The sequence below is a fragment of the Colletotrichum phormii genome (assembly GCF_030913505.1).
Source record: "Colletotrichum phormii strain CBS 102054 chromosome Unknown BDP81scaffold_7, whole genome shotgun sequence".
Classification (NCBI taxonomy): Eukaryota; Fungi; Ascomycota; class Sordariomycetes; order Glomerellales; family Glomerellaceae; genus Colletotrichum; species Colletotrichum phormii.
The window spans coordinates 1-68,611 of NW_026851449.1; the positions used below are offsets into that span (position 1 = coordinate 1).

Here is a 68,611-nt window from a genome sequence, read left to right on the forward strand (position 1 = left end):
GGCCATCACGACATCGAGTGCCTGGCAAAGAGGCCTGGTTACCTCTATACTTACGCTCGATATAAAAAGGGGCTTTCGACGCCGTGCTCCCAGGACGACTAGTCCGGCGCCTCTACGAACAAGGATGGCCGGAGAACCTCGTACGCTGGGTCTCAAGTTTTGTTACCGGAAGGAGAGCAAGAATAAGGCTTGATGGGGAGGTAGGAGACGTCTTCGGTCTCGAATGCGGACTACCACAAGGCTCACCCGTGTCTCCCATTCTATTCATGCTCTATATTAAACCTCTTTTTAAGCTAGGCATAGCTCGCCTAGGAAGGAAGCGATCTCGTTTCGGCTACGCCGATGACGTCGCTATCTTGCAAGCTTAACATCACTAGAGAATAACTGTGACATCCTAACCAAGGAATGGAAAAAACCTTAGGATGGGCGCGACGGAAGGAATCACTTTTGACCTCGATAAGTCCGAACTGATCCACTTCACTAAGAGACAAAAAGACAGAAACCCATTAATTACAGTAGGTTTGCCGGATGGGAGGTATTATACAGTTCAGGCTATTAAAGAAGGCTCTTCTCTACGCTAGCTCGGCGTTTACTTCGACCGTAAACTTACATTCAAGAGTTACGTAAGAAACCTCTCTGCAAAAGCATACCAAGTAGTCAATGGACTACGGGGACTAGGGAACACTGTCTGGGGCGCGCCTGCGTACTTACTTCGTCGAGCGATCACCTCTTATATATTACCACTCATACTATGCATCTGAATCATGGTGGCCCGGCAAGAGCCGGATAAAGAATGGACGTACTATCTCAAACGGGGTTAGTAGTCTGCTACACCAACTGGACGCGACGCAAACCAAAGCCATCAGAGCGATGGTCCCCGTATACAGAACGACGCCTGTACCGATCCTACAGCGCGAGGCGGCTCTACCCCCAGCAGAGGTGATACTGGACGCGAAGCTCCACACAGCGTCCACCAGAATCCATCGTCTGGACGAGCGACACCCTCTCCGAACGAGACTCAGGGACAAATCAGGACCAGACTCACGGCTACGACGAATGGCAAGCCTCGTAAGCAAAATACCGAATACATCGATCCGTTAGAACTCCCCCCTTGGGAGCAACTAGCGGACTGGCAGACAGCCCTCGCCAGGGTCGGCTACGAACCTAATAAGACCAAAGAAGAACAGGCCCTCTCCTTTGCAGGCAGGATGGCAACTTTCTCCAAGCGGGACATTGTTGTCTACACTGACGGGTCCCAGATGTCGGACGGCAGCAGCACCTCCGCCGGAGCAGGCTGGGTAGGGTACCAAGCTACACGGCAGATCTTCCGCGGATCCGAACCACTCGGCTCCCAAACTGAGGTGTATGACGCGGAGGCACATGCTGCGTATCACGGCCTGATGGAAGCCACCCGGGCTCCTACGGCTCGTATGGCAGATAACGTCCACATCTGCCTCGACAACCTCGCAGTCGCGGCTAGACTATACTCCCAGAGCACAGGAAGCAGCCAGGCTAGATTTAGGGCCTTCAATAGGCTCTCTTCCTCCTGGACTCGGAGACAAAGAGAGAGCTGGACAACCCCCGGCAGGTTTATGTTTGGTGGTGCCCTGGGCACACGGGAGTACCAGGAAATAAAGAAGCGGATGCTCTAGCCAAGGAAGCCTGCAAACTAATCCCAAAATCACAACCACAGCCCTCATTAGCGCACCTAGAAAGACAAGCTAAAGCAGCTGCCTTCCAAGCCTTTGCCAGAAAATGGCTGTCCCAATGCCCTCGGCAATATGCCGACCTCGAGATAATTCTTCACCCCAAGCCGCCCGAACTCCGCCTCCCTCGGCACTTACTAGGAAGGCTATACGCAGCAAGATCCCATCATGGAGACTTTGCAGCATACCACGAGAGATTCGCTCATCAAGATGCGTTGCTCAACTGCAGCTGTGGGAAACCCAAGACACCAGTCCATTTCTACTTCTGCAAGCGTGGACGCAAGGCTACACCGCGCTACCTCCGCCAACATATAGCTAAAGTAAGCATTGATTTCTTATTAGGTTCTACTAAGGGAGCCTCTCTTCTATGCGAATGGATAGAGGAGACTAATTTCTTTTCCGAAATTTGCCCGAGTCATTGAACAGGAACGTTAGGTGAAGACGGTAGCCTGTAATATAGTTTAGATTAGTATAGACCATGTCGGCATTACGCCCGGCACGTCCTTTTGTTACCAGACGTTAAATACATCATCATCATCATCATCACTTATCTCCTGCATATGTGGTGTATTATAACCGTTGCGAGCCTGCGGGGCAGGCCCTGTTCTTGGTCATGCATGTTGGGTCGTAACACCTAAGTCATATTCGATCATATCGATCCTAATTGATCGTTATCTTATCATCACGTGACTTATACCATAGTTCTTCTGTTTCCGAGGGAGTCCCCTGTTATTCCCATGATCTCACAGTACAAATGTCCTGTCTTAGCCGCCCGATGCCCAAGTGGGTCGGTTAGTTGTTACTCCTGCATAACGGGTCGTGACACCTTTATAATAGCGTAAAGAGCTTAAATAATATAATCTTCTATATATTAATCTATTTGCTAATAAATAAGCTTCATATAAAGTTTGATAATAATTAAGTGAAAACAGGTTAAGAATAGTAGAGTGGAAGAAGAGGCCTAGTTATAGCGGTGTGGGGTTTTCAGGGTGATGGTTGCAGGGTGACGGACTTTACATCCATCCTCTACTAAAGAGATAATGCCATTCATAATTCTACAAGCACAGTCGGACACGCGTGGCTGTCAACTTGCTCTCGGCCGCTGCGAGGCGTCTTTGCAGCGACTCGCTGTTCGCTATTGTGGGCAAGTTGCCCATGCTCTCTATCAGCAAACCCAGCCGTTGGAGGTGTAACAACGCCAGGCTGCCCATAATGCTTTCCCACTCCGTGTCCGAGTCGACCTCGTACTCTCCTACTACGACATTGCCGAGCCAGCCCCTCGCTTCGCCTGTCCTAGCACTTCGGCTACAGACGTCCAATGAGGCGGACGTGGTGTTCAATAAGTCAGCTAGTCGCGAGATCAGAAACGTGAGCAGGGTCATGTTCTCCTGCTTGCAGTTGCAGGCACTACACCCCCGCATCGCTCGCGCGTGGCTCAGGGGCTCTTTGAGGGTCGCGAGCGTCGATTCCAGCGCATGTTGCCGTTGTTGGTGTTGGTGTTGGTGCTTGTTTTGAGTTTGATAACTCGTCTCCGAGCTGCTTCCGGGCATGTCTGGGCCATCGCTTCCATTGAGCGACGTCTCGAATTCGTCTAGCAGGAGAACGACGCGAGGGAGGCACTGGCACCCGTTCGCCGGCGACCTAGTTCCCCTTTTGGGGGTTCTCATTCCAGTCTCCTGTTCTGGCGGCAATGCTGCTTTGCACGGGCTGTCCTCACGAATCGTCTCCGCTGACAGCGTGGGTAATAAACGTCCGGTAGGAGTAGTAGCAGAAGGCACCTTTGCCTGTCCTGTCTCCTGTCCCGGCCATGCCGTGTGATGTGAGGGTCCGGCTTCATTCTCCTGCGTTACTGAGTCTCGCCAGCCGTCCATCCACGCAAGGTCGATGGAGCCCATCTTGCTAGACACTTTGCGCGGAGAGAATTGCGGCCGATGACCGTCTTCGGAGAAACACTGTAAGAGCAGGTCGTCAGCCGTCTCGTCCGCGGGTCCCGCCGTCGCCGAGTCCGTCAACATCGGCCAGTCCATCGCCGCCGGCCCCGTGGGGTAGCAGGCGGAGGCACTCCACCCAACTGCATCTTGTCTCTCAGCAGCATCGTCCGGTATGTGTGTGGTGGTCGCACGTTCGCCAATGTCAACGGGGGACGGCGGCTTGAGCAGTTCGGCCTCGGCAGCCTTTTCCACATCATCTTTAGGGCCAGTAGACGCCGGCCGCTTCTTGGCGGATGTGCGGTCTTTGCGGGACGCCCTGACTCTCTCGCTGGGCTTGGTGTACTGGCATGGCGAGTCGAGAGCCTTGCACCGGCTGCACCCCGTCTTCTCGCCGGTGCACTTCATCTAAACAACGCAAGCAGGTCAGCACAAGCGGGTTGAAAATCCCGTAGGTTATGGAAGGAAATACATACTTTTTTTGCCCGACAGGTATTGCAGGCTTGCTGGGGAGTTGGTCGAAGGTTGGCCCGTTCGAAGGTCTGGCGGATCGTGCCCCCACGATTCTGCCGGTCATATTTCCACGTGCCAAACATACTATGGTGTTATGGGTAAGTATTACCCCAAGCCACGTATCGTGGGGACTGGCGGTCCCAGAGGAAGCTCTGGAATAAAAGCTGAATGGCCAGTCTTTCGCCTGCGATCGATGTACCGCACCTGGTCTGATTGAGCCACAGAATGATCTGTAGTCGTGAAATTCCATCAGAGAAGTCCAGAGAAACTGACACGAGTTCAGAAAAGGGGATAGAATATTGCAGATTCTCCCCGTGCTTTGTTATATTCATCTCTCCGGATTCGCCCTCATTCACCGAAGGCTATACAACGATAAGGCTGCAGGATCTAGGCGCAGTAGCTGACAGGGTGGAGCGTAAGACCTGGGTTACAGTGCAGGATGTAGTACATAAGACCTGGGTTCGTGTGGGTATTGTTTTACGCCCGGACTGGCCTGTGCTGGCCCTCCCGTAACAATGAAGCACGTCGGTTACAAAATTCGACTTACACGCAGGGATCCCTGTCGAGGACTTCGTTGTCACACGGACGTCCCTAATAGAGGAATACGTACTGGAAGCCAATCAGAGGTATCCCATTGACTGCTGCAAGACACCAAAAAAACGGGTGATCCACAAAAGCGCCCATTTTTACCCCGCACTTCAATCGGTACAAAACGAAACATCATTTACCCCTAGTTATGTTTTTTTACCTACTATCACTACCAAAACCATCATTTCAACCAATATTACGATATCTTCTAGTAATTCTGATGCTTCCGATGCCTCCGTAGCTACCGATACCTCCGTACGGAGCTATATATTCGTTGAGCTCCTTCCCGAAGACCTTAAAGTCGGCTGTACTACCGACTATACGCCGGAGAAGTACGATAATAGCACAGTCCGGCCCCATAAGCCTCCGGCTAAGCCTGGCTTGCCCGGCTTTTTTATACCCTTTGATATACCGGCCCGGGACCGGCAAATACGGGACTTACCGAAAACGCCGATTAACCTTTTCCTCCAATACGTTCCCCGGAGCCTTGTTAAGCAGTGGGTCCGGTGGACAAATGCAGCGCCGATATCTAAGGAGGGCCCTCAGCCTAGACACTCAAGAGTATATAAGTAGAAAAAGACCTCCATAGAAGAGGTATACCTCTTCTTAGGAATCCGTATTTATATGGGGATCCATAAGGAGTATGAACTATCAAAATACTGGGCAACTCAGCAAGAGAAAGAAGACCCTATTCATCCATTTACCCGGTTTATATCCCGGGACCGTTACCAAATACTACCCCGGCAGCTCCGGATATTCGATACCTCTAATTTCCCTAGTCAGTCTAGCCATGGCCAATACCGGCACCGGCCCCGAGATAATCCAATGCCGGATACGTGCCGGAAGGTTAACGGGTAGTCGGCCCATATTCAGGATACCGGGGACTCCTTCTATACGGCCGGCTCTGACCTTACCGTTAACGAGGCTATGGTCCGATTCACAGGCCGGTCCCTTGAGACAACAACAATCCCGACTAAGCCGATCCCGACTGGCTTTAAGATATGGATTCTTGCCCAATCAAGCTACTGTCTCCGGTGGCTCTGGCATATCCACGGAAAGGGCCCGTACGGGCTAGTCCCACAGGCCCGGCCAGCGCCGGATAACGAGGTGGCAAAGCAGGCCCTTTTAACGCCGACGCAACGGGTTGTAACGACCCTAGTTGCCCTACTTCCTGCTGCAATCTACCACGTCTTTTTAGATAACCTCTTTTCTTCTGTCCGGCTCTTTAGGGCTCTCCGGAAGCAGCAAGTCGGAGCTTCTGGCACCTGCCGGAAAGATAGCGGCATAGATAAGATCCTTATTACCGAGAAAGCAACTGAAGGACAAGATATCCCTTGGGGCAAGATACATTATATCCCTACTTTAGATGGGGAGGTATAGTGTTATAGACTACCTTCTAAGGATATCTTTATACTAATCAGTTCTTCTAGGTTAACCAGTTCACCTGGAAAGACAATGCTATTATACTCTTCTTAACAACAGTCTTCCGGGAAGGCCAGGATATTATTCGGAGCCGGCGCCGGCCAATCGGAGATACTGCTGCAAAGCGGGCTACCCGGAAAGTCTTCGGCGCCGACGTCCAGAAGAACCTACCAATACAGGCACCAATAAACGAATATAACCATAAGATGAACGGCGTTAATATTAGTGACCAGATGAGATCCTATTATCAATGGGGCCACCCTATCCGGCGAGGGAGCTGGCAGGCAATTACTTGGGACTTCCTGCTAGAAGTGATAGTTGTGAACAGCTATCTGCTGCAGCTCTGGGGCAAGCCTAGTTGGCGATCTATTAAAAAGCAGTATCAATGGCGGCAACTGCTTGCAGCCCAGCTTATCCAGCAGTTTGGACCATTAGCAGGAGGTCGGCAGAGATCTCGGCCTGGGCAAGCTAAAGATAAAAGGAATACCTCTATTCCTTGGCAACACCATACAAAGGGATCGAGAAAGGTTAATTCGCGGTGCTCTTATTGCAGCAGTAAAGGCGCATTATCTCGCCGAACTGCCTTATCCGAGGTATCTAGAAATAGCCTTGCGCAGCCACGGCCTAGATACACAAGAAAGGGCTGCTTAGACTGCAATGTACCGCTTTGTATCAACAGAGATTGCTGGTACCTCTGGCATAACCAAGATAACTAGAGAACAGAAATACCGGAAATCCTAGCTTATCATTGGATAGAGTATATGAAACCACAAGCCCTTATTGGCCGTACCCCGCATGGCGTCTTGCAGCAGTCAATGGGATACAGTATGCCTTCTACCTCCTGCAGGCTCCTGGTGATTTTGGAGAAAGTTGGGTAGTTATATGGGACTTTTGTACTCCATGTTGTAACCCACCTTTGGCCGTACCCCGCTCCCCCCGCCCCGCGACATCTATAGAGGCCTTGCCAACTTCGCCATGTGGGCAGTAAGACCTAGGTTACAGTGCAGGATGAAGCCTCAATCTGGGCTCCTGATTTATAAGGTGTGACCTCCGGCCTTCTCGGCACAGGACAAAAGGACAAAAGGACAAATGGACAAAAGGACCTAACAAAAGAGCCGATTCCTCCAATAGCCGCAGAGGACGGACACCAGGCAGCAGTTTCGGTACTTCCCTAGTAGGAAGTCCCCTACAAGGTCCCGAGGTCGCGTATCCAGTATGAATTAATACGTGGGCAGAGTCGGCAGGAAACAGCGCCCTCAAGAAATCTTTTTTTTTTTTCAATCCAAACGATTTCCTTCACCCGTCTTTCCAATGCAAGCCAGCAGTCCTTTTAACCCCACCAGTCTTGGCGGCAGCCTTGTCCAGAAAGTCGCGGTCGTTCTGCGAGACGCGACGCTCCCCACATTGACATGCTATGCGGTGCTAGCAATTGTTCTTGGTGTGAGTTCATCGGCGGTCTCACATACTGACGTGGGATCGCTGCCTTGCCTTTCCAGCTCTGTCTCCTTGTCTGACCAGTAGGCTCCGATGCTTAGATCATCGTCGCTTCCCTCTTCTCGGCTGTCCACAACATATACTTCCACCCCCTTGCGTCGGTCCCAGGACCCCTGCTAGCCAGGGCGTGGCTAGTAAGGAAATACCCAGACCCGACTGTGCAAATTCAGGCCTGATCATGTGCGGAACAGCTATGGCGCGTGTACCATTCTTTGGGCGGACGCTTCCATCGCGTCATTGAGCGGAACCACGCTCGATACGGTCCCGTGTTTCGCGTCTCCCCGAACGAGTTGTCCTTCTCGTCCGTAACCTCGTGGAAGGCAATCTACGGCTACAAGCCGGCCAAGCAGGCCTCGTTCAACAAGAGCAAGTTCTACGACATCTATGGCGCCGGCTTTGGATCCAAGTGTATCGGCAGCGAGCGCAATCCTGCGAAGCACGACCAGATGAAGAAGAGCTTGTCTGCAGCGTTTTCTACGAAGGCCTTGCTCGAGCAGGAAGCCATTGTATCCGAGGCCATCAATCTTTTCGTCGATCGTGTTGGACAGGAAGGGGGGCCCGGATCCGGCGGCTTGAACATGACCAAATGGTATGAGATGATAGCGTTTGATATCCTCGGCGAACTAGGTACATTTTCTCTCTATACAACATTCCACCAGGTCGATATCCATACTGACACCTTGGAGCATTCGGCGAGTCATTCCGATCTATCGAGAACGGTTAGTCCTTCCGCACACTCACTATGTATATCAGGTGTTAATGGTCTTGAAATGGCCTAGGTAGGCCACATTTCTGGTCGGAAATGGTGGAAAACCATCTCTACTTCATCACCGTCGCTGATAACATGCGTCATTACCCCCTCTTGGTTCTCCTTTCAAGCCTCTTCGCTCCTTTCATCAAGTCTATCAGCAAGAAGCATACGCAGCTCACGCGAGACAAGGTCAATAAGTAAGACGAAGTAAAATTGATCGACTACTATTTAACCAGCTAACAAACCGAAGGCGATTAGCCAGTACCTCGGAAAAGAAAGACATTTTTACAAACCTCATTTCCATGGTGCAAGATGGCACCCTGCCGTTAGAGGAAATAACGGCACACGCCTCCACCCTCGTGTAAAGACATAATAACATACCCATTGCAGAACGGGCCCTCATACTGATTTGTCGCCAGTGTTGCCGGGGGCGAGACTGTTGCGACGTGCCTCGCCGCTACCACATATGAGCTCCTCCGAAACCCAACTGTGTACGAAAAGCTGGCCGAGGAAATCAGAAGCTTTTTCTCCAGCTACGAGGAGATCGACGCCACATCTGTGCAGCGACTCTCTTACCTTCAGGCAACCATTAACGAAGGCCTTCGCATCTACCCTCCGGGATCTCAAGGGTTTCCAAGAGATTGCCCTGGTGCCTACATCGACGGCGTCTGGGTGCCCCAAGGAGTACGTAAATCCTAGCCCCCAACCAAACCAAACACAATACCTGCTGCTTGATTCACGTAGCTGATGCTCTCCAGACCGAGGTCTATACCAGCGCTTGGACCGTGACGCACGATGAGCAGAACTTCCACGAACCCTACCATTTCAAACCAGAGCGTTGGCTCAACAGCATGTGCCCGGATCTGAAAGAGGCTAGTCAGCCCTTTTCCTTGGGAACGAGAGCCTGTCTTGGCCGCAAGTAAGCCGTTCCGTGATAAGTGAAGCACGAGCGCGGACATTGAAGCTGATGATGGCCCTCACACAGCGTTGCTTACATGGAACTACGTCTTATTCTGGCTCGGCTACTATACAAGTACGACTTGAAGCTGTTGGACAAGGACCTGGATTGGGAGGGCAAGAGCCAGATGCATGTCATGTGGTCCAAACCGGAGCTAAGGGTTGAGTTCGCCCCCCGTTGCAGTTCTTCTTAAAGCCAAGATTCAAGAATTGCCCATATTATTCTGGTCGAGCTTTGCTTCAATAAACGGGCCAGCGTACGACTTTGAGTCCTTTGTCTTGGTGGATGGTAGATAAGGGTACATAATGCAAAGTGTCCAGTCTTGGGGCATGTCATATGCTAACAAACCTATTCTCCCTATAGCTCTGATGCGGTGAAAAGTGAGTGCTTTTTATCCGTCCTTTGACGTGCATCAGTCGCGGCTGTCTTTCACTTGTCTCGTAGATAGATTCTAGGGATCATTCAATTTCCCGCCTCATTTCACATGCTCCTTAATACACTCTTAGGCGGATCGTATTTGATTTGATTTCACCGCATTGTTTCCAAAGTTCAGAAGCATTAGAGATGTCAATACCGTAGAGACTATCCGTTTGTAACCCTCTTTCTCCTTGAGTTGTTAAATCTATTAAGATGGTATTCTAATACCTTCACTCGGACCCGGTTAGTTTGCGGGAAATCTACTCTGTAGCTTTCAAGTTTCAGGGTGCACTGATATTTGGAAATGCAGTCAGCAAATGTCAACTATTTACATATTTCATTCCGATACGAAAGTGCTGTGAAGCTGGAAGAGGCGATCACTCTCAAGCCTGGCCATCTCATTGGGCTTCATTGACACGACAAACTCCACAGATCCGTCCGGCAGCCGAGGCTGCATGCAGCAAATACCGGCAAAATGCCCTGCCGGCATCCTGAAGGCCTCCGCACTACCAACCCCGTCCGCTGCGCCCCCAGAAAAGGCCGAGCCGAAATCCAGCTCGTGAAATGGGAGATCCACTAGCGAAGTCGTCACCAGGTCCTCGTCGAGCCAGCTGCGAAACGCGTTTCCAAGCTGTCGCACGTCCGGTATGCACGCCGCCAGCGCGACGGCATCTCTCAGCAGGCCAGGTTCCCGGTCTTCCGCCACGCGCCGCCGGATGCTCTGCGCGACGAGCGGCAAGTTGTTGGCGCCATCATCATCGACGGGGGCCGTCAGGACGTCCAGAGGAAGCTCCGTCATGCAGCAGAAGACGACGTTACCGGGCCACTCCGCCGGGACCTCGAGGCCCTTGCGCCCGTTTATCGCGACGGATACGTACGACGACGTCTTGCGCCCGTGGATCGCACCCTCCGGGAAACGCGCACGCATCACGGCCGTCCACAGAAAGGCGACGAGGGCGTCGTTGGTCGAAACCCACCCGGCTCCGGCATCGACGGACGTGGCGAGGCGCTTCACACTTGCGAGGGCGGATGCGGACATTTTGAACATCTTGATGGAGGTTTCGGACGCCAAGATGAAGGGCGGTTCGGCCGGCGCCTCCTCTTTGGGACGCCAGTCAAGGCCTAGGACGCGCCAGAGCTCCGGTCGAGGTTTGCGGTCAGCGTACTCGGACGCGGGGACGAGCGGGCGTAGTGATGCCGGTATATCATCGGCCAAGATTCTGCTGGGGAGATGTTCACTGGCTTTCTTAGGGACGCCGGGCGTCGTGGGGGGAGAGCCGGCGCCGGTGGCCTGAGACCGGCGGCGGCAGTGTCTCGCCAAAGCGGCCACGATGAGGTAGGTTCCGTACGCGTCCGAGAAGCTGTGTGGCACGCAGATTGTGAGGAGGCATCCTCCGGTGATGAAGTTGGCCCGGAAGTCCACGACGTTGGCGGTTGTGGCGACGCCTATCTGGGGGGCAAAGATCTTGCTGTCGAGCTTGCTCATGGGCACACCTGCGTCGATGAGCTCGCGGTAGTTGTATTCATGCGACTCGGTCAAATCGTTGACTATGACCTTGGGAGCATGGAGAGGTTCTGGGATCTGGAGCAGTAGCTGGCCTGGGCGGAGGCCGTCTGCGGATTGGTTCTCGGATTCGTTGCGAGTCACCCTGCCCGCGAGGGACGGCGACTCGCGAACGAGATCTTCCACTGCCTTGTTGAGAACCTCTAGGAGCCGTGTGCGGTTGGCGGCATCGCAGGGGAAGCAGAGGATCAAGCCAGTGACCAAGGGAGGCATGATGTCGTCCAGTGGACTTCGCCGACTACCCCACAGGTGGGAAGTAGCCGGATCCATCACCAATTGTTGCTGACAGGAGTTCAATGTTGCTTCTGAATACTCTGGTTTCCGGGTCGATCGACGATGTAAGATCACGATTGTAAATATAAACGCACAATGAATTAGGGACTTGTGTTTGTGTCTGAACTTGGGAAGTCTTTTTTTCCGCTGCGGACTGCTTACGTTCCCCAACCGGTAAACACCGGTGGGAGTATTACCAACAACGGGTTTAGCGCTCGGGTTGCCCTACTTAGGTAATCCTCCGCATCACTTCTGCCCAGAGAAAAAAACCGGATCACGGCTGTGCCGCAATAAGGGAGTTGGTGTAAATATATGCCTAAAAGAATCGATGTCCTTCAGAGAGGAAGATCCTGGGTTTTGCAGACAGACCAATTGACAACACTTTTGAACAACGTCAATATCAGCAAAGACCCCAAAGCCGCCGCAATGACGATCAACAGCGAAGAAGTCAGAGAGACGACCCACGTCCCTGTCTCTGCTCTAACTGAACCGTCCTACGGAATTCAAAACGGCGTCAGTGAGCCCGTGTTGAAGACTCAGGTACCGAAGTGGAGGGTGCCGCCGTCGGGATGGCGCGCACTGATTCACCCCCTTGCCGACGAGGTGGCGCGTGAGGTCGACGGCTACTTTCTCGAGCACTGGCCCTTCCCCAACGAAAAGTCGAGGAAGACATTCCTCAATGCCGGGTTCTCGCGTGTTACCTCGTTGTACTTCCCCCTGTCCAAGGACGACCGCCTTCACTTTGCGTGCCGCCTTTTGACGGTTCTGTTCCTCATTGACGGTGGGTTCCTTCTTGGCCGCGTGAAGCCTCAGGTTCACGGCATGTACTGGCATCTGACATGGGATAGATTTGCTGGAGCACATGTCGTTTGCGGATGGAGAAGCCTACAACGAGAGACTAATCCCCATTGCCCGGGGAGACGCCCTGCCCGACAGTCAGTAGCCACCTATCCCATGGACTCAGGCAGAAGGCCAAAACTCCGTTCTGCTCCTACTGACTGCTGCAAAGGGTCGATTCCTGTCGAGTACATCTTCTATGATCTGTGGGAAAGCATGCGCGCCTGTGACAGAAAGCTTGCCGATGAGGTTTTGGAGTCCACATTCACCTTCATGAGGTCCCAGACCGATCGAGTTCGCACCTCGATCAAGAGTCTTGGGGAATATCTCGAGTACCGTGAGCGCGACGTCGGCAAAGCGTGAGTCTTTTCTCCACAAACTGAATGAAACCTACCCGTCGCTTCAGAAAGGCTAACCAGCGATAGCCTCCTTTCGGCCCTGATGCGCTTCACCTTGGGCCTCCAGTTGTCCAAGGAGGAGCTCTCCAGCATGCGCCTGTTGGAACAGAACTGCTCCAAGCAGATCTCCGTTGTTAACGATATCTACAGCTGGGAGAAGGAGCTCCAGGCGTCCAAGGTGCTGCATGAGGAGGGTGCCGTCATTTGCTCAGCTGTCAAGGTCGTGGCCGACGAGACAAACCTGAGCTTTCATGCCACCAAGCGTGTACTGTGGTCCATGATCCGCGAGTGGGAGAAGGTGCATGACGCCATGCGCGACAAGCTCGTGGCAACTTCTTCCCCGGCTGTATCGCAAGACATGCGCAGGTACGTGAAGGGACTGGAGCACCAAATGAGCGGAAATGAGCACTGGAGCCGGACGACGAAGAGATACACGGAGCCGAACTAAAATGCAGATGAACCGTGCATTGCGGCAGGGCATGGCTCAAGATTCCGGAGACTTTTTTGTCGGTGTTTATGTATCGGGAAGCGTCAGGTGGCTTAACATGGTTCGTCGGAAATCTGCGTCGGCAAACAATCAATAGTCAATCGTAAGGTATCAAATGATTGATTTTCACTATGCATTCTTGACGAGCTGTCTGCTCGTGGGCCCATATGAGTTGAAACCTGCAACGCATCCATTGTTTTCAACTGACAACGGTTGATTCAGGGGTTTCCTCTGGTCAAAGTAACGTACCAACTTCAGGTTCTCTCACAGCACAGACAGCAGAGGGGAAGGCAACACGGTAGTAAATCATCGCTAAGGGACATGTAATTCTGATGGCGGGGGAATCTGAGCAGCTCGCTGCACCCGACAGCCTGCAGTCAGTGTTATTTATTGTAGGGAATTGATATACCGGCGTCGCAAATTGATACACCGGCGTCGACCTTACACCGGCGTCGCTGTTCGACCTTTTGATTGGCTCAAAAAAATATTGTTAGTGCAATCAAATTCTGCCAGATACCCACAAAGTATCTTAACCGTTTTTGTTCCTTTGCTCCCTTTCCTCTAAGGTTACATCATCAAGCCTCTAAGTCTGACTTATGCTATTTGCTTACAATGGCTTCTCTAACTGGAGTTAGAGATGTTCCACAAGGCCAATCTCAAAGCAATCCCCCTACTAATAAACCTCCCCCTATACGAGAGCGACCATTGTTTGAGTACGGCCTCCCACCATCATCTCCCTCTTCAGAAAGCAGCGGCCCTAGCGTTAGCCAATTCTATGGAGTTGGTGATCCTTAAGGGCAGCGCGACCTTATTACCGAGCTCCTAGCCGACATACTACAAGACACGCGACCTCTTGTATACGATTACCCTAGTATGGAGCCTACGCTATATCTTACTCGTCATTTCCCTAAAGGAACAATAAAAACCCAGCGGATTACTCTCCCACGACTTTCTCCAGAGCATAGCCCCTCTCCTCCCAACGAACAGTCCCAGCAACCTTCCTATCCTACAACAGAGTAGTTCAATAGTGCTCTTCAGCTTGTTCTACAGGTTGTTGGGACTAATCAACAGCTAACAACGGCACTCCTCCGACAACAAGAGTATGTCCGTCAATGGCAAGAAACATGGGGTCCCCAAGTCAACCCACCACCCTATTCACCCCCACGGCAATCCTCCCCTCAAAGCGAAGCGTCTTTCCGAACTGCAGCCTCCTACCACACTCTAAGCAACCGATCCTCCTCTCCTCCTATAACCGAAATCCCAAACCCACCGATTCCTGGCGATCCAGAGCAAACCTATGATGCCCTCTTCGACCGAGTTAATACCTTTGCAAGAGCTAATGGATTTGGCATTATAAAGCGGAATAGGCATAAAGCTCGAGGCCGAATCATTCGATACACCTTCCAGTGTGATCGGTTTGGCGAGCCTGGGCCTACACAAGGTGCTGGTATTCGACAGCGCAAGTCTCGTAAATGCGGTTGTAAATGGTAAGTTATTGCCGAGGCTTAAGAGGAGGGTAAGTGGCTTTTACGTTATCACCTAGACCCCTAGTATAGTTAGTATAATCATGGCCCTAGCCTTGAAGCTACTGCACACCCTTCACATCGCAGGCTTACCCATCCACTTCAGGATGCCATTGAAACTACAAGCCGACGATTTGGGATTCGGGCTCGCGATGTGCGTGCTGTTGTCCAGGAGCAGTTCCCAGAGTCCTTATTTACCCAGCGAGATATCTATAACGCTAGGGCTCGTATAAACCGAGAGAAACTAGCGGGATATTCGCTAACTGCAGTATTAATCAAGCTGTTTGATGAGCGAGATATCCTATACGTGGTGAAATGGGCAGACGCCGAGCCAAACCGCCTTATTGGCCTTGTCTGGACCTTTCCCCACTGTCTCCAAATGTGGAAGTGATTCCCTGTGATTAGCTTTGACAACACCTACAATACCAATCGCTTTAAGCTCCCTCTCTTCCAAGCTACTGGGCAAACCTGCCTTGGATCTGTTTACAACGCTGCGTTTGGCCTTATCGACAACGAGAGACTAGAGGGTTTCCAGTTTCTCTCAGCAGGGATCCGCCAACTCATGGACCAACACTCAGTCCGTTACCCCACTATTATTACAGACTACGACAAGCAGATGAAGGCTGCACTGAATGAGCAGTTCCCAGACGTTCAGCAACAACTCTGCATCCACCACATCAATTCTAACGTTATGCTCAGGGCTAAGCAGAAGTGGGTTAAGGACCGCAGCTGTAGCAGTAACAGCAGTGGGTCTAATGACGAGGGATATCAGCTACCAATACAAGCAATGGCCACGCTAAGTGATGAGGATGAGGCCTATATCAACACATCTATTGATAAGCCCCCCCCTCATACGTATCGTGGGGTCCTTATGATGTGGAAGCTTGTTGTTTTTGCTGAGACTGAGCACGCTTTTGAGAAAGCCTGGACCAAGCTCTGTAAAGAGTTTAACGACCAACGCCCAATCCTCCAGTACCTCCACATAACATACCTACCTTTAAGAGCACAGTGGGCCCGCTGCTCTATCCGAAAATATTAGAACTTTGGTGTTCGCGTCACCTCTGGCACTGAGTCAAGTAATAACAACATTAAGAGTTATCTCTTAAATGATCTTAGTCACCTATATCGACTTGTTGATGTTATGTAGGACATGATTGGTGACCAGGAGATACGCTTCAGGCAAGCTTGTGCTGAGGATGAAGTGCTTACAGGCCGGGAGTATATAGGTACTCGCTTTGAGTACCTAGGCGAACTTCGAACGATGCTTTCCTCGAAGTGTCTTGCATTGATTGGGAAGCAATACCGGCTGGTAAAGAAGGCAATGCCGTCTGGCACGAGGCCATTCCTAGCCCCCCTTGGAGACTGTGGTCTAGACTGCACTGTTTTAATTGAGCTGGGTATCCCATGCTGCCATAAGATCTACTCCTAAAAGTTAGATTTAGCTACTTTCAGTAAATGGGAGGTATACCCTCGGTGGCGTCTTCGAGAGACGTCTTCCTCAGATCCATACCGCCGGATCCTTGACCCTAAGATTGCTGCATCCCTCCGCGGTAGGCTAAAGAACATAGTGCAGCCTGTCCTATCATAACTAGCCTTACCTGCAGAGGGCCAGTCAGCCAGACAAGCCCGCACTACCTATAGCAGCCAAGGCGTAAGTAGTAAGAAGCGAGGCCGCCCACCTGGGAGCAAGAATAAGTCGACGCTAGCTGGGCTTACACAAGAGACAAGTTAGCCAAGTCAAAGCCAGATATCAAGCTCATCCTAGCGACAAACAAGGAGCCAGTCTAGTGTTCTTGGAAGGGGAGGACAACAGGGAATTATGCAAGTGGACGGCCGATGTAGCCTAGTGTTCGGAGGAAACGGAGTTAGTGGGAAATGGTCTGTAGTGACGATGAATCTTTGCAACCACGTCGTAAAAGGTAGTTACGTAATAGGCCTTTTGAGGGGTTATATAGTCCCTATTTGAGATTTACAAACCTAGGGTATAAGTAGGCTGTAATACGTACTTTTAGAAATCTCAAATTAGAGCTTAGGTTAGAGAAGAGGGCAGGAATAGCCATGTTAGTGCAGTCACCCTCACCGCCTTTATGGGGAGGTATTGTTTTTTTGAGCCAATCAAAAGGTCGAACAGCGACGCCGGTGTAAGGTCGACGCCGGTGTATCAATTTGCGACGCCGGTATATCAATTCCCTTATTGTATGACCCCTGCGGGAGGATCGGACATGACTGTTTTATTTTTGCTACTTAGTTCAAAAAGCCTCACTGCGGGGTTTGTCAATTGTACTAGTTAGTTGCTCAGAGTTGGTATGGAACCCGTCATCACCAACGTAATCAGTTGGTGCCTGTGCCTGATCTAGGGTAGGTAATATTGGATCATGCATCTACTACCCGCTCCGGCCCTGCCTGATTGGGAGGCGGCCCGTGAGCGCTAAGGCGTGTGGGGCTCGGGAAGACTAACGACCCGAAAGGAGAGGAGCAAAGCCGAGAGGCCCCGGGGCCTGAGGCTGGGTGCCGCATGCATGCATTGGCTGCTGCTTGGGCGAGGCACAGCACGGAGTAACTGCCTACACCAGCTGCCCTGATGTATCATGGGTCTTGTCGGAATGGAGCGACTGATGTGGCCGACTACCTAGACTTGCTGCTGCAATTTCCCTTTAAGAATAAATCTAGGTAGGTAGCTAAAGTCCCTTGAACTCACTACCTGCCAACAAATGCACCACCAACTCTGCCTACCTAGTGCCAACCGTATCTAAGAAGACGACACAACATGGCCCCCGTCCCCATCCAGTCCGTGCTCATCACCGGGTGCAGTGCCGGCGGCATCGGCTCCGAGCTGGCCCTCGAGTTCCAGCGCCGCGGCCTACGCGTTTTCGCAACGGCTCGTACGCCCTCCAAGATGGACCACCTCGCCAGCCTCCCCAACGTGACTCTCCTCCAAATTGATGTCACCGACCAGTCGACCATTGACGCCGCCGCCGCAAAGGTCCGCTCCCTCACCGGCGGCAAGCTCAACTACCTCATCAACAACTCGGGCGCGCAGCACGTCGCCCCTGTCCTCGAGACTGGCCTCGCCGAGGCCCAGGCCCTCTTTGACGTCAATTTCTTCGGCGTTCTGCGCGTGACGCAGGCCTTTGCGCCCCTGCTCATCGCCGCCACCGGCTGCGTCGTCAACCTATGCTCCATCTCTGGCCACCTACACACGCCGTGGATGGGCGTTTACCAAGCCAGCAAGGCGGCCGCCGAGATGCTGAGCGAGACTATGAGACTTGAGCTGCGCCCGCTGGGCGTGCGCGTCATCTCGCTCGTCACAGGCGCCGTCGACACCAACATCATGACGGCCGCCTCCAAAGTTGAGTTGTCGAAAGCCTCACCGTACAAGGTGAAGGCCGTAGAGGAGGCCATGGCGAAACTGACGAGTGGCAATGACGGCATTAAGCGCACCCCCGCGGATGAGTTTGCCAAGAAGGTTGTCGACGATGTACTTGACGGCGCGAGCGGGAGGCTCTGGAGAGGGCAGATGGCGGGTATGATCAGCGTTATGACCAAGGTGATGCCGTCCAGCATGTTGGTAAGAAGTCCTCCTTTCTTTCATGTGAATAGGGCTTGGGTCTTGCTAACGATACTTGGAAGGATAATACACTTATAGGAAACTCGGGCTTGCAAGCTTTGCCGAAGAAGGTTTAAGGAATGACATAATATTTCTTTCATCTCAAAAACACACCACATGTATTCACGTCGTTAAGAACTACCTAGATTGAATGAATCCCACTTCACTGTTGGATCGATAAATACATGAGCAAGCATTGAATCCCTCCCTTACCAAATCCGGTTGTCAATCAATCCCAGCCAGCCAAATCCTACGGCGCCCATCCGCTCAACCCGACTCGTTGGCGGTCGCTCCTTTCCCATTCTCCATCTTGTCAGGCATACTCTGGGAATCAGGTCGCATGTCCGTCAACACCTGCTGGAACGCCGTGAGCCGCGTGTTCTCTTCGCCAAACCATGCCCAGCGCAGACGCGCCATCGGCTCCTCAATCTCAGTCCACGCGTCGCCGAGGGTGATGATGACACGCCCGTTCCAACGGCCCGGGCTCTGGATCTGCGCAGGGCTGTCGCGGCCGTAGCCTTCGACCTGGCGAGCCTGGGACGCCGTGGCCGAGTACGCAACGGCGAGACCAACGTGGCGCGCGGTGCTGACGGGGGCACCAGCGGCCATGATTGGCGCTGCAAGGTTCCCGGGCAAGAGGCGGGTGATGGTCGCCGCCGGGGCGACACCGTTGATGGTCGCGCCGTAGAGATGGATTGAAGGCCGAAGGGCGCGGATGAGGCCGACCAGCTGTAGAGCGGGTTAACAAAAGGGGCGTACAAGTGAGATGGGTAAACACTAGAAAAACATGGGGAAATCCGAAAAATGAGGGTGGGCTTACTGCGAGCTTCGTACTGCTGTAAACGGGCAGGCTCTGCTCGGGCGAGTACGCCGTCGCGCTCGTGGTGATAACTAGGCTTCCACCGGGTCCCTGAGCTTTGAAAGCTCGGAGCGCGAGCTTGGTGAAATTGAGCACGGCGCGGAGGTTGACATCGAGCACGCCGTACCGAGGCTCGGTAAGCTCGCCGTCGGCGTTAAGGACGTCCTGGAAGTAATCACATTCCTCTGAGACGCCGGCATTGGCAACGGCGATATCGACGCGGCTGATAGAGTCAAACGCGGCGCGCAGGTCGATCCAAGAGGTTACATCGCAGTGAACGTAACGGATAGTTCCCGACGCGATGAGATCGACCAGGGAGGGCTCTGCGTCCAAGTCCGATTGGTGGATGGGGTTGAGGTCGAGAACGTGGACGGAACAGCCCTTTCGAGCGAGGATATGGGCCGCCGCGAGGCCGATGCCGGAAGCGCCCCCGGTGATGACTGCGGTTTTGCCGTGGAGGGAGGGGAGGGAGTCCTCAGAAAGGTGAAGGCTCGTCATGGTGGGCTGCCGCTGCTAGGGGAATGGTCAAGTGTAAGTATGCTGTAGGGTATCAGGAGGAGAGACAATACAACATGAGAGGTGCAAAGACTTTGCATTTCACTTGACGATGTGGAATTTGACCGAAACATGTAATCGTGGCTGATGCTATCTACATCGCCAGTTCATGCCGGGGAGACCGACCCTCGGCATTTCCTAATGTGGAATATCCCAGGCATTGCGCAGGAGCTTTGCAGCACTCGGCGAGACATGAATCATCAACCAGAGGTCGCGGGACGTAGTTCACGAACCATGAATATTAGGTCAGCAGGCTGAAAACTGAAGGAACTGATAGATGGTCACGGAGTTGACAGTTCAAGGGTGATGCTTTCTCAAAGAAGGAAGAGGACGAGAGGGCGGGTGGAGACCGTGTTGCCATGCAGTCCGACCAACTTGTTCACAATCATTCGTGAACGTCATCAATGATTAATCAAATGGTCCAGGTTTTTGATGCTTGACTTCCCCTCGAATATCTAGTCTAACAATACAGTACAATGCTGTGGGTCTGGCTTCAACAAGCCTAAGTCCAATCTGTTGACTGCAGGACGGACCTGACGGACCTTTCCTCATCAAACAGCGGCAAACTGCACCATCAACCGGGGTTTGTTCCACAGCAACTGCATCTGCATATCGCGGTGCCAGTCCACATCGTTGTTTACGAGTCTCAAATCGTATTTGAACAGCATCTTGGAGAGTGTCAGGCGCATCTCCAGCCAGGCGAGTCTGTGTATTGCAAATAATCAGCTGGCGTGCATATAAAGAACAGCGAGGGCCTCATCTCACCCTTTCCCAAGGCACGATCTCGTTCCAAGAGAAAAAGGCTGGGTAGCCTCCAGCTGGTCGGCCGGTGACATCGCGAGCCACCGTTCGGGGTCGAACTTCCATGGGTCGTTGAAGCTCTTGGGGTTCATGCTAGCAGCCAACGGGGCGGTCGCGACGATTGTCTACGGGATACATCAGCAAATCCTTCACTATTGCCTCGATCAGCGGGACATCCAATGCCGCTACTCACACTAGCCGGGATGAAGTGCCCGTCTACTAGATCTCCGCCCGGAGGAACCACACGGGGCAAGGCCAGCGAAAGCGGTGGCAGAATTCGCAGCGCCTCAAGGCATACTGCCGTCAAGTATTTCAGTCCCGAGGTAGACCGTCCGTCTATTTTCGAGTAGTCGTTGAACGCTCCGCGGATCTCGAGCTGCAGGCGCTGGAGTATCTCTGGATGACGGCATAGGTAATAGATTGCGGTCGCTAGCGTCGTGGCGGTCGTCTCGCTACCCGCGATGCTATTTTCCAAACCTTTCAGCATAAACGGCCTTGCAGAATACTACATGTCTCGCCGAGGTAGCGCGAAGAAGCATTCCTGCGAGCTGTGGGACTTACACAAAGTCTGACGCGTGGGCAGACAGCTGAATGTCCGAGATGCCCGCAGCCTCCCTTTGACCCAGGAGGTGGCTCATGAAGTCCTTTCTGTCGGTCACGGCCGCCATTCTCCTTCACAATTGGTTGTGGAATTAGCCATGAAAAAAACAAAAAGGGAGGGGGGTGTCCTGTGGGCGCACTTTTTGACCAGACTGATGACGAACTCCTGATGCTTCTCAGCACCCACCAGAAGCTTCTTAAGCCAGTTCGGATACATTGCCAGGTACACGCGGCCCAAGATTGGGAAGCGTTGCAAGGTGTCTGACAGGCTCGCCTGGGCCATGCTCTCGACCACGGCCACGACCCAAGCATGCTGCTCGCCGGACTCGACGCCGCCGAAAGTTTGACCGAAAGCTGTCGAGAAGTAGACGCGTCAGTGTGTTGCCACTGGGATGTCTTGGTAGAAGGTCATCACCTAGCTCGCCGATGATGTCAAAAGTCAGAAGATGCGTCCAAAGCGACATGTCCACGCTGTGGGGCACCACGCCGAGTCTGCCGATCTGGTCGATAAATTGGTCGACGACACCTGTTACCAAACCTTCCTGCTCCCTTAGGGATCTGTCAGAGAAGGCGTTTGAGATGAACTTGCGCATCTCGCCATGCTTTTCAGGGTTCCTCTCGCTGACGATGGAGTGAGCCTGGTCGGCGAAGTTGCCTCCGTCGTAGAAGGCGCTCTTGATGAAGGTTCCATGGCCCTTGCGCTGCGCATAGATATCTTTCCACGACTGTGAAGTATCAAACGACAGCTCGTTCGGCGCAACTCTAACCACCGGCCCTATCATGTGGTGTCAGAGAAACTGGAACCGGTACCTGTTGCTGGGAAAACAATGCGTTCCTTACCGTACTTCTCGTGGAGCTTGAGCACGTCGTAAGGCTGGCGACCGCCCAGGTAACTCTTGGAATAGTTGAACTTTGTTTGGGTCAGTCCAAACAGGCCGAGGAGGATGGCTGATTGGTAGGGTTAACTCACATTGCTGAAGCGGGCGCTCAGTGGACCGGGGAAATGGGCTAAGGGGTCAAGGCAGAGGCGTCTCCAAATCACGAGGGCTCCCAGAAATGCACACTATCAGGAAATGGCAATAATCAGCAAGGTGCTCTGATAAAAGGGAACGAATGGATAGCCGAGGCTAACAGTGAGCCATAGAAATTAAGTGACTTACACCCAAGCTGAGGCTGGTAAGGGTCTCAACCCAGCCAAATGATGGCCAGAAGGCGGGCAAGTGCACAGAAACCGTCATTGCGAAGATTGAAGTTTACGTAGAAGGTGTCTTTGGTCTACTTCGTTCCATGGAGACGCATCAGAGAAAGACTACTTTCCTTCTTATGCTGACTATCGGGATGCTGAGATGCTCTCCAATCCCGGGGCTGAATTATGCTTGCAATGCACTCTATGCCGGGGCCCAAGCAGCCGTGAGCTCTGGGGCTTTTAAGAAACTAATCGGGCAAGCACCGAAATGATACCCGCGAGATATTGGGCTGGCCTCTGGCTTACGGCAGGCATTCTCACACGATTGTTTCTCGGCCCCAACCGTTCCCATCTTAGTACGAACATGGCTGGCTGCTACCTTGAGATCATTGGATGCTCCACAACCCAGGGCTGACTCCTTCGGGGCGCAGCATTGTGATCTCGGCTCCCGCCTCATTCGAACATTCTCCACAAGAGGTTTTCAAGGCGAGCCTTGTCTCTTAGACTTACTGTCACCAGATTCTTAAAGGCAGGTCGAGACGTCAGACGATGTAGAGGAGGCTGCCAGAACAAGCTTGCTTTCGCCTACCTGTCCAAGCACATCCTCAGTGTTCTTCGCGATTTGGATACCAACATGAAGCATCTATCAATTGTTCTGTTCCTCTTGGCATCTTTGCCCCGGGGTCTCACCTTACCACAAGGTCGGGACGCGGTCCTGGATGCATGCGCGCAGCTTGCGGAGACCTTCCCCAAGCTCACCTTCCAAGACTCGCCAGAGTATTCAAACAAGTCCATTTGTAAGTGCACACGACGCACCCCCAAACGGCACACGTCAAGTATGAGTGGCTGACACGGATGCGACAGTGAACTGGTCTCAGACGTGCGTCTTGAAGCCCAACTGCGTCTTTGAACCAGAGAGCGCCGAGGACGTCGCGCGCGCGGTCAAGGTGCTGCGAACTACAAAGACTCAGTTCGCCGTTCGCAGCGGCGGGCACATGCCCGTCCCCGGAGCCAACAACATCGACAACCCAGGAGTCCTCATCTCTACTGAGCGTCTGAATGCCAAGTCACTGTCCGAGGACGGATCCGTAGCCTCCATTGGGCCGGGCCTGCGCTGGCAGGAAGTCTACGGGTGGAGCTCTGCGCAAGGCTTCGCCGTCCCCGGCGGCCGTTTCGGCCCCGTCGGCGTCGGTGGTCTGCTGACTGGTGGTGGCATCAGCTACTTCGGCTCGCGTACCGGCTGGTCTGTCAACAGCGTCGTGGCATTCCAGGTCGTCCTCGCAGACGGCTCCATCGTCGAGGCCAGCGCGCAGAAGAACTCCGACCTGTGGTGGGCCCTCAAGGGCGGCCAGAGCAACTTCGGCATCGTCACCCGCTTCGATATGAAGACCTTCCCCGTCGGCGCCGTCTGGGGCGGCACCATCCAGGCGCCCCAAGCCGTCATCGACCAATACATCAACGCCGTCGCGTCCTTTGCCGCGCCCGAGGGCGGTTCTGCCGACCCGTTGGTGCACGCAAACCCCCTGATGCTCTTCCTCCCAAACGCCAGCGCAATGGTTCTCGGCGCGAATCTCTTCTACCAAGGGGCCGACGAGCCGGCAAGCTTGGCCAACTTCACCGCACTACCCACCATGTCTACTACGACTCGCTCGTGGCTAAGCCTCGGGGATTATCTGGCCGACGTTAGCGGCCCCGATTACGCGGACCGCGGCTCCCGTCGCCTGTTCTGGAGCCTGGCCGTAAAGGCAGTTCCCGAGGCGGTTTTCCTGGTCAATTCGACATTCATCGAGCGCGCTACGGCCGACTTGTCGCACCTCCCGAACGTGCTCACCAGCGTAACCTACCAGACCATCAGCAAAGCGTGGCTGGAGGCGGCGCAGGAGGCGGGCGGTGACGCCATCGACCTGGACCCGACGCAGGGTGGCATCATTAACGTGCTTATATCGACCACATGGACAGACCCGGCTATGGACGAGACGCACAAGGAGTTCTCGGACTCCGTCACGAAGGAGATCCTGGCCAAGGCCGCGGCCAAAGGCCTCGATCATCCCTTCATCTACATCAACGACGCAGGCCCAGGCCAACCGGTGTTCCAGTCCCTGGGTGGCGGCAAGTCGCTGGGAAAGCTTCGTGAGGTTGCCCAGAAGTACGGTATGTGTCGTTCCCCTTTTTTTCTTCTTCTTTATTCTTTCGCACTCGTCTCGTAACATGCAGTGTTGGCTGACATTCTCGGTGTAGATCCATGTGGCTTCTTCCAGACGTACCAGCCTGGTGGCTTCAAGCTGGGAGACATGAAATACGAGCAGACTTGTTAAAGATGAGCGGAGTAACAATGGAAGGTGCATGGTTAAACGTTTGCAGAGAACCGCATGTTGTTTCTTTAATCGAATGAGCAGAGGATCGGGGTGCGTCCTCCATGCACCGACCAATTACGGTCTCTTCTTATTGCCATCGTGTGTGCCATGTTGGTTGGGATTTTTCTATAAGTTTACTTAGATCGAGACTAATTTACATTCCACTTTACAGTATCAACTGATCACAGAAGGCAAAGAGAAATCGAAGCCAGCATGCATGGCGACGTAGTCGCCAAAAATGAATTGATTCTCTTGATCTTAACAAATTAAGTTTAATGGTGTGATTACGAACGCTAGCCCAAAAAAGAATCAGAATGGCCGCTTTCCGTCATTTGTATGGGTTTCTAACCCAATCCGCGGGCCTTGGCAATGTTCCTTTCTGAGACAGTAGCGGAAACGGGCCAGAAGGGGAATAACGTTGGTTATAAGCTGGTTTTCTACTGTCTTTTCTGACACTGGCGAAAGGGTGGTCTAAGGACTAGATTAAGATGTTAAGAGAGACGAAGGGGAACAACCGTTAAATCAATAGATCAAAAGCGGCGGTATGACGAAGGCTTTTTAGCAGCCAAGACGTAGGTTATGAAGTGGCTGAAGTTCTCTAATCTGGTCTTGAGACCATGACACCGACAAGATCAGGCCCTTGATGTTACGGCCAGCTAGTCGTAGGGGTAGTTTGCAGAAGTTGAGGCTGCGGAACTGGTAACAGTAATCGTAGTCGGGGATAGCTTCAGGGAAGCTATGTCTGTCAATCGTAAGGGTAGGTAAGGCTTCGGTGATCAATCGTAGTCTTGTCAAGGTAGTAGCTGAAAGCGGATGTTAATCCTGATACGAAGTTAATTGCTGAAGAGCTATGGAAGTCTGTCCTAGAGTCCAGCTCAAGTCCATCCTTATATACAAGTCCTGATCCTGAACATGTCCCTTGTCCCTTGGGTCGTCTTGGGTCATTCTGATCCAGAATGATCGTTTAGCCCCCAAGTCGTGTTGGATCATATTGATCCCAAATGATCCTTATCTTATCATCGTGACTTGTACCATAGTTCTTCCGTTCCGTGAGAGGGTGCCTTGTGTCCCCTTGTCCTGTGCATGTATGGCGTATCGTAACCGTCGTAAGCCTGCGGGGCAGGCCCTGTTCTTGGTCGTGCATGTTGGGTCGTAACACTAGTTATCTTACTTATTACTTATTTAGGACCTTCAAAGTCATAAAGTGTGAGAGGTTGTCACGGTAGCAGGCAGTCAGGAGGTGGACGCTGTGCAGGCAGTCGTATATTCAGGTTCTAAGCTACAGTTCAGGCTCTATCCATAGTAGGCACAGGCTCTGTTGACAAGACGTAGCTCGAAGAGCTACAATTTAGAAATCCGAACAGGAAGCAAGGTTTTCATAGCCAGCGGCTTATGTAATCCAGGTCTAGCCTCTCTTGGCTAGACCCTGCGGAGCGGAACAGGGTATGCCCACGCAGGGCCGTGACAGAGGTTCTTATAATCTATATACACCTTAATAGTGTGTTTTATTCCTAATAGCTAGGGTCTCTATTTTCTAAAAGCTTTAATAATTACTATAAGTTCCTTATTATAGATCTAGTAGTTAAACTTTAGTCTACTAAACTTTTTTAATATAAAGGTAACTAGTTAACTATAGTTTCCTATTATTATCTTGTTGTCTAAGCTGAGTGCCTATAGTAAAGTCTAAGGCGTTAGCCTCAAGCTTAAAAGGCTTATCTAGGTCAGGAATATATAGGACGATATCTTCTTCTATGTATTATTTAATTCTCTTAAAGTCTTTCTAGTATTTGTTTGTCTATTTAAATAGTTAATCTTTTCTTATAAGGTCCTAAAGTTTGCAGCCAGATCATATAAAGTTCTTAATAAATTGCTAGTAACGTGGTTGATAAGCGAGTGGATCAGACAAGCGAGTGGATCAGCCGACCGCGACCACAGCACATTTGCGACCGATACGCAGCACTAAGAAAAGTAATTCAATTAAAACTATTTAAGATCCTCTTCTTCAGACATTTCTTCAGCAAATTGACATGTTCGTGCATTATGACCAGTGTTCCCACAGACGCCACATCGCCGTTGGCCCGTCTCGGTCCTCGGTCGGCGACCACTACTCCGGCGTGTTTCCTCCTCGATCTGAGCTGTTGCTTCTCTCTGCGACTGAAGGTCCTCAGCCTCAGCTATAGTAAGACTTCCTCCTTGTCTGAGACGTGTTTTCTTAGCCCTCCGGCGCCGGCTTAGTAGGTTGTTTTCCTCACGAAGGATTTTGTTCTCAGACCTTAATAACGCAATCTGGTGCATAAATCCACGCGCCCCCTTTGATAGATGCTCAACAGCTTCAATAATTGAAGTTGGTGAGCTATTCTGATGGCGGGAGATCCTCCTTTTGATGAGTTCAGACTGAGAAGATGCTTCTGTTGGGTTGTTTGGCGTCTGAGAAGTCCACGCAGGGGGTGTTGTTGGGAGGGATCCTGGAGGTGTTGGAGTGTGTAACCTGATATCAAGCTTTGAAAGCACACTTTCGGCACTCAAAGGGACAAGCCCAGCCCCTCTGAAACCTCCCTGAATGTTCTTTTCCGTAATAGCTTGGGCAAAAGCCTCGCGAAACGCAGGGAAGAAGTCTTCCTTTGTAATATGCGTATTACCCCGGCGCATCTTATCCTCAATTTGTCGACCATAAGCCGTCTTTAGTGGCCCAAAGCACCCAACGTCTAAGGGCTGAAGCAGATGAGACGAATGGGCCGGCATACAGAGTGTGACGATATTGTTTTCCTTGCAATATATCTCGAAGTCGGCAGCGTGGTGACTTTCATGCCCATCGACGACGAGGAGGCGATAACTGCCAGTTGCACGCAGTTTTGTATGCCGATCAAAGTGCTGGAGCCAATCTAGGCCTCTTTCGTTTGTTGTCCATCCGTTGTCAGACGTTGCAATGACCCAGTCGCGTGAGAGATTGGTTTCCGTGTACCAGGTGGAGAGGTGATATTGGCCTGCAACGATGATATACGGCGGGACGCTGTAGCCCGACGAACTAATGGCCTGAATGACTGTAACCTATTCACGGTCACCAGGCTGCATCATTTTCGTGTTTGAACGCCTTTCGGCGCTCGTGACGACCATCCCAGATGCAATCTGGCCCATCATAAACCCAGTCTCATCAAAGTTATAGATATCAGAGTCTACAATACCATATTTCGCGATTGTGTTCGCCATAAGGCGAAACTATGCGTTTATGGCGTTTGGATCTTCGCATTGGGCCCTCTTGTAGTCGTACTTGCGAAAAAAGCGCGTCTGGAGCTGTGGTTGTCGCTTGACGAAGTTCGAAGCCTAGCGCTTCCTAACTGGGGGCGCGTTGCGGTCGGCGAGCAGTCGATTAGCTATTTCTTCCACACCTCTAATGCGGGGAGGGAATGATCGGGAATCTAGGTCGAGAATATACTTAATTAGCTTCTCTTCTTTAAGCGTAGTCAAATTCCGCGATCTAGGTATAGTGTCGCGTCGTGATAACTTTCCCCTTAGACGATGGCGTAAGGTTGAGAAGGGTACTGAGTAGATCCGGGATGCCGCTCGGATACTAAGATTTGGTGTCGTTTTGATAGCCTGAACCGCTAAGGTTAGCTGGCCTTCATTACTTTGTGATGACATGCTTGGTTGTGGCGTAACGCCTATGAAGGGTGGAAGATATGTTGGTCGCGGTCGGCTGATCCACTCGCTTGTCTGATCCACTCGCTTATCAACCACGTTAACGTTATAGTGAGTGGAAGACCCTTTATACTGGCATATCCTTGGCAAACTTAGTCATGCTTGTGTAAGACCATATTGTTTCATAGGCATAGTGTGACAATCGTTGTAACGAGTGTACTGGGATGGGCCTGACAGTAAGCTAATTCGATAATGAACAAAATCGACCTGATTGGCATTATGATGCAAATTGGAAAAGATACAGAGGGAGGCAAAAGGAACGCGAATGAAACTTATATTTCCGTTTCCTTTGGGGTCATTGTAGCTAAGGTAAGGTCGCAGTTGCTGCAGCTTGCTGGCGGGATATGACGTCTCCTTCCACGCCTTTTGTCGGTAGCACAGCCCCTTGTGCAGTCGAATATTAGCCTCCAGGGTTCTGAAAAGCTTCGGTCTAGGAGTCCACAGACTTCAACGGAGAAATGACCTCGATATGGACGGAAATTCGCAGCTAGACCCTTGTTGATGATGATGATGATGATGTATTTAACGTCTGGTAACAAAAGGACGTGCCGGGCGCTATGCCGACATGGTCTATGCTAATCTAAACTATGTTACAGGCTACCGTCTTTACCTAACGTTCTTATTTAATAACTCGGGCAAATTTCGGAAAAGAAATTGGTCTCCTCTATCTATTCGTATAGAAGAGAGGCTCCCTTAGCAGAACCTAATAAGAAATCAATACTTGCTTTGGCCATACGTTAGTAGAGGTAGTGCGGTATAGCCTTGCGTCTACGCTTATAGAAGTAGAAATAGACTAGTGTCTTAGGTTTCCCATAGCTGCAGTTAAGTAACGCATCTTAATAAGCGAATCTCTCGTAGTATACTACAAAGTCTCTATGATAGGATCTTACTACGTATAGCCTTCGTAGTAAGTGCCGAGGGAGGCGGAGTTCGGGCGGCTTGGGATGAAGAATTATCTCGAGGTCGGCATATTACCAAGGGCATTAGGACAGCTATTTTCTAGCAAAGGCTTAGAAGGTAGCTACTTTAGCTTACCTTTCTAGGTGCGCTAATGAGGGCTATAGTCATGATTTTAGGATTAGTTTATAGGCTTCCTTAGCTAGAACATCCGCTTTTTTATTTCCTAGTACTCCCGTATACCCAGGGCACTACCAAACATAAACCCTACCGGGGGTTGTCTAGCTCTCTCTTTATCTCCGAGTCTAGGAGGAAGAGAGCCTATTGAAGGCCCTAAGTCTAGCCTGGCTGCTTCCTGTGCTCTGGGAGTATAGTCTAGCCGCGATTGCGAGGTTATCGAGGTAGATATGGACGTTATCTACCATACAAGCCGTAGGAGCCCGGGTGGCTTCCATCAGGCCATAATACGCAACATATACCTCCGCGTTATACACCTCAGTTTAGGAGCTAAGTAGTTCGGATCCGTAGAAGATCTACCGTATAGCTTGGTACCCTACCCAGCCTGCTCCGGCGGAGGTGCTGCTGCCGTCCGATATCTAGGACCCGTCAGTATAAACAATAATGTCCCGCTTAGAGAAAGTTACCATCCTGCCTGCAAAGGAGAGGGCCTGTTCTTCTTTGGTCTTGTTAGGTTCGTAGCCGACCCTGGCGAGGGCTGTCTGCTAGTCCGCTAGTTGTTCCCAAGGGGGAGTTCTAACGGATCGATGTATTCGGTATTTTTGCTTACGGATATGGACGTTATCTGCCATACGAGCCGTAGGAGCCCGGGTGGCTTCCATCAGGCCGTGATACGCAGCATATGCCTCCGCGTCATACACCTTAGTTTGGGAGCCGAGTGGTTCGGATCCGCGGAAGATCTGCCGTGTAGCTAGACACTTCGACAAATGTCGTGATGGCTTCAACCATCTGTGGCCTCACTACCCGTCACGTGACCTTGGTTACATAATCACCGAGGCTCACACTCGCTCGCATTACCTATTCTCTATTTAAACGCTGGACAACCCCCGGCAGGGTTTATGTTTGGTGGTGCCCTGGGCACACGGGAGTACCAGGAAATGAAGAAGCGGATGCTCTAGCCAAGGAAGCCTGCAAACTAATCCCAAAATCACAACCACAGCCCTCATTAGCGCACCTAGAAAGGCAAGCTAAAGCAGCTGCCTTCCAAGCCTTTGCCAAAAAATGGCTGTCCCAATGCCCTCGGCAATATGCCGACCTCGAGATAATTCTTCATCCCAAGCCGCCCGAACTCCGCCTCCCTCGGCACTTACTACGAAGGCTATACGCAGCAAGATCCCATCATGGAGACTTTACAGCATACCACGAGAGATTCGCTCATCAAGATGCGTTGCTCAACTGCAGCTGTAGGAAACCCAAGACACCAGTCCATTTCTACTTCTGCAAGCGTGGACGCAAGGCTACACCGCGCTACCTCCGCCAACGTATAGCTAAAGCAAGTATTGATTTCTTATTAGGTTCTGCTAAGGGAGCCTCTCTTCTATACGAATAGATAGAGGAGACCAATTTCTTTTCCGAAATTTGCCCGAGTCATTAAACAGGAACGTTAGGTAAAGACGGTAGCCTATAATATAGTTTGGATTAGTATAGACCATGTCGGCATTGCGCCCGGCACGTCCTTTTGTTACCAGACGTTAAATACATCATCATCATCATCATCACCATAGTTCGTGCACTTATGGTGTGCCCTAGTCGCCGTGGTCCTGCGGGGCAGGCCCTGGACTTGGTCGTGCATGTCGGGTCGTAACACACCTCTCTACCTGGTACATAGAAACAGGTCTCCCACGCGACTGGGTCATTGTAACGTTTGGAAACGGATGGATAATAAATGAAAGAGGCCTAGACTGGCTCCAGTACTTTGATCGGTATATAAAACCGCGTATAATTAGTAGATATTGCCTATTTATTGTTAATGGGTATAAAAGTCACTACTCTGCGGACTTTAAGATATATTGTAAGGAAAACAATATTATTATACTCTATATGCCGGCCTATTTGTCTCATCTACTTTAGCCCTTAGACGTTGGGTGTTTTAGGCTACTAAAGACGGCTTATGGTCGATAAATTAAGGATAAGATGCGCCGGGGTAATATATTGTTACGGCCAGCTAGTCGTAGGGGTAGTTTGCAGAAGTTGAGGCTGCGGAACTGGTAACAGTAATCGTAGTCGGGGATAGCTTCAGGGAAGCTATGTCTGTCAATCGTAAGGGTAGGTAAGGCTTCGGTGACCAATCGTAGTCTTGTCAAGGTAGTAGCTGAAAGCGGATGTTAATCCTGATACGAAGTTAATTGCTGAAGAAGCTATGGAAAGTCTGTCCTAGAGCCCAGCTCGAGTCCATCCTTATATACAAGTCCGATCCTAACTGAACAGTGCTGAACAGTCCACTTTGTCTGGATATGTTGGATATGCCGAATATCCAACATATCCTTGACTCGGTTGGATATGTCGAATATCCAACATATCCTTGACTCGGTTGGATATGTCGCATATCCAACATATCCTTATCCCTTATCATATCTCTTATCATCACGTGACTTGTACCATAGTTCTTCCGTTCCTGGGGTTTCCCCAATGTTCCGTCCCGTCCTGCATATATGATGCGCCGTAGCCGCTAGGCGTCAGCGGGGCACGCCCTGGTCTTCATGTTGGGTCGTAACATATATATATTACGAAGGAGGACTTCTTCCCTATATTTTGCAACGCTTTTACGTAAGCCCTAACGGTAAAAAACATCTAGGGAGGTTTTAGAGGGGCTGGGCTTGTTCTGTTAAGTGCTAAAAGTGTGCTTTCGAAGCTAGATGTGAAGTTATATACTCTAACGCCCCCAGGGTCTCTCCTAGTAACACCCCTAGCGTGGACTTCTTAGATACTAAATAACCTAATAGAGGCAAATATTTAGTTAACTTTGATTAAAGATCCAATCTTAAATTATCCAAATAACTAGCTCGCTAATATTAGCCAGTAACGTAGTTGACTATATCCTTAAAGGGACACTAGCTATGATGTATCGTAATGCTCTTCTAGAGGCTGAGAACGAGGCCGTTTGATCCCCTGCCTTCTAGAATACCAGTTTCATCTGTATTATATCGATTAGAGGCCTTGATGGCCATGAGTTCAGGTATTGCGAGGTGCTTGAACTATTGCCTGATGATATTAGTTGAGGCTCTATTCATACGCTGGGAATCGATTGCTCTGCTTCTTTAGACCCTTACAGATGGGTTTCTCTTGATAAAAAACTGCACCCAGTTCTTTCCAAGAGGCTGGGAGTCTCCATGGACCTGTAGGATGCGTTCAGCAAAATCCTTCAGTTATTGATGCGTTGGAGGCAGGCCTAGGGCAGCCTGGATTCGAACCCATTCAGCTAGATGACTTTCCTGGGCCGGAGAGAGTCTCTGCTGATCAGACAAGGCAATATCCCTTGATTGGGCACCTTGGATGCGGCGGCGAAGTGTCGTCCTTGGGATACCCCATGCAGAGGCAGCTTTATGGATGCTTAGTCCATTCGTAATAGCCTCAAATGCTTGGTGGATGTCATCTTCACAGTATTGACCCATTGAGGGTCAAATAGTATTGTAGCGAAGTTTCAGAGCAATTGAAGCTAATATACAGTAAAGAGGGTCAGCCAGGCATCTTGTCAGGCGACAGCTTGGCAGCCAGCAATAATCATATTGGTCTATTTCTACTAAGCGAGTGAGGTGTTGTTGTTGTTGTTGTTGTTGTTGTTGTTGTTGTTGTTATTGACACATGTCTAACTTAAAACAAGAAACAGAACAAGATTTCAAGGCCATAATGCCTATATCCCTTATTGCAATAGGGAATCGAGCATGGGTTGAATGCATGACTCGGATATGCAATGTCCAGGTCTGACACATCTTTGCAGAAAACCGGGTTGCGGAACAAGGGCACTGTTTTCGATACTTACACGGCTGTAACAAGCGTGAGTGGAAGGAAGTATATTAGGGAGTTTAGCACTGTATTGCTCTAGCGAATAAGAGAGGAGACATAGAAGCGTGCGAGCGTTCGTTTATAATCATTCTTCCCACTTTAGACGCACTCAGATGCCGACAAAAAAACCCGTCTCAGGAAATGCACTTTTTTTCTTTTTCGTCTTTTCCTCTTGTCGTTTCCTGTTCTCCACCGTTCCATTATGAACCTTGTCAGTCCGTTCACCCTTGTTAGTCAAGCATGCAGGGGGTGCTTGAACTAGTAGCGGCCACCCTGAGTGCCTGCATAAACCCCGCTTCCTTCTTGCCCCCTAGGAGTAAGCGTATCTTAAGAACTGCCTCCCCCCCTTTCAAGACTTCAAGAACAGCAAATTTGTCAATTCGTCCTCATTTCAATCTCCGCGACAATGTTTCGTCTCAAGAAGACGCCTGCCAGAGAGCCTCGCCAAGCTTTTGGCTACGACCGTGATGCCGTCGTCTCACTCGTGAAGGGCCACTACCGCCTGCTCGTGGACATGGGCCATCTGCACCCGGAAGCTCTTCAGGCGCCACCCGAGACGGGATGGACCGATGAGGAGCTTAACGTCGACGCGCTGCGGACCCTGGGACGCTCCGACAAGGTCATTGACCTTTTACGACATCTTCCGTATCCGAGAGCGGGACCTTCCGGTAGTGACGAAGCGGGCGACGACGCGGTGGTCTACTATGAGACGAAGGTTCTGTCCTACCTCAGGAACAAGTGGCAGCCCGAAAAGGACCCAGACCCAAATTGGCATAAACGGCCGTTTGCCATGCTTGGGTTAGCGCCTTTTGACAAGCCCTTGCCGCCGCATATGGTATCCTTGACATATGACGAAGCAGCCATCGGAGTGATTTGGCTCATCGATACAGAAAAAGGTTTGGTTTTTGAATATTTGGATCTTTATTTCCATATCTTGTTTCTGCTGTATAGTATGCTAACAGAAGCGCAGGATGTGTGTATCCTCAGGGCGACGATTACTACCGTTATGATGATGATGAGGCCGAAGAAGACGCGCCATGGCTCGCCGCAAAGGCGGTTTCATTTAAGACCTTCTTCGACAAGATGAACAAGGACATCTCAAATCTGAAGCTGGTCCCAGCACCTGCGGCGGGAAACTTTGGGTCTGCTATTCGAAAAGTGAATGACCCGGATGCCAAGGTGAGCCCCGATCGCGAATACACAGCTCTACCCTGCTGCGTATGACATCCAAAGTCATCGGGTACTGATATTCTGCAGGCAATGAAGAAGTTGTACCATGAGTACGGTTGGCCAGACGCCTTCAGGAAAGATGAGTTTCTCAGGGCTGCCGTGCCTGCTCGCGCGGCCATCTTGGACGACGAGTACGACTGGTCAGACGCGTAAACGAGGTTCTCTGCTCAAACAGAAAGAGCACCAGTGTAGTTTCTCTACGATGGAGGTAACGGCATGGTAGAATTCAAATTACAAAGAAGCGAATAGATATTCATCTTCCGGCGAATCCTCGCACTTTAATCCGTGCAGTGTGCACTTATCAACTGACTGCAATACAATAGTAATACGTCGGCCAGATCTGCGTACTGCAGTTCTCCCCGGCCGGCCCAAGGACAGGGTTCAGCGCAAATAGAACCGACATCTCGATGATATTATCCGTCGCTAGCTGCCAGCAAGACGCACCGTCCCCAGCCTGGGCGAATTTGCTGCAATTGTCGGGAATGCCAGCCTGCGTATTCGTAGGCTTGGCCGGAGCCGTGGTGGTCGCCGGTGGCGCCACCGTCGTCGTCGGCGTCGTTCCCGAGCCGGTAGACACGCCGACGCAGTAGTAGTACGTCGGCCAGATCATGGTACCGCAATTCTCGCCCGCAGCGCCCAGCACGGGGTTCCAGCTGTAGAACAGCGCGAGGTCGATGCCCGCGTCGGTGGCGAGCTGCCAGCACCCAGCGCCGTCGCCGGCCTGCGTCCACTTCTTGCAGTTGGGGTCTGTCCCCTCGTGCTGCGGCGTCGGCTTCGGGACGGACGAGGTTGTCGCGGACGCGGTCGTCGCCGGGAGACTTTGCGTGGTGGTTGGGCCGGTGGTGCCGTCGCCGGGGACGCCGACGCAGTAGTAATACCCGAGCCAAATTTGGGTTCCGCAGTGCTCGCCGTCGGCGCCCAAGGCCGGGTTGAGTTCCCATAATCTGGTCTGCGTGATCTGGGCGTCGTTGGCGATCTTCCAACATGAAGCGGCGGTGTTCTCCGCCTTGACGAAGCGGTTGCAGTTCTCCGGGATGCCCTCTTGTTTGCGATCGGCCGGGACGGTGGAGGGGTCTGTGATGATGGGGAGAAGCTCGGTGCTCTCCGGACCGCCGCGGACAGGCCCGTTGGAGTCTTCGGGGATCTGGTCATCGGGCGGCTTCACCCAAGTGCCGCCAGGTCGTCTGGAAGGTCAAGAGTTTCAGCGGCCGAGCCTAAGGGGTTGCAAGCTAATGGGTTCAAGAACGACGGGATACTCACGAGATGCACAGGTACTGGCTTTCAGTCAGATGATCACAAGCACCCATCAGGTTAGGATTCCAGGTCATAAGCTGTGCAACGCTGGTCGGCTCCGTGTCATTCGATATGGCCTTCGAGATGGTGTCGCTGTTGTAGCGATGGAGACGTTAACACTTCGTGAGACGGAGATGGTGTTACGATGCAAGATGGGCGGTACTGACCAAGTATCTCCGGCGTTGACGCGGAGTAGATCGCAGGCTTCCGGCACGCAGACGAAGTCATACGAGTAACAATCTTCCGTACTAGTTGCGTACATGAGCTGGCCCGTTGCGACGCCATACTCCTCAGCGAGCTCATTGCAGGCCTCGATACCGTCCAGGCTGGCATACCGAGCATCGACGGCACGTGCAGTACAGTTTGTCGGCACCACCGGCTCAGCTAGCTCCGGCTCCGGTTCGGCTTCGTCGGGATCCTCTTCTCCGTCGGGGATCTCTTCATCAATGCCGGGGTCCGAGGTGTCTTCCTCAGGGTCCCACGGGGACCCTTCATCGCCAAGGATGGGAGCGCCCGTGGACGGAATATCCGTGGGCTCCGGGGCCGTCTCGTTGAGCTCCGTGGCGTAGGGGTACAACGGGACAGCGCGCGTGGCCAAGGGGCCGATGCTCGTCTGGCAAACCGACTGGATGTCTTGGAACTCGCCAACGAGATAGTCAGAATGGTCGGTGTCTGGGAGGAACTCTGACGTCACGCGGCGATAGAGCATATTAAGGAAACACTCAGAACAGAGCAAATCATCATCGTATAATGTCGAGATGCGGCTGTTCTCAGCGGACACATTGGCCGGGTTGATGCACCACGGGTCCGCGGGATTTGCTGCGCAGTCGACTTGGACGACGTCCGAGCCGGTCCAGTTGTAGGACGCGGGCAGGCACCATTTGCTGCTCGTGTCTCGCAGGCAGGCCATCTCCAGGCCCTCTGCGAAGCGGAGACTGAGCGTCTCAGCCGGCACGGCACGGTCGCCGACAACGAGCCAATCTTCATTGCAAGCGGAGGCCACGGTCTCTGTCCATGTTCGGACGTTGGTCTCGCAGCCTGAGACGCACAGGGTACTAACATCCTGTTCAGTCCAGTAGACATCGTCGACTTTGACAGTCCATCCGAACAGGTCTTTGTCGCATGGCAAGGTGGTATTGCTGGCGGTATTAGTGTCGTCTAGATCGACGTAGGCATATTCATGGGCGGAGGACTCACAGGGCCTTGACGCAGTTTTCGCTGATACCGAGCATCTCAGCCATCGGCTGGGTAGGAACGAGCGGATATAGTTGGAAACCCAGCTCGCCAAAGGCGAATGGCAAAAGTGCCAGCCCAGCAAGGCCTTGCTGAATTGATAACATCGTCACAGATAAAAGAGTGGAAGCTTGTGACAGATGAAAGGTGGGCAGGGCGGCGACTGCTGGGTTGGAGTATATAGACTGTCCAAGTTTTAATAGGACTCGTCTAGTCGGAATTCCCAATAGTTTTGATATTCCCGCACGCGGTGGAAACGCAGAAATGCTTCGGGTATGTCCCCGGGTCTCCGTTAACCCTTGCCTCGGCTGAGCAGATTAAGACATTTCTCGTCGAGAGCCTAGATCTTGCTCAAAATAGGCACCGATATCATCCAATACCGCATGTGACTTATGCATATATCTTTAGACGGACGCAATGGTAAGGGGTTTCTGTCCGGGACTTGTTTTCTCGATGATTGCGATGCTGTATGTTGGTCATGAACCACGAACTCGCATATCAAGCTCATTGCCAAGGACATCTGGGCCGACCAAAACCTATACCAAGCCCATGGATTCGAATCTTGCTCGCACCCTGCATTTAGAAGCATGTACAACTCGCCAGTAAGGAAGCGAGCAGGAAGCGAGCGCAAAGCGGGACGGGGTTGTATTAAGCTGATTCGACAATTTAAACAATAAGCACTAGGCGCTGCAGATCAGATTTGACTCGTCTGAAGCCTCTGCAAGGGTGGTAAGACATCCTCTTCCGCAAGGGCATTCCCGCCTCTAGCGCTGCGGGAACTGATTCACCTGCCCATTAAGGCGCATGAACCCCTGCATTCGGGCGCCGCCGGCAGACGACGATTTGAGTAATCGTGACCGACCGAGGGAGATATGCTCTTTATCTCCAAAAAAAACGATAAAGAATGGAAGAAAAAGAATGAAAAGCTCTTAAATGACCATAGGCATCCGCACGAGCGACGAAACTCTTGATGCCTATCCACAGAGTCTTTGCTGAGTTTCATTCATTTCCCACTTTCTCTGCAACCTCTTCTGCTGGTTGATCTCCACAGCCATGCGGTTTCTCCAGGTTTCATGGACCGCTTCGGTCCTGTCCACTCTTTTACATCATGTCGTCGCAGAGTCTTATTTCGCCCTCAACTCAGCTTACGGTCTTTTGCGGAACACTGTTGCTGCTGAGGACCTAGAGCTTCCCGTGGGAACCTGCAACGCTAACACGCCATGTGTGAACGGTGCCTGCTGTAGTGGTGTAAGTTATCGGTCTTATTACTTCTTTATTTTATGCCTAACGTGGTTGATAAGCGAGTGGATCAGACAAGCGAGTGGATCAGCCGACCGCGACCAACATATCTTCCACCCTTCATAGGCGTTACGCCACAACCAAGCATGTCATCACAAAGTAATGAAGGCCAGCTAACCTTAGCGGTTCAGGCTATCAAAACGACACCAAATCTTAGTATCCGAGCGGCATCCCGGATCTACTCAGTACCCTTCTCAACCTTACGCCATCGTCTAAGGGGAAAGTTATCACGACGCGACACTATACCTAGATCGCGGAATTTGACTACGCTTAAAGAAGAGAAGCTAATTAAGTATATTCTCGACCTAGATTCCCGATCATTCCCTCCCCGCATTAGAGGTGTGGAAGAAATAGCTAATCGACTGCTCGCCGACCGCAACGCGCCCCCAGTTAGGAAGCGCTAGGCTTCGAACTTCGTCAAGCGACAACCACAGCTCCAGACGCGCTTTTTTCGCAAGTACGACTACAAGAGGGCCCAATGCGAAGATCCAAACGCCATAAACGCATAGTTTCGCCTTATGGCGAACACAATCGCGAAATATGGTATTGTAGACTCTGATATCTATAACTTTGATGAGACTGGGTTTATGATGGGCCAGATTGCATCTGGGATGGTCGTCACGAGCGCCGAAAGGCGTTCAAACACGAAAATGATGCAGCCTGGTGACCGTGAATAGGTTACAGTCATTCAGGCCATTAGTTCGTCGGGCTACAGCGTCCCGCCGTATATCATCGTTGCAGGCCAATATCACCTCTCCACCTGGTACACGGAAACCAATCTCTCACGCGACTGGGTCATTGCAACGTCTGACAACGGATGGACAACAAACGAAAGAGGCCTAGATTGGCTCCAGCACTTTGATCGGCATACAAAACTGCGTGCAACTGGCAGTTATCGCCTCCTCGTCGTCGATGGGCATGAAAGTCACCACGCTGCCGACTTCGAGATATATTGCAAGGAAAACAATATCGTCACACTCTGTATGCCGGCCCATTCGTCTCATCTGCTTCAGCCCTTAGACGTTGGGTGCTTTGGGCCACTAAAGACGGCTTATGGTCGACAAATTGAGGATAAGATGCGCCGGGGTAATACGCATATTACAAAGGAAGACTTCTTCCCTGCGTTTCGCGAGGCTTTTGCCCAAGCTATTACGGAAAAGAACATTCAGGGAGGTTTCAGAGGGGCTGGGCTTGTCCCTTTGAGTGCCGAAAGTGTGCTTTCAAAGCTTGATATCAGGTTACACACTCCAACACCTCCAGGATCCCTCCCAACAACACCCCCTGCGTGGACTTCTCAGACGCCAAACAACCCAACAGAAGCATCTTCTCAGTCTGAACTCATCAAAAGGAGGATCTCCCGCCATCAGAATAGCTCACCAACTTCAATTATTGAAGCTGTTGAGCATCTATCAAAGGGGGCGCGTGGATTTATGCACCAGATTGCGTTATTAAGGTCTGAGAACAAAATCCTTCGTGAGGAAAACAACCTACTAAGCCGGCGCCGGAGGGCTAAGAAAACACGTCTCAGACAAGGAGGAAGTCTTACTATAGCTGAGGCTGAGGACCTTCAGTCGCAGAGAGAAGCAACAGCTCAGATCGAGGAGGAAACACGCCGGAGTAGTGGTCGCCGACCGAGGACCGAGACGGGCCAACGGCGATGTGGCGTCTGTGGGAACACTGGTCATAATGCACGAACATGTCAATTTGCTGAAGAAATGTCTGAAGAAGAGGATCTTAAATAGTTTTAATTGAATTACTTTTCTTAGTGCTGCGTATCGGTCGCAAATGTGCTGTGGTCGCGGTCGGCTGATCCACTCGCTTGTCTGATCCACTCGCTTATCAACCACGTTATAGATAGTCGGGATATTCCCATAGCCACTCGTTCTTCATACTCATCAATACATCCCATTGACCCCCTACCTGATAATCGCTGCCCAACACTTACTAATGGTACCGGATCTGTTCCCTCAACTACACTACGCGGCGGTTGCTTGTCAAGTGGCTAAGGATACAAAAGCAACTTATATGTTGCCAGCCTAATCTCTTCTGGTGAGAAGTTCTTGTAAGTCTCCGAAGAACAAATATGGCCAACCTTTACCAACCCGGTAGGTTTCCCGCCAGGTCTTTCATAGCCACTCCATGGAGCAAGGGGAGCAAGGAGCATTTCCGGGCTCTTGTTGACTATGACGGCTGCTCCTGTGGCCATTGCACGGTCTTTCCGGAAGTGAGCCGGAGAAGAAACCTCTTTACTGCCTTGATGCAATCAAAAAGCTGGTCTTCTCACCCTGAACTTTTGCTTCGCTGGATCCGAACGGCGAAGTGGCCGCAGCGGTGCTTTGCGACTCAAAAGTAAAGGAGCCACTTGGGCTACCCCCGAACCCACCGAAACGGGGTTTGGATTCTGTGACTCCCAGCCCTCCAAACCCCTTCGCAAAGCCGAACGTTCCTGGCTGTTCTGGAGACCGTCCTGATGTTCCGTTCGTACTCACAGGACGAGTTGGGATTGAAGCAAACAGGTTGCCGGACTTGTCGCCAAATGCTGCGGGTTTTCTGTACGTGTTGCCCCAGAGTCCGCTGTTCTTAGTTGGAGAGCTATTCTCAGGCTTCACAGTAGTTGGAGCATAGCTTTCGGAGGGAGGTAATTTGACCACCGGGCTCTTCGTCTTCTTAGGTGGGGGTGTCCTGGCCGATTGCTCGGTTTCTGTGGGGGTTCTGACGATGGGCACTGCCTTTGGTATGGATCCTTGGCTCGATTGTTGGCCGTGAGGTTTAGCTGCCATCGGAAGTCAGCACGAAGGTTCTTATCTTGAAGTGATCGAACTTTTTTTACCGTTTGTGGACAATCTTCCAGCAATCTCTTGCTGAGCGCTCTTGGTGGGAGTGGTGGGTTGATCTGAGGAAATGATCAGTCGGCCATCTTCTTTTGGTCGACAAGGCATAGAACTGTACTTACTCATCACGCCTCTGGGCCTGTATCGGCGGCATTGACCCAGGCCCTGTTTGAGCAGCTTAATGTCGCTCTGTAGTTGTGTACGCCGCGCCCGGATCTCCTCCGACTCGGCCGCGAGCTCCTCCAGCCTTGTGTCATCCATTTCGTTAACATCCTTCGGTGTTAGGATTCCTGGGAGCTCTTGTATGAGACAGCTCTCCAACGCCAGGTTGATCAGGTTGTCAGTGAATGTGCGCAACGCCATCTGCGTCAAGTCAGTATGTTTACGACTGATTGTTTGAATTAAACATCAAAACTTACGTCGTAGAATGTCTGCATTGTTTCTATGGCCCATTGGGTCCCGAACTCATTGCATCTGTGTGAAATTCCGGTTCCCGTATGTTGCGAGCCTTCTGAGCTTCCGTCGTTTGAGTTTTCATTGTCGAAGTCCCCTGAGGCATTCTCCACACCAAGATCAGAAGTTCTGCGGTCCATAGCTTCCTGGAAGTCGGCATCAAGAGGTAGCGCGTATCCTTGCTGGACAGGTCGAAGAAGCTCCCGCAGCTTATTCTCGAGAATCTCCTCCTTTGCATCAAAGAAAGGATCGACGCAAGTCGACAGAATGCTGGAAGTGGTACTACAGGTGCCTAAGGGTCCAGCGATGTGCTCAAATGCCTGATCTACGAAGCCCTTTACAACAACGATAACCTTTTTCAAATGTAGCCTGGCGACAGCCTCCCAGGGCCTCGATTGTCTCCGAAAAAGCTGCACAATCAAGTCCGTATTGGCATATCCGGGAAACTCGGTCCCTTGGTTTGCAGCCGCTTGCCGCTCCAGTTGAGTGGCCATCTCCGACCAGGTAATTGGTTCGGGTATCTGAAGGTCGTATGGATGTTTTTCGAGGAACTCTTCAAGATGCGGAGGCATGAACTTCCGTCTCTTAGGACTAGGAACGGCAGAGGAAATTTTCTGTGATGACCCTTTCACAATGAGGATATGACGAATGGCTCGATTGAAATTTCGTAGGTGAGACCGTAACTTCCGATCAGTGCCATCAAAGCCGCCGAAGAACGGATCATTGTAATGGCCCTGAATGCCGTCGCGAACAAGTCTCTCGAAGCCTCCTGCAATGTCCACAAGATATGCTCTCATGCTGGCATGACTGGATCTGGCCTGCCCTAAGCGTGTGATCTCGGCCTCATTTTCAGCGAGCTTCTCCTGAATTTCTCCAAGAACACCTGGTAGGCTTTTCTTGATGTGATCATGGAGAATGTGGCTGAGACGTTTTCGTAGAGCAGAGATGCCCCGATGGATTACCGGTATGGAAGCCCAGGACCCGGATTCGAAGAAGTTTCTTTCGACTACGTCCCGAGAGTCAGGATCTGCCTCGGATTTGCCGTAGTCTGGAAGGTTCCGTAACACATGCCATCCCAGCTGCAAGTTGTGCACCACCTCGCGGCCTCTGATCACTTGAAGATACTCGAGCTCGTCAGGAGATCCTGGATGGAGAAGATCTGGCTTTGTAATGACCCCAAGTGTACGCTCCCTTGTGGGGTCGTGTTTCGCCGCCTCTTCTAGGACTCTCTGGTTGGCGAGCTGATTACTGGCTGATATGACGGCGAGGATGATGCTGTTTTTCTTTTCCATGTAACTTTCTACCAGTTCCATGACAGTTGTTCTGCCCTCCGCCGACTGTTTTGCCGTCGCGGTGTGGAAGATTCCGGGTAGATCGACCAGGGTGAGAGGGTACAGATTTGGGCCTTCGACCTCCAGACGTAGAACGTCCTTGGAAAATCCCCTGTTGGAATCGGTGAGGCCCATGTGCTCTTTGGCGGCGGTAACGACTTTGCCAATGTCTTCTCCCTCAGAAAAGTCGACCCGAATTTCCTGTGCAGGTCTAACATCGTTATGGAACCGAATGGTGGCCTTGACGCGTCTTTGTGTGCCATTTCGGAGAACCAGCTCTGTGGCAAAACGTGTGCACAAGCCGGAGCTAACGGGAAACTTGACATGAGAAATCGCTTCAAGCACAGATGACTTTCCGGATGACTGGTCCCCCACGACAATGATTTGGGGGAGGTTCACGATTTTGCCAATGCCAAGTGAGGAAAGCTTGTCGGTGGTGTCGAATAAGATGCGAGTCTCGACGGAGTTCAACTCATCGAGAGCTCCAGAATCAAGGGTGGCTTGAGACATATTTGCCATAGTCTACGCAAGTTGCAGAGAGCTGAGAGCTACGGATAACTTCGTCAATCAAGACAAATTTCCGTGGCGAGCAAGGAAATTATAAGAGTCCTCAATAGTCACCCCCACGGTCTCGTCGTTGGGCTTGTTGGTTCGTTCTGTTAGTTCATTTTCGGAGGGAGCGGCGCAGCCCATGCATACCACCCAACCGCACGCAACCTGACACAGCTGAAATGCAGGAGACTCGGCTCAATCCTTGGCCAACAAGATACAAAATGAGTCTAAACTTGAATGGCCTTCTATTTACGGCACACAAATCCAACTGGGCAGGGTTCCGCACTCATCCCGGATCAGTCCTAGATAAGCCATTCCTGATCCATGTGTTTCAATTCCGTGTGGCCTCCAACCCTAGCGTCCCTTGTAGGCGCGCGCCAACAATTCGAATTGGCGAGGTACGTTCAAGTTTGCTGTTTGAAATGAAAACAGTTTACTAGATAAAGATTTCTGCAATTTGGAGTGCTAACTACATGTACACAATACTGCTCGAGCATCATAAGATGGATGAGAACGCCTTGGTGTGATCCGGTTATGTAATCCTTCATCTATTTTGAGAGCGGCTTCGAGGTAGCAGGCGTTGACACTAAATTCAGTCTGGTCTCCCACATCCTCAGACTACCCATTTATCTTCTGTCATATTCCGAGACACTGCTCACCACACAACTCTGGCAATCGGACCTTGCGGAAACAGCCTCATAAGTAGCTTTCGAATCTCATCTGTGAACATGATACCCAACGTCAAAGGTATGGGAATGAGCCAGAACTCAATTGGAACAGAAGCTGTGCCAAAGGTTTCTGAATCCCAGGAACTTCGGTGACCAAGATTGCAATAGCGGGACTGATGATGGCGCTCGCAATAAGCTATGGATTCCGTCTCTTCTTAGTGATTGGATCTGCCTGGACAGTACTGAGTCTCCGGTTCCATATCCGAACCGCGAGGATATTGCTCCACTGCAGGAACACCAACGTGACGAAGTAGACGCGTTGGCCGGTTGCATTGAAGTTGGCGAGCTCATCGAGCGTGTATCCATGGTAACCCTCAGCATAGCCCTCAAACAAGAAGAAAAGCTCATGGATCGAGACAGCGCTGCATACCAATCAATCAAGCCAAGCTTGGGTGACGGGCTTGTCTGATTGACTGATTTTTCACAAGAAGCTTGCTTGATTTGACTGGCTTGGATTGAATTGATTAATATTACCTATTTAGGAAGTCAGTGAAGCTCTCACAATGTCTCTATGTGTCAGAAACTTACATTATCTAATGTTCTGATGTTATCCTGCCCTCCGTTAACCCTTCCGCTTGAAGTAATGCCTACCAATAGCAACGCTGCCCCCTCGAACCCAGTTCTGGAGGTATTGTGTTTCCTCAAGTAGTGATGGTTTCATAGATAGCCTCTGTGACGTCAGCGTAAGTTTAGTAAGGCTGAATGCCCTCTCGCAGTCGGTCGCCATCGCTGGGATAGCAAAGAGTCGAGGGCAAGTTTACTGAGCGTTGGGAAGGTCTGTTGATGTGAAATCCACCACTGAATAGGATCGTCGACGGGCTGGGCAACTGAGAGGGTGAAGTATCGATCCAGCTCGTCAACCTTGTCGATAGTAGCGTCATGGAGGCTGCTGTTTAACCATTGACGATAGTCAGAGTCTTCAACCCTCGGAGGAACTGCGATCGATACAAAAGACCCTCGCGGAGGCTCTGGAGGAGGCTCTAGATAGGTTGATTCTTTAGGACGGGTAGTCATCTCGGCATACCATTGCTCCCAATAGTCTCGAAGTCCTTCCTGGGCGTTATAAAGCCATCCTCGCGTCTCTGGGGTGTTCTAACGCTTCTTAAGCCATCGTAGGCCCCGGCCAGGGTATAAGATCACTACTGTGGCGTAGAGAGGAGACTCTCCAAGCTTAAGGTAATATTTGTTAAATACTTGCCAACCATTAATAATCGATAGGCGTAAGTATCCGTGAGAGTCGAAGTTAATATCCTAGGGGCGGCGCGGTTAACTCTGCTACGAAGTAGCAATATAGTTAGACTAGGTATAAGTTAGGATACTATTAATTGATAGGGTCTGCGAGACTGGCGTTCTGGCAGATCGATACGATGCCCTTACTAGTCGAGATAGCTATGATAAAAGACTTTAGGATACTTAGGTAGCCGTAAGATTAATCTCTTCGGTAGTAGGGGTATCGTAAAGCTTGCGCCAGTCCTCGAGTCGATCCAAGAGATACTCGATGCATGCCAGAACCTCCCAGAGTCGACCATGCCCGTCACCCTTGCCCCAGCCCTCACATCTCTTGGTCTGCTTATAGAGGGGCTCGAGAACCTTATTTAACTCGACGAGGACTTACCAATCCTTATTAGTAAGGATATCCTCACTTGGGACATGATCTTCGTCATTTCCGAGGCCCAGAGTGTGGCGTACGTAACCGTTGATCTAGGTGCGTTTGAGTAGGGCCTGGTTAATCATGTTATATATCGAGTTCCATCGAGTAGTGTTACTCAACATCAGATTCAGCTCTTATGACGATTCCTCCCACAGAGTAAAGGCATCATCATCATCAATAGCCTCGTTAATAATAACTAAGAAGCTCTCAGAACGTTATGGCGATAATCTGATATACTTGACGATGTTCCGGAGCTTGCCGACTGGACCCCTAGTCCTCCAGTAGGCTAGGTCCTCTTCCACTCTTCCAGCGTTAATAAGACGGTCAGACTCTTCCTCAAATGCCTCCTCATCAACGCCATGAATGATGGCACGGCCAACGAGGTTAAGGATATGGCCATAGCATCGAATTCGACGTTGTTAAGCGTCAGTTTCTATATCTAAATGTAATAGAGATGGGTAGAGAGCCTTGATACAAGTGTCGTTAGCACTAGCGTTGTCAGAGACTGACACACCAATCCTGTTGAGTAGGTCCCAGTCCTTCATAACAGTGTGTATCGTGGTAGCAACATTCTCACCAGAGTGAGCACCAGGTTGGCGGCGGAGACCTAAGAGGTAATACGTCTGTTTACCCAACTAGTTGATGAAGTGGCTATAGATGGCGACGATAGCGTATTGATTAGGTAAGGTCCACAAGTTAAACGATATGTAGATCTTCGAGATTGCCCTCTATATCTCGGTCTCGATCTGTTCCTTCTTGGATATATAGAGTTATCAAAGTTGTTCCCTCTAGCTAGATCTCGACCACAGGATCTGGGCGTTAACGTTGTGATTAAGTAGGCTGAGCATATACTGCAAGTACTGGTTACTGAACGTTGTGAGAGGGTTGCTAGTATCAACGAGGAATCCCTTAGCTAGCTCTTCGATCTAGGTAGTTGTCCGCTTAGGTATGGCGATAGGAAGAGATTGGTGGCGCTTAGATGGAGGCCCAGGGTCGTCAGCCTCATCAGAAGACATATAGCCAGCCTTCTTGCCACCTCGGAAGATGGAGTGCTCGTTCTCGAGATGCCTGGCAGCAGTAGATATGGCGTTAGTATTGAAGGGCTGGTCTAGAAACCCTGCCTCGTCGTAGCGTTGGCAAACCCGGTAGGTATTACCCTTTACGCCGTTGGTAAGGATCTCGTAGACGAAGATGCCCTCGTTTGTGATCTAAGAGGTACGGCCTTGGTTACCCTTCCTCAAGATAGCGTTAACGTTGACGAACCGCCGGCCTTTTTATATGGCGTAAGGTAAGGCGTTAAGAGTATTGCGCGTGGCTAGGTCGGCTGTCGATGCGTTGCTGGTAGTAGTAGATGATATGCGAATCTGAGCGGCGATCCCGCGAGGAGTCGAGGCCTCGCGGCCGACGAAGTGATCAATACATAGATTGCGGGCCGGTAGAGGCATTAGGGTAAGGCTTGAGGGATTAAAAAAGGCGTTAATGATGGCGTATAGGTAGGATTTTGAGGGATTAACGGCGTCGTTAACGAGGGCAGTAGTAACTTCGAAAAAACGCCGTTTTTCAAGGGCTGGTAGAAGGGGTCGAAAACCCCCGTTTTTCAACCCCTTACAAGGGGCCCAAAAACGCGTTAATTAAGCCTTACAGCAAAAAGCGCGTTTTACTAGCACTTCCTGGCAGGACCTAGCAGTCAGGTTAGTACTACTAGAAAGTACCGGCCCCAATTAGCCACCTATTAACGTAAGGGCATCACCAACTTGACGTCCATAACATACGCAGATGGACTTTTTTTTATTTTTTGAAAGTTATTTCAAAAACTATGATTAGTCTGGGGGCCCGGATTTTCCTTTTTCCGGGCAACGTTAGCTTGATCAAGTCAGCTAAGCTTTCGGCGCTATAGGCTTATCTAATTAAATGGGGAAATAGCCTTGGATTAATTGGTTGATTAATTGGTTGATTGATTCGGCTTGGATGGGATGCTGCGCTGGATCGAGAAGCCGAATACTCTCTATCATTCCCTCAAAGTCTTCTATATCAAAGGTAAACGGAATATAAACGAAACGTAAAATAACAAAGAGAAGAAGAAATTCTTAGAAGTCCGGTGTTACGCCCGCCGCAACTTGTCACTGTGGGCGCGTAGCTATATATGCAGAACAAGGGACAATGATGACCGGAGTCATCATTATCGAAGCTTTTGCTTTGTGCCACAGTTGGTTGCCTTGTCCAGCTCGTAACATCCGGGTGGTTTACTCCAAGTATCCCATCGAGTGCCACTTGACGCCATTTTCGCCAAGGGCGGGGTAGAGCCAATAAGAAGCTGTCAATCTATTAAGTTAACCAATAAGGTTAACGTACATGATAAGCGAGTGGGCCAGACAAGCGAGTGGGCCACCCAACCACGACCACATGACATGAAGGAGCAAATATCAACACCCACCTCATGGATTCAATCTAAACTATTCAGAGTCCTCTTCCTCAGACATTTCCTCATTAAATCGACATATTCGCGCATTATAATTAGTATTCCCGTAGACGCTATATCGTCGTTAGCCCGTCTTAGTCCTCGGTCTGCGACCACTACTCCGGCGTATTTCCTCCTCTACCTAGGCTATAGCCTCTCTTTATGATTAAAGGTCCTCTCCCTTAGCTATAGTGAGGCTTCCTCCTTATCGGAGACGGTTTTTCTTAGCTCTCCAGCGTCGACTAAGTAGGTTGTTCTCCTCTCGAAGGATCTAGTTCTCGGATCTTAATAAGGCGATCTGGTGTATAAATCTACGAGCCCCCTTAGATAGATACTCTATAGCTTTGATAATTAAAGTTAGTAAGCTGTTTTGATGACGGGAGATTCGATTCTTAATAAGTTCTGATTAAGAAGATGCTTCCGTTAGGTTGTTTAGTGTCTAAGAAGTCTATACCGGTGGTGTTATCGGGAGGGATCCTGGAGGCATCGGAGTACGTAACTTCATATCAAGCTTTGAGAGCACACTCTCTGCACTCAAAGGCATAATTCCTGCCCCTCTGAATCCTCCCTGGATGTTTTTCTCCGTAATCGTTTGCGTGAAAGCCCTATGAAACGCCGGGAAGAAGTCCTCCTTGGTAATATACGTATTACCCCGACGCATCTTGTCCTCGATTTCTCAACCGTACGCCGTTTTTAGAGGCCTAAAACATCCAATCTCCAAGGGCTGGAGTAGATGAGACGAATGAGCCGGCATATATAGGGTGACGATGTTGTTCTTCTTACAAAACATCTCGAAATCCGCGGAGTGGTGACTTTCGTGTCCGTCGACGACGAGGAGGCGGTATTAACCCTTTATACGCGGTCTTATATGCCGTTCGAAGTACCGAGCCCAGTCTAGACCTCTTTCATTTATTGTCCATCCATTTTCAGACGTTACGATGACCCAGTCGTATAGGAGACCGGATTCCGTATACCAGGTGGAGAGGTGATATTAGCCCGCAACGATGATATACGGCGGAACGCTATAGCCCGACGGGCTGATGGCCTGAATGACCGTAACCCATTCACGATTGCCAGGCTGCATCATTTTCGTGTTTGAACGCCTTTCGGCACTGGTCACGACCATGCCGGTTGAGATCTGGCCCATCATAAAGTCAGTCTCGTCAAAGTTGTAGATGTCTGAGTCTACGATGCCGTACTTCGCGATTGTGTTCGCCACAAGCAAGAACCACGCGTTAATCGTGCCCGGATCTTCGCATTAGGCCCTCTTGTAGTCGTACTTGCGAAAACGACGCGTTCGTAACTCTGGTTATCGCTTTACGAAGTTCGAAGCCCATCGCTTCCCAACAAGGGGCGCGTCACGATCAGCGAGCAATCGATTCGCCATTTCTTCAACACCGCGAAGACGGGGAGGAAAACATCTGGCGTCCAGGTCGATGATGTACTCAATCAGCTTCTTCTCTTCTAGTAGCGTCAAATTCCGTGAGTTAGGTGTGCTATCACGTCGTAATAACGTTCCCTCTAATCTGCGGCCTAAGGTAACGCGACTGATGTTATAGATCTTTGCCGCGGCCCGAATACTGAGATTTCGGTCTTTCTGGGTAGCCTGAACCGCTAAGTTTAATTGGGTATCTTTGTTATGCACTGTCATTGTTTTCGATGGAGAAATGCGTGTTGTGATGATGTAGGTGGCACGATGGCGGTTGGGTGGCCCACTCGCTTGTCTGGCCCACTCGCTTGTCTGGCCCACTCGCTTATCATGTACGTTATAGTACCTCTATTGCCTATATATTCTGGGTATGCCAGAGGTACCAGCAATTCCCTTGGTTATATAAGAGTACGTTATAGTCTAAGCAGCCCTTACTCGTGTACTTACGCTGCGTGAAGCTATTCCCAGATATCTCGCCTAGTGCCTTGCGGGCCTTTAATGCCCTTGTGTTATTATAATAAGAATAAGGGGAATTAACCTTCCGTGACCCCTTTGTATAGTGTTCCTATGGGATAGAGGTATTCCTTTTATCTATAGCCCGTCTAGGCCGTGACCTCTGCCGCCCTTGTGCTAATGGTCTAAACTGCTAGATAAGCTGGGCTGTAAGTAGCTGACGCCAGCGGTATGTTACGGCCAGCTAGTCGTAGTGAGGTATGTTTGCAGAAGTTGAGGCTGCGGAACTGGTAACAGTAATCGTAGTCGGGGATAGCTTCAGGGAAGCTATGTCTGTAAGTCGTAAGGTAAGGGAAGGCTGCGGTGATCAATCGTAGTCTTATCAAAGAGGTTCTCAGGGAAGATAGCTGAAAGCGATCATAAGATCTGATACGAAGTTAATTGCTGAAGAGCTATGGAAAGTCTGTCCTAGAGTCCGGCTCGAGTCCATCCTATATACAAGTCCTGGTCCTGAACATATCCCTTGTCAATGATCAGTTCCTCTGATCGGGTGAGCGCTCATTGTTTGGCATGAGCGCTCATGGCCCCACCATGGTCGCTCATGTCTTATCTTATCATCACGTGACCTGTACCATAGTTCTTCCGTTCCGTGAGAGGGTGCCTAGTGTCCCTTATCTCCTGCAAGCCTTTGCCAGAAAATGGCTGTCCCAATGCCCTCGGCAATATGCCGACCTCGAGATAATTCTTCACCCCAAGCCGCCCGAACTCCGCCTCCCTCGGCACTTACTAGGAAGGCTATACGCAGCAAGATCCCATCATGGAGACTTTGCAGCATACCACGAGAGATTCGCTCATCAAGATGCGTTGCTCAACTGCAGCTGTGGGAAACCCAAGACACCAGTCCATTTCTACTTCTGCAAGCGTGGACGCAAGGCTACACCGCGCTACCTCCGCCAACGTATGGCTAAAGCAAGTATTGATTTCTTGTTAGGTTCTGCTAAGGGAGCCTCTCTTCTATGCGAATGGATAGAGGAGACCAATTTCTTTTCCGAAATTTGCCCGAGTCATTGAACAGGAACGTTAGGTGAAGACGGTAGCCTGTAATATAGTTTAGATTAGTATAGACCATGTCGGCATTGCGCCCGGCACGTCCTTTTGTTACCAGACGTTAAATACATCATCATCATCATCATCATCTTATCTCCTGCATATGTGGTGTGTTGTAACCGCCGCGAGCCTGCGGGGCAGGCCCTGTTCTTGGTCATGCATGTTGGGTCGTAACAATACCCCTCTATTAGGAAGCTATCCGATCGCGACTTATAATAACCAATTATTATATTAGATTATTATATCTAGTTATACTATAGGCCGGAGCCGGTCGAGATGTGTGGGCAGTACACACTGCACATCTGGACCAACGAGGCAAGCAATGAGGCAATACGACTGGTATTGACGGTTGGTTGGTGATGTTGTGGTGAAGGTGGCTGCGGTGGGCTGGATCAACCAGGAGGTGGATCAGGCAGCTGGTGCCTGGGGCACCAGCCACTGCCTCAGGTATCCACAGTCCCACAAGATGTCCGGTTTTACCAGAGCTACTATTCTACCATAATATACCGCCGAGCCTAGGCACATTATATTATAGCTATATGCGAACCCCTATAATTCCTTCTTTTTCTCCTTAACTTAGAATAGTTAATCGACGGCACCTCTACGTTAAACAAGCCTAGGGGCCAGCCCTTTATAATAGCTACCTGTTACGGCCAGCTAGTTGTTACGGCCAGCTAGTCGTAGTGAGGTATGTTTGCAGAAGTTGAGGCTGCGGAACTGGTAACAGTAATCGTAGTCGTGGATAGCTTCAGGGAAGCTATGTCTGTAAGTCGTAAGGGTAGGTAAGGCTTCGGTGATCAATCGTAGTCTTGTCAAGGTAGTAGCTGAAAGCGGATGTTAATCCTGATACGAAGTTAATTGCTGAAGAGCTATGGAAAGTCTGTCCTAGAGTCCGGCTCGAGTCCATCCTATATACTAGTCCTGGTCCTGAACATATCCCTTGTCAATGATCAGTTCCTCTGATCGGGTGAGCGCTCATCGTTCGGCATGAGCGCTCATTGTTCGGCATGAGCGCTCATTACTTGGCATGAGCGCTCATGGCCCCACCATGGTCGCTCATGGCCCCACCATGGCCGCTCATGTCTTGTCTTATCATCACGTGACTTGTACCATAGTTCTTCCGTTCCGTGAGAGGGTGCCTAGTGTCCCTTATCTCCTGCATATGTGGTGTATTATAACCGCCGCGAGCCTGCGGGGCAGGCCCTGTTCTTGGTCATGCATGTTGGGTCGTAACACTAGTCGTAGGGGTAGTTTGCAGAAGTTGAGGCTGCGGAACTGGTAACAGTAATCGTAGTCGTGGAATAGTTTCAAGGAAGCTATGTCTGTCAATCGTAAGATAAGGTAAGGCTTCGGTGATCAATCGTAGTCTTGTCAAGGTAGTAGCTGAAAGCGGATGTTAATCCTGATACGAAGTTAATTGCTGAAGAGCTATGGAAGTCTGTCCTAGAGTCCAGCTCAAGTCCATCCTTATATACAAGTCCTGATCCTGAACATGTCCCTTGTCCCTTGGGTCGTCTTGGGTCATTCTGATCCAGAATGATCGTTTAGCCCCCAAGTCGTGTTGGATCATATTGATCCCAAATGATCCTTATCTTATCATCACGTGACTTGTACCATAGTTCTTCCGTTCCGTGAGAGGGTGCCTTGTGTCCCCTTGTCCTGTGCATGTATGGCGTATCGTAACCGTCGTAAGCCTGCGGGGCAGGCCCTGTTCTTGGTCGTGCATGTTGGGTCGTAACATACACAGGTATGCGGCGCGCGGCCATGTATCTGCCTAACATACTGGCAGCAATGGATTGTAGTAGAATCCGATAAGGTTTTTTTTGAAATAAAATGAACGTTATAGATATATATCGAAAGCTAGTAGTTAGACGAGCTAAGATATTATTTTATTATAAACCTAGCATTTATCTTTATATTTATAAATTTATTGACACAGTCTCTTTGGCAGAGCCGTCTCTGTCAGAGGGGGTAAGACTGTGGCCTGACCGTGTAGGTACGGGCAGGAGAGTGCGAAATGAGCAAAGCGAAAGAGCAAAGCGAAAGAGCAAGTGAACGTCAATGGTAGGTCATGGGTGATGTGTATCTTCAAGGTTGACCCCCTTATGTGGAGGGTCACGGTCAGACCGTCTTAAGTACAGAGGCCACGCTTATCACGTGACCGTAGCACCAAGTGTGCTGATAGGAAATGTCACATTTATAATTAACGATTTAATAGGGTAAAGATGGCTTATATATAGCTATATTAATGATCGGTAGGGTAGTGTTACGACCCAACATGCACGACCAAGAACAGGGCCTGCCCCGCAGGCTTACGACGGTTACGATACGCCATACATGCACAGGACAAGGGGACACAAGGCACCCTCTCACGGAACGGAAGAACTATGGTACAAGTCACGTGATGATAAGATAAGGATCATTTGGGATCAATATGATCCAACACGACTTGGGGGCTAAACGATCATTCTGGATCAGAATGACCCAAGACGACCCAAGGGACAAGGGACATGTTCAGGATCAGGACTTGTATATAAGGATGGACTTGAGCTGGACTCTAGGACAGACTTCCATAGCTCTTCAGCAATTAACTTCGTATCAGGATTAACATCCGCTTTCAGCTACTACCTTGACAAGACTACGATTGATCACCGAAGCCTTACTGTTGGATTCACAGGTGGAAAAGGAAAATACTCGAGTATCGTGGGTAGCAACGATCACCGACTGTAGTGGTGATATTGCTTGTTCTTGTTGTTCTTCAGTGGAAGTCTAACCAGGTGCCAGCGGCGGCAGGAAGTCTGGGGTATACCACCCTCGTGTGGCTGAGCCACACGGACCACCGTGGCTGGAACGGACCGCGGCAGCAACCTCCTGCTGCCTAATGTAGGCCTATTCCAACACTTACCTTATCTTACGATTGACAGACATAGCTTCCTTGAAACTATTCCACGACTACGATTACTGTTACCAGTTCCGCAGCCTCAACTTCTGCAAACTACCCCTACGACTAGCTGGCCGTAACAGTGTAGCGTATAGCTGTCGTGGATTATCGTGATCATATTGTTGTCTATGTTGCGTTCTCTCCTTCCAGATGCAGCCAGGAATATCCCTCATCTGAGGCACCTGGATTCCTGCATTTTCATTGGTTGGTCTCACCCAGATTATTATGGGTTCAGATTGCTCGTTCTGGTCCGAGCATACCCGCCCAATTCCACTTCCGCACTTCAACAATAGCAGCTTTAAGACACAAGTCGCTGGCTGGCCGTTAATGCCGAGTCCAAACATCTCAGGGTCGACAGATTAGAATGGCTGCGAAGCGACGAGTGATGCATCCTTGACATGTGGACGACGAGCGTGGTCTTGATTGCCCACTGTTTCCACAGTCGCTTCAGCCACGGGCGTGACGGTGTCCCAGCGCCACTCTTACCTCCGGCGAGGCGGCGCCCACATTCGGCGCCATTAATCCCGGAGAGATGGATCTACGGAAGTATAAGCTGTATACGGATAATTGACTTTTGTATACGGAGTACGGAGTACGGACACTCCCGGAAGCTTGTAGGTAGTAAGAATCCGCTGCGCGGTTTAAGCACATTCTGGCAAGCTTTTCGAGCTTACTAAGGTGGCTGAGAGCGCCACAGAGGGCCAGACACAAGTGGCTAATTAGCCCAACACAGTCAGCCAATCGAACACCTTCTCGTGGAGGTTACTACCTTAGTGGACTCATTCGCGGAACAACGATCTACCGCATACTGCCCACCGCGCACCCGCTGCTAGGCTGCCTCGTGAATTCCAGCTTTCTCCGCTTCTGACCCTCGACACATCGCCGCCTCGACTGCCACCAAATCTACCTTCAACGTCATCCCCTCCTCTCCAGCCAGTATCTCTGCTGCACGTTCCTACCTAAGAGACCTATCTTCATCGTTCCGACCGTTCACTTGCTGGCGCCACTCACTGTGCGAGGAGGACCGGGTTCCCGTCAGAACCAATTCAATGCGATAGCATTCACGGCTTCGCGCCTGAGTTCGTGACTAGACGCCCCGGTCATTCTACTGTTCGCACAGTAGCTACCCATGCACTTTGAGCAGGTTCGGGATCTTGCTGGGTACGTCTCGTCTAGTTGGGCGGCGCGAAGGACTCGCTGTGAAGGGCAGAAAAGGACGATGGAAGCATAACCGTAAGTACAAGCCCTTCTGCGTGCAGTCGGCTACGGCCCTCCATGTCTAAACCTAGACGACCGACCGAAAACGACTTCGACATGCCGACCTCCGACTTGGACGATTTCGACTTTGATGCCCCCGAAGTCATTGCGGTTCGTGAAGATGAGGGACAATCGCCTGAAGTGATTCAGCAGTGCTTTCAACTGCGCGTCCGATATGCTTCCGTTGGCTTCGTCTCTTTTCGTCTTTTGCCAGTCCCTAACAGCATGACAACAAAAACCACGGCTTGGCTACAGATCAGAGCGAACTGCATAGAGTCGTTGGACAAAATGCTTTATGACAAAGCCAACACCGACAGCCCAAGCCCACCTTACCTCGAAGCTGTCCGCCGGCGACTCAATGGCATGCAATCGGTAACCCGTCTTCAATTCCAGTTGCACAGGGACGGTCACATCGACCTAGTCACACCAGTCGATTCCGATGCCGAAGACATACTTGGCGAACCTGTCTCGAAAACAGGGGCACCACTCATGTCCCTTGCGACAGCTTCGCGCTTTTCCATGTACTTTCGACACGACATCCTGCGGCGGAAAACGTTCCTCAAGTATAAGAGGGCCATTCGAGACTTTCCCCATTTGACAGAAAACGAGAAGAATGCGTATGAGTGCATGGTAGACGTGCGTAGGCTGTATCATGGCGCTGGCGGCCAGGTGCACAGGCCTCATGGCCATCGTGACTCTCCGTCCACCAAGGAACTTCGCAGCTCCCCCGCTCCAGCCACGCCTGCATCGTGCGGAAGCACACTCCCCTTTGAGGATGTGCCACAAGATCGAAGTTTACCCCCGCCGTACGACGAATGCTTGAGTGAGGGACGGTCGCCGAAGATCAGGTCAGACGCCGCACCCATCGTCGCCGAATGGTCCAGATGCAACTGCGAACGCGACCGTGACTGCGACCCGCAGGAGTATGGCGAGACCGAACGGCGGAATACTGCGCTGGAATCCTCACAAGGTGTCTTGCCCTTCGGAGACGCAGATATCCACACAAAACGCATCCAAAGAAAACGTTCAGGAACCACCGTTTGCACCACAACGTCTCCAAAAGATGCTCCTCGCCCGGATAAATTGCAACGAACGCTGTTCGCCGATTTGGACGGTCCACTGATGCGTGCGCTCGAGCGGCAACAACAACAAATCAATGATCTACAACACATAATCAAGGAATCGCAGAAACGTAACGAGGAGCTCGAATTGCGGTGTGATGAGCTGGAGAAGAAATGTAGTGAATTAGAGGATGTTCAATCTGCAAACGTGGAGACCGTCGAGAATCTCGACATTGCGGTTGACGGACTTCAAGCTAGGTGCGATAGTCTAGAGAAGCAAATGCCAGATGTGTGTGATGAGATGGCGGACCTTAAAGAAAAATGGTTAGAGGAGTGTAGAGAGGAACTGGAAGAGAACGAGCGCAAATCAAGTGAGGATAGCAAGGCGAGACAAATACGCGAGGGTGTCGAGGCTGAAGTGAACCAAATTAGAAGGAGGGTTTTGAGAGCCCTTCAACCAACGTCTGCCAACGAAGGAGTCAAAGTAAAGTAACTACCTAGAAGAAATAACACCCCCACGACACTCAAGACTCCCGTTGCCTGGCTATTATTTTTCAATGCTTGTAGAAACCACCCATGAGCACCATTGTTTTCAATTTTGCCGCCTTCGTGCAACCCGTCCTTTACGGCACCCTTTCCAAGCGGGTTGCCAACATTGACTCCTCCCCCTAGGCTGTCCTGGCACTCATCATGAGCATCGAGGTAGGTACCGAATCACGATAGCCACATCGGAAACCGCCCACACCTTCCACTATAGTCAGACAAGCTCCGGAACTCTAGGCTAACATGGCAGGCATTTCTTTTGGTCCAGAACAAAAGGACTCTGCAGACTTCGGGCTCTGCGGTCTGTTACAGTGGGGGGTGTCCCATTCACTCAACTCTAATAGACAGGGATCTCTAACGATGGGATCGAATCACGCATCACGACTAAGCCAGGTAAGACCAAGAAGTACCATTTAAGTGTGACTTGTTATCTTTGAAAAGGTCATGCAGAGAAGGCCCCACAACGGTATGTAAACATATTAGTATCTCGCTGACGGAAGGACAAATAGACTATACCGGGTTATTTTACACTTGACGTTTATATCCCATCGAGTGCCACTTGACGCCATTTTTGCCAAGCCCCAAAATACCCACTATTTACACTTTATTACCCCGCATTCAAAGGGGTACTTAACAATACGTCACTTATCCCTATGCTCTTTTGCCTATTATCACCACTATTACTACCATTTCGATTAATGCTGCGATGTCTTCTAGTGATTCCGATGCTTCTATTACTTCCGTACGCAGTTATATAGTAGTTGAGATCCTTCCAGAAGACCTTACTGCTACCTATAATACAGACTATACGCCAGAACGCTGTGACGCAGCAACAGTCCGGCCCCACGAACCTCCAGCTACCGAGCATGCACCTCCGGGCTCCTTCCGGCCCTTTGACGTACCAAGCCCGGGCCCAAGAAGTACAGCAGCTGCCGGCAAGCCCGCTAGATCTCTTCGTCCAATACGTTCCGCAGAGCCTCGTGGAGCAGTAGGCCCAGTGGTCAGTCCACATCCAAGAGACTGGGGACTCTTTTTATATACCTAGTTCAGACCTTACAGTCGACGAGGCTATGGTCCGATTTACAGGTCGATCTCTTGAGATAACGATGATTCCAAAGAAGCCTATTCCAACTAGCTATAAGATCTGGATCCTTGCCCAGTCTGGCTACTGTATACGGTGGCTGTGGCACGTACATGGAAGGGGCCCATACGCATTAGTCCCTCAGGCGCCTCCCTAGGGCTGCCCTTCATCACCTCCTCGCGGCACGGTCAGGCCACGGGGACTTTAAACAATATCACCAACGCTTTAACCACACAGAAGCACTACTCACCTGCTCCTGTGGATGGGTTAAGGAGGCAGACCATCTAGTCTACTGCCGAAAGACCCTACTGAGGAGGCAACAGTGGCCCACCCTCTACCCCTACAGCCGCCAGGAGCCCGTAGGACCTATAGGGTCCCTCGATCGCTACTTCAAGGGGCTAATCACTGACTCTGAAGGCTTCCAGGCCTTCCTCTGCGTGACAGACTTCTTCCAGAAGATCTGCCCGTGGTACTAGGAGATAGGTCATAACCTATCCTCCAAACGACAAACTACCTCTATTAAGAAACCAGATGGTTATAACGGAACTAGGGCACCAGTGGGAACTAGGGATGGATAGAACACATAGTAGCTCACGAGCAAGATTTGGAGGACGTCAGGATACGGCGTGTACTATATAGTATATCCCATCGGGTGCGGATGGACCCCATTTTCGCCAAGACCAGAATTACCCACTTTTAGTCCAAAAACGCCCATATATAAGCATCTGATTGGGCAAATATTTCTAGATATTTCCAGGCAATGAATCTCATTGGGTTACCCCGCCCTTGGCGAAAATGGGGTCCATCCGCACCCGATGAGATAGCTAGAGCCTGCGACCCTTCACGCCACATACCCTCCGGGAGGTCTGCCGCAAGGGCGGCTGCGCCCTTGCCGCCATGGCGTTAAATAGAACAACAACAACAACAAATTAGTCCCTCAGGCCCAGCCAGCTGAGCTGGCTGGGCTGGCTGCTGGAAACCTGGCTCTATTAACACCAACACAGCAGGTAGTAACTACCCTTGTTTCCCTACTTCCAGCTGCAACCTACCACGTCTTTCTTGACAACCTCTTCGCCTCTATACGGCTCTTTCGTACCCTACGGAAGCAACAGGTTGGAGCTTCTGGTACCTGCCGAAAGGATAGTGGGATAGATAAGATCCTAGTTATTGAGAAAGAGACTGAAGGACGGGGTATCCCCTGGGGTCAAATACACTGTATCCCTACGTTAGATGGGGAGGTAAGCTGTCTGCCCGTCTTTCCTAGCCCAGCCCAGCCCAGCCAGCCTATCTAACTAGTGAATAGGTCAACCAGTTCACCTGGAAGGACAAAGCCCTTGTACTCTTCCTAGCAACTGTCTTCAAGAGCAGCCAATAGGTTATTCGCAGCCGCCGCCGCCCAGCTGGGGACACTGCTGCTAAGAAGGCTGCCCGGCAGGTGTTCGGCCCAGACGTCCGCAAAGACCTTCCGGTACCTAAGGCAATCGATGAATATAACCACAAGATGAACGGGGTTGATGTTAGTGACCAGATGAGGTCCTACTATCAATATAACCACCCTATTCGCCGAGGGGGCTGGCAGTCAATTGCCAGGAATTTCCTGCTGGAAGTGGTAGTTGTGAATAGCTTCCTACTACAGCTCTGGGGCAAGCCTAGGTGGCAGAAGGTTAAAACCCACTATCAATGGCGGCAACTGCTTGCTGCCCAGCTTATCCAGCAGTTTGGCCCGTTAGCAGGCGGGCGAAGACTATCACGACCTAGACGGGCTACAGACAAGAGGAATACCTCTATTTCATGGGAGCAGCATAGAAAGGGGTCACGAAAGGTATCTTCACCTTGTACATATTGTGGAAGTAGGAGGGCTCTATGCGAGGTATCTGGGAATACCCTCATGCGGCGAAGACGGCAGACAACTCGAAAGGGCTGCTTAGACTGTGATGTACCGTTATGTATCGATAGGAATTGCTGGTACCTCTGGCATACGCAGAATATATAGGCAATAGAGGTACTATAACCCTATTGGTTAACTTAATAGAGTCTCAACACCTTATTGGCTCTACCCCGCCCTTGGCAAAAGTGCTGTCCATCAGCACCCGATGGGATACCCCAGACTTCCTGCCGCCGCTGGCACCAGGTTAGACTTCCACTAAACAACAACAAGAACAAGCAATATCACCACTACAGTCGGTGATCGTTGCTACCCACGATACTCGAGTATTTTCCTTTTCCACCTGTGAATCCAACAGATTCTATACTTGGTCATTATGTTGCGTAACAACATAAACCACTTTGAAATAACCTCTGGGTCTTCTTGAAGAGCCCTTTGATAATCGTATGGACGATTAAACTTTGTTTTCAGAGCAGGCTGTGAGTCCATAAACCGCCTGGCCCATCGCTTGCCAACAGGCTCGGCATTACGCGCTCGCAGTAGGAGATTGGCCATACCTTCCACACCGCCAAGGCGCAAAGGAAATCCTCTGGAATCCTGTTCAATAACGTATTGGAGAAGTGTTTTCTCTTCGATCGGGTCGAGTTTATGTCGTTGGGGTTGAGTTTGTTCGCGTCGCGGTCGGTTATTTATGTACTGTTATTGTTTTCGATGGAGAAATGCGTGTTGTGATGATGTAGGTGGCACGATGGCGGTTGGGTGGCCCACTCGCTTATTATGTACGTTAGTTATAATGATATAGTTATTAAATAAAGAAGCTGGTATAATTCTAGTAGTTTAAGCTATCGAAAAAATACTAAATTTGAGTATTAAAGGTGTAGCTCGGATCTACTTAGTGCTATTTTTAAGTTTATACGCCCGTATTAATGGAAGAACTTCGCGACTTGAAACCGTACTAAACTTATGGAATTTGACGTTGCTCGAAGAGGATATGCTAGTTGAGTATATTCTCGACCTAGATTCCCGATTATTCCCTCCTCGGATTAGTAGTGTAGAAGAAATGGCTAATTGATTGTGTCAGTCCCATCCCAGTACACTCGTTACAACGATTGTCACACTATGCCTATGAAACAATATGGTCTTACACAAGCATGACTAAGTTTGCCAAGGATATGCCAGTATAAAGGTGTTACAACCCAACATGCATGACCAAGAACAGGGCCTGCCCCGCAGGCTCGCGGCGGTTATAATACACCACATATGCAGGAGATAAGGGACACTAGGCACCCTCTCACGGAACGGAAGAACTATGGTACAAGTCACGTGATGATAAGATAAGGCATGAGCGACCATGGTGGGGCCATGAGCGCTCATGCCAAGTAATGAGCGCTCATGCCGAACAATGAGCGCTCATGCCGAACGATGAGCGCTCACCCGATCAGAGGAACTGATCATTGACAAGGGATACGTTCAGGACCAGGACTTGTATATAGGATGGACTCGAGCCGGACTCTAGGACAGACTTTCCATAGCTCTTCAGCAATTAACTTCGTATCAGATCTTATGATCGCTTTCAGCTATCTTTCCTAAGAACCTCTTTGATAAGACTACGATTGATCACCGCAGCCTTCCCTTACCTTACGACTTACAGACATAGCTTCCCTGAAGCTATCCACGACTACCATTACTGTTACCAGTTCCGCAGCCTCAACTTCTGCAAACATACCTCACTACGACTAGCTGGCCGTAACAAAAGGGTCTTCCACTCACTATATAGATAGTCGGGATATTCCCATAGCCACTCGTTCTTCATACTCATCAATACATCCCATTGACCCCCTACCTGATAATCGCTGCCCAACAGATTGCTCGCCGACCGCGATGCGCCCCTAGTGTTACGGCCAGCTAGTCGTAGGGGTAGTTTGCAGAAGTTGAGTCTGCGGAACTGGTAACAGTAATCGTAGTCGGGGATAGCTTCAGGGAAGCTATGTCTGTCAATCGTAAGGGTAGGTAAGGCTTCGGTGATCAATCGTAGTCTTGTCAAGGTAGTAGCTGAAAGCGGATGTTAATCCTGATACGAAGTTAATTGCTGAAGAGCTATGGAAAGTCTGTCCTAGAGTCCGGCTCGAGTCCATCCTATATACAAGTCTTGATTCTGAACATATCCTTTATCCGTATGTTTACCATACGGATTCCGTATTCTGAACATACGGGGTCCGTATTCTGAACATACGGGGTCCGTATTCTGAACATACGGGGTCCGTACCTCAAAGGGACGGACTCCGTATTCTTGGCATACGGCTTTCCTTATCTTATCATCACGTGACGTTCTCCATAGTTCTTCCGTTCCGTAGGGTGACGCATGTGTTCCCATAGTTCGTGCAACATTGAACACATACCTCGAAAGGTACCCACTGTTAGTAATTGTTAAGGTTATAGAGGGCTACGGCCCACTACACTATCATCTCTCAACATCAGCCTATACAAGCTGAATTCCACGACCATGGCGGTCTCCCTAGATATAGGGCCATCGATCACGGTTCACGGGGACGCCGGTATATCTCGGCGGTCGGGACGAGTCCGGAAGCCGACTGCAAAGGTCAGAGTGGTTGAGCAGGTCAACCACCAGGACAATTCTGAGCTTAAAGACGAGATTAATAAGCTTTCGAATCTGGTCTAGGACCTCCTACGTCGGGACGCCGAGAGGGAATAGTTTTTGAAAGACTGTTTGACGAAGATCGAATCCTTGGAGAGAGAGCTTTAGGAGGAGAAATAGCGTTCAAACCGGCATCAACGTGGTCTAGTAAGGTCTATGCACGCTATTGGCACAGGGCCTAGCGAGACTGACCTGAGTTCCCAGGGGCATCCCTCGCACATAACCCAGAACCAGCCGCCCCCAGTCCGTTCATACGCGGCGGCGGCGAGCTAGCCACTGTCCAGAAGACAGGATAAACCAACGCTAGCCAAATAAGCCGCAAAATAAGCTATAAACCGGGCGGCTTTAAAGGATCTACGCGTCTTTACGCGTTTATCGCCTAAAAGCCCGCTTCGGAACGAGAAAGCCTACGACATATACATCTTCGTTCGGGAAAGGCTAAGTCCCTAAGCCCGAGAAGCCCTTAAGGGGATCGACTATGTTAAGATAGGATTAGCACTCCTACCTTCGTTAATGGATAGCGTAAAAGTCCTGCTAGAGAATAGAGAACAGATCGTTGCCCTTCTTTAAGCGTAAGCGATCGAGTAATGCGATACCTAGATCCGAGCCTATATCGTAAACGTCCCTTACACCAGGCATTGTCTAGTAACCAATACTGAGCTGGAAATCACGACCGAGGAGCTCCTTAAAGAGATCCAGGTCTCGACGAAACTCAAGCCTGAAAAAGCACACTTCTCTAGGAAGCACGAAGTCGAAAGGCTAGGCACGGTGATAGCCTGGTTCAAGGCGGAAGCCGTAAGGTAACTACTAAGACGCCTCCGTTTGATGGGGGCCAGCGTTTTTGTAAACCTGCAGTTCCCGAAGGAGAAGAGGTCTCCTCAATGTCTCCGCTGCGGCGGTTTTCACAACGAACGAACGTGCACCAGAAGGAAGAGATGCCTCAAGTGCAGCTCTCCTTCCTACACAACTGATCAACACCGGGCACCCTGCGGCGGCACTGAGGGTCACGATGGCTGCGACTGCCCCTTTAAATGCCCGTCGTGTAACGGGCCTTACGCCGCCTTCGATGCGACTTGCCCTATCCAACCTAAAGTGGTGAAGGGGGTAGTCTAGAGGAGGGATAAGGCTTAGCTACGGGCTATCCGAGCTGAGGGAGAATGTCAGAGCCCTCCCGGATAGGGGCTAGTCAGAGGTAGTAAGGAGTCCAAGCAACAAAGGAGCAGCTCAGATATATATACAGCGCAGGGAGTACACGTCGAGGGAGGAGTAAATTTCAGTAATTCATCATTCTACCCCTAACTGCAGTTGGCCTCTGAGAGCTTCCACCCTGCGTCAACATCCCAACTTGACAGAGAAAGATTATAGAGAAATGCGACCCAGCAATCGCATCGACATTCCCGTAAAGAAGAATAAGCGATGGACTATACCCCGGCGAATAAGATATAAAAAAAAAATATAGCCCTCTAAAACCCTGCAAATCATATATGCGAATATAAGCAAGCGGGCATCCGCCCACGAAACAGCACTAAACCTAGCTTACGCAGCCTAGATCGATATACTCCTAATACAAGAGCCGTCTATCTGTTCGGAGGAGAGGAGGCTCACAAGATACCACCCAGGTTTTGAGACTTTCACCCTAGTAGATAACTGGACCGAAGACCGTCCTAGGGTACTTACCTACCTCCGCAGAGGAACTGGGGTACGAGGCGTATAAACACGGCCTCTACCCGATCCATCCACAGACCTGCTCTTCTTAAGACTCCTCTTAGGAACGAAGGAGGTCCTCACAGTCATCAACGTATACAACGCCCTTCGTAGCTCTCTACGATCTAGCCAGGCTCTCAGGAACATCCTAGCGGCCTGGTAACCCAAACCTGAGGATCGAGTACTGATTGCGGGGGATTTTAATTTACACTATTGGACGTGGCAGCCCGAGGCCACGAGTTCCCCGGACGCTGAAAACCTAGTAGAATGGGCAGAAGCCGCTAGCCTTGTCCTAATGTCACCTATAGGTGAACCCACGCACAAAGGCGGCAACACCCTAGATTTATGCTGGGCGTCCAGCAACCTCCATGGGGCTTCCACCAGCATAGAAACGTCACTACACACGACATCAGACCACGAATCTCTGCTTACCCGGGTCCCCTTGGCCCTGATCGATTCACCCAGCCAGACCCCGGGAAGGTTTCGGCTCGACACGATGGACGAGGAGCTTTTCCTCGGCATCATTAAACGCAACTTACAACCCATGCGCCGCACTGCAAGCAACATCCAAGACCCACAGTCTTTAGATCTCCTAGCACAACAGCTTACGGACTGTCTTATTAAAGCACTCACGGCTTCCACAAAGCGCACGCTCGGGAAAGGTACAGGGAGACCATACTGGAGCGAGAGCTACACACGTAAACACCGAGCCTATGCGAGGAAGCGAGCGATGTTAGTAAGACTCCGCGTAGCCGGAGTGAACTGCTAATGGGAAGAAGAGGAGGTCGAAGCTCTAAAATAAGACTTCCTTTACGAGTTTAAACGCTCCAAGGATGCCTTTTGGAAAGATAAGATCTCCTCAGCCTCCTTAAGTAAAGATATATTTGAAATGGTCGGTTGGCACAAAGCCACAGGATCCTTTCAGACCCCGCTACTCCGAGATGTAGATAACCAAGATACGCTTGTCTCATAACTAAAAGAGAAGCGCGATTTATTTACCCGCGTCCCCCTTAGAAACGCTGCAATCTCCGAGGATATACCAATAGAAAGCCTAGTCTTATAAAGGCAAGCTACGCTTCCTTTCCCGTAGGTTACGAAGGACGAGGTACGGTCTTCGGTTCTTACCGCGGGAAATACGACTCCTGGGACCGACGGAATCACTACGACTGCTTTGAAAATAGCATGGCTAGTTATCGAGGACATTGTCCTCTTACTTTATAGCGGGTGTATATGCGAGGGTTGGTATCCTACTTGTTTTAAAGAAGTAACTCTCGTGATCCTAGCAAAACCGGGAAAAAGAGATAAGATACTCCCGCGCTCCTATAGGCTAATTGCGCTCTTGGCTGTCCTCGGAAAAGGCTTGGAGAGACTCATCGTTAGACGACTTGCCTGGATCGTAGTTAAATATCGTGTTCTGCACGATTAACAGTTTGGAGCACTCCCTCTTCGCTCTTGTAGCGACCTTATCGCAGCGGCTATCCACGATATCGAGTGCGCCTGGCAAAGAGGCCTGGTTACCTCTATGCTTACGCTCGATATAAAAGGGGCTTTCGACGCCGTGCTCCCAGGACGGCTGGTCCGACGCCTCCGCGAACAAGGATGGCCGGAGAACCTCGTACGCTGGGTCTCAAGCTTTGTTACCGGAAGGAGAGCTAGAATAAGACTTGATGGGGAGGTAGGAGACGTCTTCGGTCTCGAATGCGGACTACCACAAGGCTCACCCGTGTCTCCCATTCTGTTTATACTCTATATTAAACCTTTTTTTAAGCTAGGTATAGCTCGCCTAGGAAGGAAGCGATATCGTTTCGGCTATATTAATAACGTTACTATCTTAATAAGCTTAATATTACTAGATAATAACTATAATATCTTAACTAAGGAATGGAAAGAAACCTTAGGATAGGGCGCGACGGAAGGAATCACTTTTGACCTTAATAAGTCCGAACTGATCTACTTTACCAAGAGACGAAAAGACGGAAATTTATTAATTATAGTAGGTTTACCGGATAGGAGGTATTATATAGCTTAGGCCATTAAAGAAGGCTCTTCTTTACGCTAGCTCGGCGTTCACTTCGACTATAAACTTATATTTAAGAGTTATATAAAAAACCTCTCTATAAAGGTATATTAAGTAGTTAATAGACTACGGGGACCAGGGAATACTGTCTAGGGCGCGCCTGCGTACTTACTTCGTCGAGCGATCACCTCTTATATACTACCTACTTAGTACTATATATCTAAAGTATAGTGGCCCGGCAAGAGCCGGATAAAGAATGGACGTACTATCTTAAACGGGGCTAGTAGTCTGCTATACTAACTGGACGCGACGCAAACCAAAGCCATTAGAGCGATGGTCCCCGTATATAGAACGATGCCTATACCGATCCTATAGCGCGAGGCGGCTCTACCCCTAGTAGAGGTGATACTGGACGCGAAGCTCTACATAGCGTCCACTAGAATCCATCGTCTGGACGAGCGATACCCTCTCCGAACGAGAGTTAGGGATAAATCAGGACCAGACTCACGGCTACGACGAATGGCAAGCCTCGTAAGCAAAAATACCGAATACATCGATCCGTTAGAACTCCCCCCTTGGGAATAACTAGCGGACTAGTAGACAGCCCTCGCCAGGGTCGGCTACGAACCTAACAAGACCAAATAAGAACAGGCCCTCTCCTTTATAGGCAGGATAGTAACTTTCTCTAAGCGGGACATTATTATCTATACTAACGGGTCCTAGATATCGGACGGCAGTAGCACCTCCGCCGGAGCAGGCTGGGTAGGGTACCAAGCTATACGGTAGATCTTCTACGGATCCGAACTACTTAGCTCCTAAACTAAGGTATATAACGCGGAGGTATATGTTACGTATTGTGGCCTAATAGAAGCCACCCGGGCTCCTACGGCTCGTATAGTAGATAACGTCCATATCTACCTCGATAACCTCGCAATCGCGGCTACACTATACTCCCAGAGCACAGGAAGCAGCGAGGCTAGATTCAGGGCCTTCAACAGGCTCTCTTCCTCCTAGACTCGGAGATAAAGAGAAAGCTGGACAACCCCCGGCAGGGTTTATGTTTAGTAGTGCCCTAGGTATACGGGAGTACCAGGAAATAAAGAAGCGGATGCTCTAGCCAAGGCAGCCTGCAAACCAATCCCAAAATTATAACCATAGCCCTCATTAGCGCACCTAGAAAGGCAAGCTAAAGCAGCTGCCTTCTAAGCCTCTGCTAGAAAATGGCTATCCCAATACCCTCGGTAATATACCGACCTCGGGATAGTTCTTCATCCTAAGCCGCCTAAACTCCGCCTTCCTCGGCACCTATTAGGAAAGCTATATACAGCAAGATCCCATTATAGAGACTTTATAGCATACCACGAAAGATTTGCTTACCAAGATATATCGCTTAACTATAGCTATAGGAAACCTAAGACACTAGTCCATTTTACTTCTATAAGCGTGGACGCAAGGCTACACCGTGCTATCTCCGCTAACGTATAGCTAAAGTAAGCATTGATTTCTTATTAGGTTCTGCTAAGGGAGCCTCTCTTCTATGCGAATGGATAGAGGAGACCAATTTCTTTTCCGAAATTTGCCCAAGTCATTGAACAGGAACGTTAGGTGAAGACGGTAGCCTATAACATAGTTTAGATTAGTATCCCATCGAGTGCTGCAAGGCGACAGTACATTGAGATGCGGGGGAGCAGCCAATCGGGCCACTTCGGGCCCCTTTTTCCAACCAACCAACGTAATTGATAATAGATACTTCCAAATACTAGAGATTCTGCGTATGAAATCGGTACCAGCAATCTTCTGAGTTACAGAGAGCTACATCGCACTCGAGGCAGCCCATCCTCGTGTACTTCCGCCGCTGCGGCACCTCGAAGGGCACGAACTGCCCAGGGATACCGGGCTCAACCTCCGGAGGCTCGCGGGGCCGAACAGTGGCATTATCACATTGCTCCGGCGTACAGTCGGCAGTGCAGGCGGCGGCGAGGTC

At 50.7% G+C, this 68,611-nt stretch overlaps 12 protein-coding genes across 12 annotated transcripts; 6 read left to right on the forward strand and 6 right to left on the reverse strand.

Moving 5' to 3' along the window:
- Positions 1-2,567: 2,567 nt before the first annotated feature.
- Positions 2,568-4,485, reverse strand: BDP81DRAFT_515381 (uncharacterized protein). The gene is made up of 2 exons (XM_060595854.1): positions 4,111-4,485; positions 2,568-4,042 (listed from the first exon to the last, which is right to left on the reverse strand). Exons 1-2 carry the CDS (start codon positions 4,228-4,230, stop codon positions 2,762-2,764), a joined length of 1,401 nt encoding a protein of 466 aa, XP_060446613.1. The 5' UTR covers positions 4,231-4,485; the 3' UTR covers positions 2,568-2,761.
- Positions 4,486-7,165: 2,680 nt separating this feature from the next.
- Positions 7,166-9,553, forward strand: BDP81DRAFT_459779 (putative cytochrome P450; the record flags this gene model as incomplete). The annotated part of the gene is made up of 9 exons (XM_060593581.1): positions 7,166-7,198; positions 7,693-7,785; positions 7,843-8,278; positions 8,338-8,370; positions 8,431-8,599; positions 8,653-8,763; positions 8,822-9,086; positions 9,161-9,321; positions 9,388-9,553. 9 exons carry the CDS (start codon positions 7,166-7,168, stop codon positions 9,551-9,553), a joined length of 1,467 nt encoding a protein of 488 aa, XP_060446614.1.
- A 561-nt stretch (positions 9,554-10,114) lies between these two features.
- BDP81DRAFT_315814 (uncharacterized protein) lies at positions 10,115-11,611 on the reverse strand (the record flags this gene model as incomplete). Its single annotated transcript, XM_060584117.1, has 2 exons — positions 10,115-11,023; positions 11,150-11,611. The coding sequence occupies 2 exons, from the start codon at positions 11,609-11,611 to the stop codon at positions 10,115-10,117; spliced, it is 1,371 nt and encodes a 456-aa protein (XP_060446615.1).
- Positions 11,612-12,040: 429 nt separating this feature from the next.
- On the forward strand, positions 12,041-13,297 carry BDP81DRAFT_316097 (Aristolochene synthase from penicillium Roqueforti; the record flags this gene model as incomplete). Its single annotated transcript, XM_060584141.1, has 4 exons — positions 12,041-12,395; positions 12,463-12,549; positions 12,624-12,810; positions 12,877-13,297. 4 exons carry the CDS (start codon positions 12,041-12,043, stop codon positions 13,295-13,297), a joined length of 1,050 nt encoding a protein of 349 aa, XP_060446616.1.
- Positions 13,298-17,473: 4,176 nt separating this feature from the next.
- BDP81DRAFT_345668 (NADPH-dependent 1-acyldihydroxyacetone phosphate reductase) lies at positions 17,474-18,915 on the forward strand. Its single transcript, XM_060586098.1, has 2 exons — positions 17,474-18,427; positions 18,490-18,915. Exons 1-2 carry the CDS (start codon positions 17,627-17,629, stop codon positions 18,541-18,543), a joined length of 855 nt encoding a protein of 284 aa, XP_060446617.1. The 5' UTR covers positions 17,474-17,626; the 3' UTR covers positions 18,544-18,915.
- Positions 18,734-19,897, reverse strand: BDP81DRAFT_515426 (uncharacterized protein; the record flags this gene model as incomplete). The annotated part of the gene is made up of 2 exons (XM_060595855.1): positions 19,287-19,897; positions 18,734-19,195 (listed from the first exon to the last, which is right to left on the reverse strand). The coding sequence occupies exons 1-2, from the start codon at positions 19,821-19,823 to the stop codon at positions 18,734-18,736; spliced, it is 999 nt and encodes a 332-aa protein (XP_060446618.1). The 5' UTR covers positions 19,824-19,897.
- A 403-nt stretch (positions 19,898-20,300) lies between these two features.
- On the reverse strand, positions 20,301-22,519 carry BDP81DRAFT_480154 (benzoate 4-monooxygenase cytochrome P450; the record flags this gene model as incomplete). The annotated part of the gene is made up of 9 exons (XM_060594914.1): positions 20,301-20,585; positions 20,646-20,806; positions 20,875-21,145; positions 21,243-21,353; positions 21,422-21,635; positions 21,697-22,056; positions 22,122-22,191; positions 22,252-22,344; positions 22,442-22,519. The coding sequence occupies 9 exons, from the start codon at positions 22,517-22,519 to the stop codon at positions 20,432-20,434; spliced, it is 1,512 nt and encodes a 503-aa protein (XP_060446619.1). The 3' UTR covers positions 20,301-20,431.
- A 582-nt stretch (positions 22,520-23,101) lies between these two features.
- Positions 23,102-24,782, forward strand: BDP81DRAFT_392633 (uncharacterized protein; the record flags this gene model as incomplete). The annotated part of the gene is made up of 3 exons (XM_060587735.1): positions 23,102-23,264; positions 23,332-24,618; positions 24,706-24,782. 3 exons carry the CDS (start codon positions 23,102-23,104, stop codon positions 24,780-24,782), a joined length of 1,527 nt encoding a protein of 508 aa, XP_060446620.1.
- An 8,936-nt stretch (positions 24,783-33,718) lies between these two features.
- On the forward strand, positions 33,719-34,932 carry BDP81DRAFT_423895 (uncharacterized protein). The gene is made up of 3 exons (XM_060590107.1): positions 33,719-34,330; positions 34,405-34,613; positions 34,692-34,932. Exons 1-3 carry the CDS (start codon positions 33,841-33,843, stop codon positions 34,815-34,817), a joined length of 825 nt encoding a protein of 274 aa, XP_060446621.1. The 5' UTR covers positions 33,719-33,840; the 3' UTR covers positions 34,818-34,932.
- Positions 34,933-34,965: 33 nt separating this feature from the next.
- On the reverse strand, positions 34,966-37,267 carry BDP81DRAFT_294636 (LysM domain-containing protein; the record flags this gene model as incomplete). Its single annotated transcript, XM_060583089.1, has 4 exons — positions 34,966-35,848; positions 35,925-36,050; positions 36,125-37,096; positions 37,155-37,267. Coding segments are annotated over 4 exons (2,094 nt in total), but the record flags the coding sequence as incomplete, so codon positions are not given.
- A 3,468-nt stretch (positions 37,268-40,735) lies between these two features.
- Positions 40,736-43,614, reverse strand: BDP81DRAFT_448123 (P-loop containing nucleoside triphosphate hydrolase protein; the record flags this gene model as incomplete). Its single annotated transcript, XM_060592255.1, has 4 exons — positions 40,736-41,262; positions 41,320-41,382; positions 41,443-41,683; positions 41,740-43,614. The coding sequence occupies 4 exons, from the start codon at positions 43,612-43,614 to the stop codon at positions 40,736-40,738; spliced, it is 2,706 nt and encodes a 901-aa protein (XP_060446623.1).
- Positions 43,615-55,291: 11,677 nt separating this feature from the next.
- Positions 55,292-57,325, forward strand: BDP81DRAFT_423926 (uncharacterized protein). The gene has a single exon (XM_060590108.1). It carries the CDS (start codon positions 55,699-55,701, stop codon positions 57,232-57,234), a length of 1,536 nt encoding a protein of 511 aa, XP_060446624.1. The 5' UTR covers positions 55,292-55,698; the 3' UTR covers positions 57,235-57,325.
- The last annotated feature ends 11,286 nt before the right edge of the window (positions 57,326-68,611 follow it).

Coding starts and splice junctions, on each gene's coding strand:
- BDP81DRAFT_515381 (XM_060595854.1), bottom strand. CDS start 4,230: ATGTTTGGCACGTGGAAATATGACCGGCAGAATCGTGGGGGCACGATC. Junction 4,043..4,110: donor ATACCTGTCGGGCAAAAAAA/GTATGTATTTCC, acceptor TGCGTTGTTTAG/ATGAAGTGCACCGGCGAGAA.
- BDP81DRAFT_345668 (XM_060586098.1), top strand. CDS start 17,627: ATGGCCCCCGTCCCCATCCAGTCCGTGCTCATCACCGGGTGCAGTGCC. Junction 18,428..18,489: donor TGATGCCGTCCAGCATGTTG/GTAAGAAGTCCT, acceptor GATACTTGGAAG/GATAATACACTTATAGGAAA.
- BDP81DRAFT_423895 (XM_060590107.1), top strand. CDS start 33,841: ATGTTTCGTCTCAAGAAGACGCCTGCCAGAGAGCCTCGCCAAGCTTTT. Junction 34,331..34,404: donor GCTCATCGATACAGAAAAAG/GTTTGGTTTTTG, acceptor ACAGAAGCGCAG/GATGTGTGTATCCTCAGGGC. Junction 34,614..34,691: donor TGAATGACCCGGATGCCAAG/GTGAGCCCCGAT, acceptor GATATTCTGCAG/GCAATGAAGAAGTTGTACCA.
- BDP81DRAFT_423926 (XM_060590108.1), top strand. CDS start 55,699: ATGTCTAAACCTAGACGACCGACCGAAAACGACTTCGACATGCCGACC.